Here is a 67500-nt window from a genome sequence, read left to right on the forward strand (position 1 = left end):
TGGAGGATCTGCACATACTCTCGAAAGCCCATCACACCCCACTGAAGCAAGTCATTGAATCAGAGACCCTCACAGCACAGAAGGCGGCCATTCGGTCCATCCTGCCTGTGATGGCCCTGTGAACGAGCTCTCCAATCAGTCCCACTCCCCCCTGCTCTTTCCCCCATCTCCCTGTAAATTTTCCCCTTCGAGTATTTCTCCGATTCCCCCTTTTGAAAGTTATTATTGAATCTGTTCCCACCGCCCTTTCAGGGAGCGAATTCCAGATCATCACAACTCACTGCGTAAAAAAACATTCTCCTCATCTCCCCCTCTGGTTCTTTCCCCGATTATCTTCAATCTGTGTCCTCTGGTCCCCGACCCTCCTGCCCACTGGGAAACACTCTCTCCTTATTCACTCGATCAAAACCCCTCCTGATTTCAAACCCCTCGATTAAATCTCCCCTTAACCTTCTCCGCTCCGAGGAGAACAATTCCCAGTTTCTCCAGTCTCTCCGCATAACTGAGGTCCCTCATCCCCTGGTCCCATTCTGGGGAATCTCCTCCGCACCCTCTCCGAGGGCCCTGGTCATCCTTCCTAAAGTGCAGGGCCAGGAATTGGACACAATCCTCCAGCTGGGGTCTAACCCAGTGTTTTATAAAGGTTTAGCATCGCTCCCTTGCTTTTGTACTCTGTGCCTCTATTAATAAAGCCCAGGATCCCATCTGCTTTTTTAACAACCTTCTCAACTTGTCCTGCCACCTTCAATGATTTGTGTACACACACCCCCAGGTCTCTCTGTTCCTGCACCCCCTTTAAAATTGTACCATTTAGTTTATTTTGCCTCTCTTCATTCTTCCTACCAAAACCCATCACTTCACACTTCTCTGCATTAAATTTCATCTGCCGTGTGTCTGTCCATTTCCCCAGTCTGTCTCCGTCCTCCTGAAGTCTGTTACTATCCTCCTCACTGTTTACTACATTTCCCGAGTTTCGTGTCTTCTGCAAGCTTTGAAATTATACTCTCGATACCGAAGTCCAGATCGTTAATATATATCAAAAAGAGCAGTGGTCCTAATACTGACCCCTGGGGAACACTCTGTAAACTTCCCTCCAGTCTGAGAAACAACTGTTCACCGTTACTCTCTGCTTTCTGTCCCCGAGACAATTTTGTCTCCACACTGCCTCTGTCCCTTTAATCCCATGGGCTTTAATTTTGTTAAAAAGTCTATCATGTGGCACTTTATCAAACGTCTTTTGAAAGTCCATAAACACATCACCCACACTCCCCTCATCAACTCTCCGTTACTTCATCAAAGAACTCAATCAAGTTCGTCAAACACACTTTTCCTGTAACAAATCCGTGCTGACTTTCATTTATTAGCCCAGACTTTTCCCAGTGACAATTAATTTTGTCCTGGATTATCGTCTGTAAAAGTTTCCCCACCACTGACGTTAGTCTGACCGGCCTGTAATTGCCGGGTTTATCTCACTCCCCTTTTTTGAACAGGGGTGAAACATTTACAATCCTCCAGTCCTCCGGCACCGCTCCCATATCTGGGGAGGATTGGAAGATTGCGGCCAGAGTCTCCGCAATTTCCACCCTTACTTCCCTCAGTAACCGAGGATGCATCCCATCCCGACCGGGAGACTTTTCCACCTTGAGTACTGCCAATCTGTTAAGTACCTCCTCTTTATCCTCTCCAATATCACTACTACCTCCTCCTTTACTCTACAATGGAGGCATTCTCTTCTCCACTGAAGACCGATGTGAAGTTTTCATTTTGTACCTCAGCCACACCCTCTGACTCCACAAGAAGATCTCCTGTCCATCTTCAATAGATCCTTCCTGCCCCACAACTGGTCCCAATGCCCCAGGAACCTGAAGACCTCCCTCTTGCACCATTTCTCCAGCTACACATTAACCTGTCTTATCCCATTATTCCTATACTCACTGGGAGTAATCCAGAGATTACTACCTTTGAGGTCCTGCTTTCGAACTGCTTCCCTGAGACTCGGACTGCAGCACCTCAACCCTTTTCCTTCCGATGTCATCGTCTCCCACTTGGGCCGCGATTTCTGGCTGTTCCTCTCCCCCTACAGAACGTTCTGCACCCTCAGTGATGTCCTTTGCTCTGAGCAGGGAGGCCACACACCGTGCAGGACTCAAAAGCCAACGTTTCACTCAACCAGTCAGGATAAAATATTTCAAATGGCAGCAGCAGAGTTCACTCACCAGAGCAAATCCGGTGCAGGCAAATAACACTTCGAAACCGCTGTAAATGAAGAAAGGGAATAGGTGACGAAGACGATAATCCCGCATGTGTTTGAAGGGCAGCTGGAAGATATTCCCCCAGCCGATACTGCGAAGGTCGATCTCCTCGGTCGGCCGGTAAGCTGGGCCGCACAGTATCAGGATCTGCAATTAAAGAGAGTGTCTGCGTTGGTGATTCCTGCCACAGCGAAGCAGTCTGGCATAGGCCCAGACCGGGGACTGGATTCTGGCGTGGGCCCAGACCGGGGACTGGATTCTGGCGTGGGCCCAGACCGGGGACTGGATTCTGGCGTGGGCCCAGACCGGGGACTGGATTCTGGCGTGGGCCCAGACCGGGGACTGGATTCTGGCGTGGGCCCAGACCGGGGACTGGATTCTGGCGCGGGCCCAGACCGGGGACTGGATTCTGGCGCGGGCCCAGACCGGGGACTGGATTCTGGCGCGGGCCCAGACCGGGGACTGGATTCTGGCGCGGGCCCAGACCGGGGACTGGATTCTGGCGCGGGCCCAGACCGGGGACTGGATTCTGGCGTGGGCCCAGACCGGGGACTGGATTCTGGCGTGGGCCCAGACCGGGGACTGGATTCTGGCGTGGGCCCAGACCGGGGACTGGATTCTGGCGTGGGCCCAGACCGGGGACTGGATTCTGGCGTGGGCCCAGACCGGGGACTGGATTCTGGCGTGGGCCCAGACCGGGGACTGGATTCTGGCGTGGGCCCAGACCGGGGACTGGATTCTGGCGTGGGCCCAGACCGGGGACTGGATTCTGGCGTGGGCCCAGACCGGGGACTGGATTCTGGCGTGGGCCCAGACCGGGGACTGGATTCTGGCGTGGGCCCAGACCGGGGACTGGATTCTGGCGTGGGCCCAGACCGGGGACTGGATTCTGGCGTGGGCCCAGACCGGGGACTGGATTCTGGCGTGGGCCCAGACCGGGGACTGGATTCTGGCGTGGGCCCAGACCGGGGACTGGATTCTGGCGTGGGCCCAGACCGGGGACTGGATTCTGGCGTGGGCCCAGACCGGGGACTGGATTCTGGCGTGGGCCCAGACCGGGGACTGGATTCTGGCGTGGGCCCAGACCGGGGACTGGATTCTGGCGTGGGCCCAGACCGGGGACTGGATTCTGGCGTGGGCCCAGACCGGGGACTGGATTCTGGCGTGGGCCCAGACCGGGGACTGGATTCTGGCGCGGGCCCAGACCGGGGACTGGATTCTGGCGCGGGCCCAGACCGGGGACTGGATTCTGGCGCGGGCCCAGACCGGGGACTGGATTCTGGCGCGGGCCCAGACCGGGGACTGGATTCTGGCGCGGGCACAGACCGGGGACTGGATTCTGGCGCGGGCACAGACCGGGGACTGGATTCTGGCGCGGGCACAGACCGGGGACTGGATTCTGGCGTGGGCACAGACCGGGGACTGGATTCTGGCGTGGGCACAGACCGGGGACTGGATTCTGGCGTGGGCACAGACCGGGGACTGGATTCTGGCGTGGGCACAGACCGGGGACTGGATTCTGGCGTGGGCACAGACCGGGGACTGGATTCTGGCGTGGGCCCAGACCGGGGACTGGATTCTGGCGTGGGCACAGACCGGGGACTGGATTCTGGCGTGGGCCCAGACCGGGGACTGGATTCTGGCGTGGGCCCAGACCGGGGACTGGATTCTGGCGTGGGCACAGACCGGGGACTGGATTCTGGCGTGGGCACAGACCGGGGACTGGATTCTGGCGTGGGCACAGACCGGGGACTGGATTCTGGCGTGGGCACAGACCGGGGACTGGATTCTGGCGTGGGCCCAGACCGGGGACTGGATTCTGGCGTGGGCCCAGACCGGGGACTGGATTCTGGCGTGGGCACAGACCGGGGACTGGATTCTGGCGTGGGCACAGACCGGGGACTGGATTCTGGCGTGGGCACAGACCGGGGACTGGATTCTGGCGTGGGCACAGACCGGGGACTGGATTCTGGCGTGGGCACAGACCGGGGACTGGATTCTGGCGTGGGCACAGACCGGGGACTGGATTCTGGCGTGGGCACAGACCGGGGACTGGATTCTGGCGTGGGCACAGACCGGGGACTGGATTCTGGCGTGGGCCCAGACCGGGGACTGGATTCTGGCGTGGGCCCAGACCGGGGACTGGATTCTGGCGTGGGCCCAGACCGGGGACTGGATTCTGGCGTGGGCCCAGACCGGGGACTGGATTCTGGCGTGGGCCCAGACCGGGGACTGGATTCTGGCGTGGGCCCAGACCGGGGACTGGATTCTGGCGTGGGCCCAGACCGGGGACTGGATTCTGGCGTGGGCCCAGACCGGGGACTGGATTCTGGCGTGGGCCCAGACCGGGGACTGGATTCTGGCGTGGGCCCAGACCGGGGACTGGATTCTGGCGTGGGCCCAGACCGGGGACTGGATTCTGGCGTGGGCCCAGACCGGGGACTGGATTCTGGCGTGGGCCCAGACCGGGGACTGGATTCTGGCGTGGGCCCAGACCGGGGACTGGATTCTGGCGTGGGCCCAGACCGGGGACTGGATTCTGGCGTGGGCCCAGACCGGGGACTGGATTCTGGCGTGGGCCCAGACCGGGGACTGGATTCTGGCGTGGGCCCAGACCGGGGACTGGATTCTGGCGTGGGCCCAGACCGGGGACTGGATTCTGGCGTGGGCCCAGACCGGGGACTGGATTCTGGCGTGGGCCCAGACCGGGGACTGGATTCTGGCGTGGGCCCAGACCGGGGACTGGATTCTGGCGTGGGCCCAGACCGGGGACTGGATTCTGGCGTGGGCCCAGACCGGGGACTGGATTCTGGCGTGGGCCCAGACCGGGGACTGGAGTCAGGCGTGGGCCCAGACCGGGGAGCGAGGGGCCGGAGTCAGGCGTGGGCCCAGACCGTGGACTGGATTCTGGCGCCGGCCCAGACCAGGGACTGGAGTCAGGCGTGGGCCCAGACCGGGGAGCGAGGGGCCGGAGTCAGGCATGGGCCCAGACCGGGGACTGGAGTCAGGCGTGGGCCCAGACCGGGGAGCGAGGGGCCGGAGTCAGGCGTGGGCCCAGACCGGGGACTGGAGTCAGGCGTGGGCCCAGACCGGGGAGCGAGGGGCCGGAGTCAGGCGCGGGCCCAGACCGGGGATCGAGGGGCCGGAGTCAGGCGCGGGCCCAGACCGGGGACTGGATTCTGGCGCGGGCCCAGACCGGGGACTGGAGTCAGGCGTGGGCCCAGACCGGGGACTGGAGTCAGGCGTGGGCCCAGACCGGGGATCGAGGGGCCGGAGTCACGTATACGGCCTGTGTTCATACATGTGGGCATGAAATTAGAAGAAGGGATGAAAAAAGGTATAAAGACATTTAAGATAGAACGGGGGAGATAATTGATAAACTAATCAAACTTAGAGAGGATTAAACCCCTGGACCAGATGTGCATATTAAAAGAAGTTAGGGAAGAGATAGCAGAGGCATTATTGCATAATTCTAAAAATTAATTAGAAAAGGGAATAGTGCCCGAGGACTGGCGGACAGTCAATGTGATTCCTACATTTAAATTGGGAGATAGAAACAGTCCAGGGAACGATAGACCAATTAGCTTAATGTCAGTGGTAGGAAAGATAATGGAATCTTTACTCAAAGATGCAACAGAAAAACATCTAGAAACCAAAAATATAATAAAGAACAGTCAGCACGGATTTCAGAAGGGAAAGTCTTGCTTGTCCAACCTTATTGAATTCTTTGAAGAATTAACAGAAAGAGTAGACAAGGGTAATGTAGTAGATGTAATATATTTGGATTTTCAAAAGGCCTTCAATAAGGTACCACATAGTAGACTCATGATTAAGGCCAGAGCAAGGGGAGTCAGGGGACAAGTCGGCATGGACACGATGGGCCGAATGGCTATGATTCTATAAATAGCAGAATGGATAGCAAGCTCCAACAAGAGAGAGTCTGACCACCTCCCCTTGACATTCAACGGCATTACCATCGCCGAATCTCCCACCATCAACATCCTGGGGGTCATCATTGACCAGAAACTTAACTGGACCAGCCATATAAATATTGTAGCTACAAGAGCAGGTCAGAGGCTGGGTATTCTGCGGCGAGTGACTCACCTCCTGACTCCCCAAAGCCTTTCCACCATCTACAAGGCACAAGTCAGGAGTGTGATGGAATACTCTCCACTTGCCTGGATGAGTGCAGCTCCAACAACACTCAAGAAGCTCGACACCATCCAGGACAAAGCAGCCCCTTTGATTGGCACCCCATCCACCACCCTAAACATTCACTCCCTTCACCACCGGCGCACAGTGGCTGCAGTGTGGACCATCCACAGGATGCACTGCAGCAACTCACCAAGGCTTCTTCGACAGCACCTCCCAAACCCGCGACCTCTACCACCTAGAAGGACAAGAGCAGCAGGTACATGGGAACAACACCACCTGCACGTTCCCCTCCAAGTCACACACCATCCCGACTTGGAAATATATCACCGTTCCTTCATCGTCGCTGGGTCAAAATCCTGGAACTCCCTTCCTAACAGCACTGTGGGAGAACCTTCACCACACGGACTGCAGCGGTTCAAGAAGGCGGCTCACCACCACCTTCTCAAGGGCAATTAGGGATGGGCAATAAATGCCGGCCTCGCCAGCGACACCCACATCCCATGAACGAATTTTTAAAAAGCTGGCTATAAAACAGGAAACAGAGAGCAGGGGTTAAAGATAGTTACTCAGACATGCAAAAAGTGGGAAGTGGTGTTCCCCAGGATCGGTGCTGGGACCGCTGTTGTTCACTATTTACATAAACGATTTGGACTCGGGGATCGGATGTACAATTTCAAGATTTGTGGACGACACCAAATTGGGGGGTGTAGTTAATACTAAGAAAGATTGCATCAAAATGCAAGAGGGCATTAATAAACTTGCAGAATGGGCTTGTAATTTGCAAATGAATTTCAATATAGATAAGTGTGAGGTGGTGTATTTTGGTAGGAAGAATAAGAAGGCCACACACTGCTTGGATAATAAGAGTCTACATGGGGTAGAGGGGCAGAGGGATCAGGAGGTACAGATACACAAATCACTGAAAGTAGCGATGTAGGTTAGTAAGGCCATAGAAAAGGCAAATCAAGCACTAGGATTCATTTCTAGAGGGACAGAATTGAAAAGCAGAGAAGTTATGTTAAACTTGTATAGAACCTGGGTTAGACCACACTTGGAGCACTGTGCACAGTTCTGGTCTCCATATACCTTGGTTAGACCACACTTGGAGCATTGTGCACAGTTCTGGTCTCCATATACCTTGGTTAGACCGCACTTGGAGCACTGTGTACAGTTCTGGTCTCCATGTACCTTGCTTAGACCACACTTGGAGCACTGTGCACAGTTCTGGTCTCCATATATCTTGGTTAGATCACACTTGGAGCACTGTGCACAGTTCTGGTCTCCATATACCTGGGTTAGACCACACTTGGAGCACTGTGCACAGTTCTGGTCTCCATATATCTTGGTTAGACCACACTCGGAGCACTGTGCACAGTTCTGGTCTCCATATATCTTGGTTAGACCACACTTGGAGCATTGTGCACAGTTCTGGTCTCCATATATCTTGGTTAGATCACACTTGGAGCACTGTGCACAGTTCTGGTCTCCATATACCTTGGTTAGACCACACTTGGAGCACTGTGCACAGTTCTGGTCTCCATATATCTTGGTTAGACCACACTCGGAGCACTGTGCACAGTTCTGGTCTCCATATATCTTGGTTAGACCACACTTGGAGCATTGTGCACAGTTCTGGTCTCCATATATCTTGGTTAGACCACACTTGGAGCATTGTGCACAGTTCTGGTCTCCATGCACCTTGGTTAGACCACACTTGGAGCACTGTGCACAGTTCTGGTCTCCATATACCTTGGTTAGACCACACTTGGAGCACTGTGCACAGTTCTGGTCTCCATATACCTGGGTTAGACCACACTCGGAGCACTGTGCACAGTTCTGGTCTCCATATATCTTGGTTAGACCACACTTGGAGCACTGTGCACAGTTCTGGTCTCTAGATTATAAAAAGGACATAGAGGCCCTTGAAGGGGTGCAAAAAAGATTCACAAGGATGATCCCAGAACTGAGAGGATCTCCTTATCAGGAAAGGCTGAACAGACTGGGGCTCTTTTCTCTAGAAAAGAGAAACCTGATCGAGGTCTTTTCGGTAATGAAAGGATTCGATTGGGTAGACGTAGAGAAGATGTTTCCACTTGTGAGGGAGACCAGAACTAGAGGTCGGAACTCGCTCCCACGAGGAGTGGTTGAGGCGAATAGTGTAGATACATTTAAGGGGAAGCCGGATAAACACATGAGGGAGAAAGGAATAGAAGGATATGGTGATAGGGTGAGATGAAGCAGGATAGGCGGAGGCTCGTGTGGAGCATAAACACCGGCATAGACCAGTTGGGCCGAATGGCCTGTTTCTGTGCTGTAGTTTCACTGTAACTCGATATTTGTGTGTGTATATGCGTCTGTGTGTATGCGTGTATTTCTGGGTATATGTGTGTGTATATGTGTGTGTCTGTGTATATATGTCTGTGTGTTTTTGTGTGTGTGTGTATATGCGTGTGTATATGTGTGTGTGACTATGGTGGGATACAAGACATGTACATACCCCTAAAGGGCAAGAGCATTACGTGTGTAATTAAACACCTTGGTCAACATGGGCAAAGAACAGTCGCGATCCCACAGACTGAGGGTGATATAAAGAACAGCAAAGGAACACCAAGTGACATGTGGCTCCCTTAAGGCAAACGCAGGTGGGATTGTAATTAGAAATCAGGAAATGGCAGACTTACTGAATAATGTGTTTACAGTAGAGGATGAGGATAAAGTACCAGACATACCAGAAAAACTAAAAATATATCAAGGGGAGGGACTATCTCGATTCAATACCAGTTAAAAAATGGGGATGGAGAAAATAATGACACTAAATCTCCAGGACCTGATGGTTTCCAGCCCAGGGGGTTAAAAGTCAGTGAGGAAATTGTTAGTCACGGTCTTCCAAAACTGTCACTGTCACTCCGTTATTTCAGAAGGGAGAGAGAGATAAACTAGGAAACTAGAGGCCTATTGTGGGGAGGTTACAAGAATCTGTTATTAGGGGGGAGAGTGACTGAGCACTTGGAGAAATTTCAGCTGATCAGAGAGAGCCAGCGGGGATTTGTAACGGGCAGGTCACGTCTACTGAACCTTGTTGAATTTTCTGAGGGGGTAAGGAACATGGTAGATAAGGGAGTGTCTATGGCTCTTATTTATATGGACTTTCAAAAGGCGTTCGACATAAGAGACTGTTAACAAACATGAGAGTGCATGGAATTGGAGGCAACCCATTGGCTTGGACAGGGAATTGGTTCGGAGGCAGGAGACAGAGTCACGATAATGGGGATGGACTCTAATTGGCAGGATGTGACCAGTGGTGTCCCCCAGGGATCTGTACTGGGGCCTCAGCTTTTCACCATATTTATAAATTACTTGGATGAAGGAATAGAGAGCCTTATATCCAAGATTGCTGACGACAGACATTAAATTAGGTGACCCAGTAAATAGTGTAGACGGGAGCAGAAACTTGCAATGGGACATTGAGCGATGAGTGGGCAAAACTGGAGCAGGTGGAGTTCAATGTGGGGAGTGTGAGGCCATCCAGTAAGAATGATCGATCGGAGTATTCTCTAAATGGTGAGAAGCTACAGACTGTGGAGGAGCGGAGAGATTTCGGGGTCCAGGTACAGAAATCACTAAAAGCCCAATGGACGGTACAAGAAATCATTGAAAAGGCTAAAGTTGGCCTTTGTCTGGAGAGGGTCGGGATACAGAGGGGAGGAAGTGATGATCCAGTTTATATAAAGCTCTGCTCAGACCCCCCTCTGGAGAGACTGGGTTCAGTCCTGGGCACCGTCCCTCAGGAGGGATATACTGGCCCTCGGAGGGGAGAGCAGCCCAGATTCACCAGAATAATACCCGGGGCTAAAAGGGTTAAATCCCGAGGGCGGGTCGCACAGACCGGGCTTGTATTTCCTCGAGTGTCGGAGATTGAGGGGGGTGATCTAATCGAGGGGTTTAAGATGATTGAAGGATTCGATAGGGTCGATGGAGAGAAACTATTTCCTCTGGTGGGAGGGGGAGAGTCCAGAACAAGGGGGCAGAATCTTAAAACGAGAGCTCGGGCCCGTCCAGGGGTGATGTCAGGAAGCATTTCTTCACACAAAGGGGAGTGGAGAATCTGGAACTCTCTCCCCCAAAAAGCTGTCGGGGCCGGGGGTCAATTGGGAATTTCAAACCCGAGACCGATCGATTTTTGTTGGGTGAGGGGATTAAGGGTCAGGGAACCAAGGGGGGTAAATGGGGTTAAGATACAGATCAGACTTGGTCTCATGGAATGGCGGAACAGGATCGAGGGGCTGAACGGCCTCCTCCTGTTCCTGTGTAACAGGCTCGAGGGGCTGAATGGCCTCCTCCTGTTCCTATCTTCATATGTGTAGGTGCATGTGTGTCATAGAATGTTACAGCACAGGAGCAGGCCACTCTGCCCATCGTGCCTGTGCTAGCTCTGTGAACGAGCTCTCCAATCAGTCCCACTCCCCCCTGCTCTTTCCCCCATCGCCCTGTAAATTTTCCCCCTTCGAGTATTTCTCCGATTCCCCCTTTTGAAAGTTATTATTGAATCTGTTCCCACCGCCCTTTCAGGGAGCGAATTCCAGATCATCACAACTCGCTGCGTAAAAAAACATTCTCCTCATCTCCCCCTCTGGTTCTTTCCCCGATTATCTTCAATCTGGGTCCTCTGGTCCCCGACCCTCCTGCCCACTGGGAAACACTCTCTCCTTATTCACTCGATCAAAACCCCTCCTGATTTCAAACCCCTCGATTAAATCTCCCCTTAACCTTCTCCGCTCCGAGGAGAACAATTCCCAGTTTCTCCAGTCTCTCCGCATAACTGAGGTCCCTCATCCCCTGGTCCCATTCTGGGAAATCTCCTCCGCACCCTCTCCGAGGGCCCTGGTCATCCTTCCTAAAGTGCAGGGCCAGGAATTGGACACAATCCTCCAGCTGGGGTCTAATCCAGTGTTTTATAAAGGTTTAGCATCGCTTCCTTGCTTTTGTACTCTGTGCCTCTATTAATAAAGCCCAGGATCCCGTATGTGTATATGTGTCTGTGTATATGTGTCTGTATATGCCATTTGTGATATACACACATACACACGTGTGTGCGCATTTACGTGACTGCGTATACACAGATACACCCAGGGTGTGTACCATTAACATAGCGATGAACGCCACTCCCATCAGCACACTCTCCACTACGATCAGGCTGATACTCTGAGGCAGTTTCATCAGCACCGTTTTGTTGAGACCCTCAATCATTCCCCTCGCATCGGTTCCTGTCGAGGAAGGATTCAAACAGAATTATTTCAGGAGGGTATGTGTGCACCTGTGTGTGCGTATACATGCCTGTGTGGTGCGTGTGTGTACGTGTATATGTCTGTGTATACATGCCTGTGTGGTGCGTGTGTGTACGTGTATATGTCTGTGTATGCATGCCTGTGTGGTGCGTGTGTGTACGTGTATATGTCTGTGTATGCATGCCTGTGTGGTGCGTGTGTGTACGTGTATATGTCTGTGTATGCATGCCTGTGTGGTGCGTGTGTGTACGTGTATATGTCTGTGTATGCATGTGTGTTGGTTTATGTAAACATGGTGAATGTGTTTGTATTTGGATGTATCTGTATTTGTGTATGCAGACATCTTTGTGTTTGGGCCTGTCAGCGTGTGTTTCTGAATGTATAAGTGTGTGTGTTTGTGTAGGTATATACGTGTATGTATGTGTTTGTGTAGGTATATATGTGTATGTATGTGTTTGTGTAGGTATATACGTGTATGTATGTGTTTGTGTATGTATATACGTGTATGTATGTGTTTGTGTATGTATATACATGTATGTATGTGTTTGTGTAGGTATATATGTGTATGTATGTGTTTGTGTAGGTATATACGTGTATGTATGTGTTTGTGTATGTATATACGTGTATGTATGTGTTTGTGTATGTATATACATGTATGTATGTGTTTGTGTAGGTATATATGTGTATGTATGTGTTTGTGTAGGTATATACGTGTATGTATGTATTTGTGTAGGTATATACGTGTATGTATGTGTTTGTGTAGGTATATACGTGTATGTATGTGTTTGTGTATGTATATACATGTATGTATGTGTTTGTGTAGGTATATACATGTATGTATGTGTTTGTGTAGGTATATATGTGTATGTATGTGTTTGTGTAGGTATATACGTGTATGTATGTATTTGTGTAGGTATATACGTGTATGTATGTGTTTGTGTAGGTATATACGTGTATGTATGTGTTTGTGTAGGCATATACGTGTATGTATGTGTTTGTGTAGGTATATATGTGTATGTATATGTGTTTGTGCATGTATGTGCGAGTTACTGTGTTTTGTGTGTATGTATATGTGTGAGTATGTGGCTGCATGTGCGCACATATACGTGTGAGAGTACGTGTGTGTATACGTGTGCATGCGTGTTTCTGTGTTTTGTGTGCGTGTATCTGTGTAGGTATGCCTGCACGTATATGTGCGTGCGCATATGTGTACGAGCGTGCGCGTGCGTGCGTCTGTAGCTGCGTGCGCGTATCTGTAGGTGCGTGTGCGTGTGCGTATCTGTAGGTGCGTGCGCGTATCTGTAGGTGCGTGTGCGTGTGCGTGTCTGTAGGTGCGTGTGCTTGCGCGTGTCTGCAGGTGCGTGTGTGTGCGTGTCTGTAGGTGCGTGTCTGTAGGTGCGTGTGCGTATCTGTAGGTGCGTGTGCGTGTGCGTATCTGTAGGTGCGTGTGCGTGTGCGTATCTGTAGGTGCGTGTGCGTGTGCGTATCTGTAGGTGCGTGTGCGTGTGCGTATCTGTAGGTGCGTGTGCGTGTGCGTATCTGTAGGTGCGTGTGCGTATCTGTAGGTGCGTGTGCGTGTGCGTATCTGTAGGTGCGTGTGCGTGTGCGTATCTGCAGGTGCGTGTGAGTGCGCGTGTGTGTATCTGTAGGTGCGTGTGCGTGTGCGTATCTGCAGGTGCGTGTGAGTGCGCGTGTGTGTATCTGTAGGTGCGTGCGTGTATCTGTAGGTGCGTGTGCGTGTGCGTATCTGCAGGTGCGTGTGCGTATCTGCAGGTGCGTGTGAGTGCGCGTGTGTGTATCTCTAGGTTCGTGCATGTATCTGTAGGTGCGTGTGCGTATCTGTATGTGCGTGTGCATGCACTTGCACGTGTCCTAGTTTCTGCACGCGAGCGTGCGAGATTCTGTGTATTCTATGTGTTTCTGAAAACACAAGGTGTAGTTGCTGGACTCTCACCGCAATGCTTGACGTTGTGCAGCGTGTGATTGTACTTGTACAAATAACTGTCCAGGAAGAAGACCATTGGTAGCTCTGCAAAGACAAAGCTCAGCTACAAAGGAAACAGAAAGATGGTGAGAGCAGAGCCTGGACCGATGGTCACTAAGTTATAACAGGAGCAGGAACCCTGGCTGATTTCCCCTCTCTCTAACCCAGGGGTCACTGAGTTATAACAGGAGCAGGAACCCCGGCTGATTTCCCCCTCTCTCTAACCCAGGGGTCACTGGACAGTGACAGGGAGCAGGAACCCTGGCTGATTTCCCCCTCTCTCTAACCTAGGGGTCACTGGACAGTGATCGGGAGCAGGAACCCTGTCTGATTTCCCCCACTCTTGAACCCAGGGGTCACTGGACAGTGATCGGGAGCACGAACCCTGGCTGATTTCCCCTCTCTCTCTAACCCAGGGGTCACTGGACAGTGATCGGGAGCACGAACCCTGGCAGATTTCCCCCTCTCTCTAACCCAGGGGTCACTGGACAGTGACCGGGAGCAGGAACCCAGGCTGATTTCCCCCACTCTTGAACCCAGGGGTCACTGGACAGTGATCGGGAGCACGAACCCTGGCTGATTTCCCCTCTCTCTAACCCAGGGGTCACTGGACAGTGATCAGGAGCAGGAACCCTGGCTGAATTCCCCTCTTTCTCGAACCCAGGGGTCACTGGACAGTGATCGGGAGCAGGAACCCTGGCTGATTTCCCCTCTCTCTAACCCAGGGGTCACTGGACAGTGATCGGGAGCAGGAACCCTGGCTGATTTCCCCCTCTCTCTAACCCAGGGGTCACTGGACAGTGATCAGGAGCAGGAACCCTGGCTGATTTCCCCCTCTCTCTAACCCAGGGGTCACTGGACAGTGATCGGGAGCAGGAACCCTGGCTGATATCCCCCTCTCTCTCCAACCCAGGGGTCACTGGACAGTGATCGGGAGCAGGAACCCTGGCTGATTTCCCCCTCTCTCTAACCCAGGGGTCACTGGACAGTGATCAGGAGCAGGAACCCTGGCTGATTTCCCCCTCTCTCTAACCCAGGGGTCACTGGACAGTGATCAGGAGCAGGAACCCTGGCTGATTTCCCCCTCTCTCGAACCCAGGGGTCAATGGACAGTGATCGGGAGCAGGAACCCTGGCTGATTTCCCCTCTCTCTAACCCAGGGGTCACTGGACAGTGATCGGGAGCAGGAACCCTGGCTGATTTCCCCCTCTCTCTAACCCAGGGGTCACTGGACAGTGATCGAGAGCAGGAACCCTGGCTGATTTCCCCTCTCTCTAACCCAGGGGTCATTGGACAGTGATCGGGAGCAGGAACCCTGGCTGATTTCCCCTCTCTCTAACCCAGGGGTCACTGGACAGTGATCGGGAGCAGGAACCCTGGCTGATTTCCCCCTCTCTCTAACCCAGGGGTCACTGGACAGTGATCGAGAGCAGGAACCCTGGCTGATTTCCCACTCTCTCTAACCCAGGGGTCTCTGGACAGTGATCGGGAGCAGGAACCCTGGCTGATTTCCCCCTCTCTCTAACCCAGGGGTCACTGGACAGTGATCAGGAGCAGGAACCCTGGCTGATTTCCCCCTCTCTCTAACCCAGGGGTCACTGGACAGTGATCGGGAGCAGGAACCCTGGCTGATTTCCCCCTCTCTCTAACCCAGGGGTCACTGGACAGTGATTGGGAGCAGGAACCCTGGCTGATTCCCTTCTCTCTAACCCAGGGGTCACAGGACAGTGATCGGGAGCAGGAACCCTGGCTGATTTCCCCCTCTCTCTAATCCAGGGGTCACTGGACAGTGATCGGGAGTAGGAACTCTGGCTGATTTCCCCCTCTCTCTAACCCAGGGGTCACTGGACAGTGATCGGGAGCAGGAACCCTGGCTGAATTCCCCTCTCTCTAACCCAGGGGTCACTGGACAGTGATCAGGAGCAGGAACCCTGGCTGATTTCCCCCTCTCTCCAACCAGGGGGTCACTGGACAGTGATCGGGAGCAGGAACCCTGGCTGATTTCCCCTCTCTCTAACCCAGGGGTCACTGGACAGTGATCGGGAGCAGGAACCCTGGCTGATTTCCTCTCTCTCTAACCCAGGGGTCACTGGACAGTGATCGGGAGCAGGAGCCATGGCTGATTTCCCCCTCTCTATAACCCAGGGGTCTCTGAAAAGTGATCGGGAGCAGGAACCCTGGCTGATTTCCCCTCTCTCTAACCCAGGGGTCACTGGACAGTGATCAAGAGCAGGAACCCTGGCTGATTTCCCCTCCCTCTAACCCAGGGGTCACTGGACAGTGATCAGGAGCAGGAACCCTGGCTGATTTCCCCTCTCTCTAACCCAGGGGTCACTGGACAGTGATCGGGAGCAGGAACCCTGGCTGATTTCCCCGTCTCTCTCTAACCCAGGGGTCACTGGACAGTGATCAAGAGCAGGAACCCTGGCTGATTTCCCCTCCCTCTAACCCAGGGGTCACTGGACAGTGATCAAGAGCAGGAACCCTGGCTGATTTCCCCTCTCTCTAACCCAGGGGTCACTGGACAGTGATCGGGAGCAGGAACCCTGGCTGATTTCCCCTCCCTCTAACCCAGGGGTCACTGGACAGTGATCAGGAGCAGGAACCCTGGCTGATTTCCCCCTCTCTCTAACCCAGGGGTCACTGTACAGTGATCGGGAGCAGGAACCCTGGCTGATTTCCACCTCTCTCCAACCCAGGGGTCACTGGACAGTGATCGGGAGCAGGAACCCTGGCTGATTTCCCCTCTCTCTAACCCAGGGGTCACTGGACAGTGATCAGGAGCAGGAACCCTGGCTGATTTCCCCTCTCTCTCTAACCCAGGGGTCACTGGACAGTGATCAGGAGCAGGAACCCTGGCTGATTTCCCCCTCTCTCTAACCCAGGGTCACTGGAAAGTGATCAGGAGCAGGAACCCTGGCTGATTTCCCCTCTCTCTCTAACCCAGGGGTCACTGGACAGTGATCGGGAGCAGGAACCCTGGCTGATTTCCCCCTCTCTCTAACCCAGGGGTCACTGGACAGTGATCAGGAGCAGGAACCCTGGCTGATTTCCTCTCTCTAACCCAGGGGTCACTGGACAGTGATCGGGAGCAGGAACCCTGGCTGATTTCCCTTTTCTCTAACCCAGGGCTCACTGGACAGTGATCAGGAGCAGGAACCCTGGCTGATTTCCCCCTCTCTCTCTAACCCAGGGGTCACTGGACAGTGATCGGGAGCAGGAACCCTGGCTGATTTCCCCTCTCTCTAACCCAGGGGTCACTGGATAGTGATCGGGAGCAGGAACCCCGGCTGATTTCCTCTCTCTCTAACACAGGGGTCACTGGACAGTGATCGGGAGCAGGAACCCTGGCTGATTTCCCCCTCTCTCTCACCCGGGGGTCACTGGACAGTGATCGGGAGCAGGAACCCTGGCTGATTTCCCCCTCTCTCTCACCCGGGGGTCACTGGACAGTGATCGGGAGCAGGAACCCTGGCTGATTTCCCCCTCTCTCTAACCCAGGGGTCACTGGACAGTGATCAGGAGCAGGAACCCTGGCTGATTTCCCCCTCTCTCTCTAACCCAGGGGTCACTGGACAGTGATCAGGAGCAGCAACCCTGGCTGACTTCCCCCTCTCTCTAACCCAGGGGTCACTGGACAGTGATCGGGAGCAGGAACCCTGGCTGATTTCCCACCTCTCTCTACCCCAGGGGTCACTGTACATTGATCAAGAGCAGGAACCCTGGCTGATTTCCCCTCCCTCTAACCCAGGGGTCACTGGACAGTGATCAGGAGCAGGAACCCTGGCTGATTTCCCCGTCTCTCTCTAACCCAGGGGTCACTGGACAGTGATCAAGAGCAGGAACCCTGGCTGATTTCCCCTCCCTCTAACCCAGGGGTCACTGGACAGTGATCGGGAGCAGGAACCCTGGCTGATTTCCCCTCTCTCTCTAACCCAGGGGTCACTGGACAGTGATCAAGAGCAGGAACCCTGGCTGATTTCCCCTCTCTCTAACCCAGGGGTCACTGGACAGTGATCGGGAGCAGGAACCCTGGCTGATTTCCCCTCCCTCTAACCCAGGGGTCACTGGACAGTGATCAGGAGCAGGAACCCTGGCTGAATTCCCCCTCTCTCTAACCCAGGGGTCACTGTACAGTGATCGGGAGCAGGAACCCTGGCTGATTTCCACCTCTCTCCAACCCAGGGGTCACTGGACAGTGATCAGGAGCAGGAACCCTGGCTGATTTCCTCTCTCTAACCCAGGGGTCACTGGACAGTGATCGGGAGCAGGAACCCCGGCTGATTTCCTCTCTCTCTAACACAGGGGTCACTGGACAGTGATCGGGAGCAGGAACCCTGGCTGATTTCCCCCTCTCTCTCACCCGGGGGTCACTGGACAGTGATCAGGAGCAGGAACCCTGGCTGATTTCCCCCTCTCCCTCTAACCCAGGGGTCACTGGACAGTGATCAGGAGCAGCAACCCTGGCTGACTTCCCCCTCTCTCTAACCCAGGGGTCACTGGACATTGATCAAGAGCAGGAACCCTGGCTGATTTCCCCCTCTCTCTAACCCAGGGGTCACTGGACAGTGATCGGGAGCAGGAACCCCGGCTGATTTCCCCTCCCTCTAACCCAGGGGTCACTGGACAGTGATCAGGAGCAGGAACCCTGGCTGATTTCCCCCTCTCTCTAACCCAGGGGTCACTGGACAGTGATCAGGAGCTGGAACCCTGGCTGATTTCCCCCTCTCTCTAACCCAGGGGTCACTGGACAGTGATCAGGAGCAGGAACCCTGGCTGATTTCCCCTCTCTCTAACCCAGGGGTCACTGGACAGTGATCGGGAGCAGGAATCCTGGCTGATTTCCTCTCTCTCTAACCCAGGGGTCACTGGACAGTGATCGGGAGCAGGAACCCTGGCTGATTTCCTCTCTCTCTAACCCAGGGGTCACTGGACAGTGATCAGGAGCAGGAACCCTGGCTGATTTCCCCCTCTCTCTCTAACCCAGGGGTCACTGGCAGTGATCGGGAGCAGGAACCCTGGCTGATTTCCCCCCTCTCCAACCCAGGGGTCACTGGACAGTGATCAGGAGCAGGAACCCTGGCTGATTTCCCCTCTCTCTCTAACCCAGGGGTCACTGGACAGTGATCGGGAGCAGGAACCCTGGCTGATTTCCCCTCTCTCTAACCCAGGGGTCACTGGACAGTGATCAGGAGCAGGAACCCTGGCTGATTTCCTCTCTCTCTAACCCAGGGGTCACTGGACAGTGATCGGGAGCAGGAACCCTGGCTGATTTCCCCTCTCTCTAACCCAGGGGTCACTGGACAGTGATCGGGAGCAGGAACCCTGGCTGATTTCCCCTCTCTCTAACCCAGGGCTCACTGGACAGTGATCGGGAGCAGGAACCCTGGCTGATTTCCCCTCTCTCTAACCCAGGGGTCACTGGCAGTGATCGGGAGCAGGAACCCTGGGTGATTTCCCCTCTATCGAACCCAGGGGTCACTGGACAGTGATCGGGAGCAGGAACCCTGGCTGATTTCCCCTTCTCTCCAACCCAGGTGTCATTGGACAGTGATCAGGAGCAGGAACCCTGGCTGATATCCCCCTCTCTCTCCAACCCAGGGGTCACTGGACAGTGATCGGGAGCAGGAACCCTGGCTGATTTCCCCCTCTCTATAACCCAGGGGTCACTGGACAGTGATCGGGAGCAGGAACCCTGGCTGATTACCCCCTCTCTCTAACCCAGAGGTCACTGGACAGTGATCGGGAGCAGGAACCCTGGCTGATTTCCCCCTCTCTCTCTAACCCAGGAGTCACTGGACAGTGATCAGGAGCAGCAACCCTGGCTGATTTCCCCTCTCTCTAACCCAGGGGTCACTGGACAGTGATCGGGAGCAGGAACCCTGGCTGACTTCCCCCTCTCTCTAACCCAGGGGTCACTGGACAGTGATCGGGAGCAGGAACCCTGGCTGATTTCCCACCTCTCTCTAACCCAGGGGTCACTGGACATTGATCAAGAGCAGGAAACCTGGCTGATTTCCCCCTCTCTCTAACCCAGGGGTCACTGGACAGTGATCAGGAGCAGGAACCCTGGCTGATTTCCCCTCTCTCTAACCCAGGGGTCACTGGACAGTGATCAGGAGCAGGAACCCTGGCTGATTTCCCCTCTCTCTAACCCAGGGGTCACTGGACAGTGATCAGGAGCAGGAACCCTGGCTGATTTCCCCTCTCTCTAACCCGGGGGTCACTGGACAGTGATCAGGAGCAGGAACCCTGGCTGATTTCCCCTCTCTCTAACCCGGGGGTCACTGGACAGTGATCAGGAGCAGGAACCCTGGCTGATTTCTTCTCTCTCTAACCCAGTGGTCACTGGACTGTGATCGGGAGCAGGAACCCTGGCTGATTTCCCCTCCCTCTAACCCAGGGGTCACTGGACAGTGATCAGGAGCAGGAACCCTGGCTGATTTCCTCTCTCTCTAACCCAGGGGTCACTGGACAGTGATCGGGAGCAGGAACCCTGGCTGATTTCCTCTCTCTCTAACCCAGGGGTCACTGGACAGTGATCAGGAGCAGGAACCCTGGCTGATTTCCCCTCTCTCTAACCCAGGGGTCACTGGACAGTGATCGGGAGCAGGAACCCTGTCTGATTTCCCCTCTCTCTAACCCAGGGGTCACTGGACAGTGATCAGGAGCAGGAACCCTGGCTGATTTCCCCCTCTCTCTAATCCAGGGGTCACTGGACAGTGATCAGGAGCAGGAACCCTGGCTGATTTCCCCCTCTCTCTAACCCAGGGGTCACTGGACAGTGATCAGGAGCAGGAACCCTGGCTGATTTCCCCCTCTCTCTAATCCAGGGGTCACTGGACAGTGATCGGGAGCAGGAACCCTGGCTGATTTCCCCCTCTCTCTAATCCAGGGGTCACTGGACAGTGATCAGGAGCAGGAACCCTGGCTGATTTCCCCCTCTCTCTAATCCAGGGGTCACTGGACTTACATTGAAAAAGAAGTAAAACATTGACTGGAAGATGATGATATATTTGTGACAACTTCCTCTGGGTGGCCTCTTTTGTTGCTGAACATTCTGGTCTTTGTAATTCACATATTCATAATATTTCTGTGCCATTCTGTGATGAGAAACAAAGTGTAATTCGCAAAAAATAACGGGAATCAGCACTCGACATTATCCACTGTCCCATCAAACACTCCCAGGGTCAGGTACAGGGTTAGATACAGAGTAAAGCTCCCTCTACACTGTCCCATCAAACACTCCCAGGGTCAGGTACAGTGTTAGATACAGAGTAAAGCTCACTCTACACTGTCCCATCAAACACTCCCAGGGTCAGGTACAGCGTTAGATACAGAGTATAGCTCCCTCTACACTGTCCCATCAAACACTCCCAGGGTCAGGTACAGGGTTAGATACAGAGTAAAGCTCCCTCTACACTGTCCCATCAAACACTCCCAGGGCAGGTACAGGGTTAGATACAGAGTAAAGCTCCCTCTACACTGTCCCATCAAACACTCCCAGGGCAGGTACAGGGTTAGATACAGAGTAAAGCTCCCTCTACACTGTCCCATCAAACACTCCCAGGGTCAGGTACAGGGTTAGATACAGAGTAAAGCTCCCTCTACACTGTCCCATCAAACACTCCCAGGGTCAGGTACAGGGTTAGATACAGAGTAAAGCTCCCTCTACACTGTCCCATCAATCACTCCCAGGGTCAGGTACAGGATTAGATACAGAGTAAAGCTCCCTCTACACTGTCCCATCAAACACTCCCAGGGTCAGGTACAGGGTTAGATACAGAGTAAAGCTCCCTCTACACTGTCCCGTCAAACACTCCCAGGGTCAGGTGCAGGATTAGATACAGAGTAAAGCTCCCTCTACACTGTCCCATCAAACACTCCCAGGGCAGGTACAGGGTTAGATACAGAGTAAAGCTCCCTCTACACTGTCCCATCAAACACTCCCAGGGTCAGGTACAGGGTTAGATACAGAGTAAAGCTCCCTCTACACTGTCCCGTCAAACACTCCCAGGGTCAGGTGCAGGGTTAGATACAGAGTAAAGCTCCCTCTACACTGTCCCATCAATCACTCCCAGGGTCAGGTACAGGGTTAGATACAGAGTAAAGCTCCCTCTACACTGTCCCATCAAACACTCCCAGGGTCAGGTACAGGGTTAGATACAGAGTAAAGCTCCCTCTACACTGTCCCATCAAACACTCCCAGGGCAGGTACAGGGTTAGATTCAGAGTAAAGCTCCCTCTACACTGTCCCATCAAACACTCCCAGGGCAGGTACAGGGTTAGATACAGAGTAAAGCTCCCTCTACACTGTCCCATCAATCACTCCCAGGGTCAGGTACAGGATTAGATACAGAGTAAAGCTCACTCTACACTGTCCCATCAAACACTCCCAGGGTCAGGTACAGGGTTCGATACAGAGTAAAGCTCCCTCGACACTGTCCCATCAAACACTCCCAGGGTCAGGTACAGGGTTCGATACAGAATAAAGCTCCCTCTGCACTGTCCCATCAATCACTCCCAGGGTCAGGTACAGGATTAGATACAGAGTAAAGCTCCCTCTACACTGTCCCATCAAACACTCCCAGGGTCAGGTACAGGGTTAGATACAGAGTAAAGCTCCCTCTACACTGTCCCGTCAAACACTCCCAGGGTCAGGTGCAGGATTAGATACAGAGTAAAGCTCCCTCTACACTGTCCCATCAAACACTCCCAGGGCAGGTACAGGGTTAGATACAGAGTAAAGCTCCCTCTACACTGTCCCATCAAACACTCCCAGGGTCAGGTACAGGGTTAGATACAGAGTAAAGCTCCCTCTACACTGTCCCGTCAAACACTCCCAGGGTCAGGTGCAGGGTTAGATACAGAGTAAAGCTCCCTCTACACTGTCCCATCAATCACTCCCAGGGTCAGGTACAGGGTTAGATACAGAGTAAAGCTCCCTCTACACTGTCCCATCAAACACTCCCAGGGTCAGGTACAGGGTTAGATACAGAGTAAAGCTCCCTCTACACTGTCCCATCAAACACTCCCAGGGCAGGTACAGGGTTAGATTCAGAGTAAAGCTCCCTCTACACTGTCCCATCAAACACTCCCAGGGCAGGTACAGGGTTAGATACAGAGTAAAGCTCCCTCTACACTGTCCCATCAATCACTCCCAGGGTCAGGTACAGGATTAGATACAGAGTAAAGCTCACTCTACACTGTCCCATCAAACACTCCCAGGGTCAGGTACAGGGTTCGATACAGAGTAAAGCTCCCTCGACACTGTCCCATCAAACACTCCCAGGGTCAGGTACAGGGTTCGATACAGAATAAAGCTCCCTCTGCACTGTCCCATCAAACACTCCCAGGGTCAGGTACAGGGTTAGATACAGAGTAAAGCTCCCTCTACACCGTCCCATCAAACACTCCCAGGGTTAGGTACAGGGTTAGATACAGAGTAAAGCTCCCTCTACACTGTCCCATCAAACACTCCCAGGGTCAGGTACAGGGTTCGATACAGAGTAAAGCTCCCTCGACACTGTCCCATCAAACACTCCCAGGGTCAGGTACAGGGTTCGATACAGAATAAAGCTCCCTCTGCACTGTCCCATCAAACACTCCCAGGGTCAGGTACAGGGTTAGATACAGAGTAAAGCTCCCTCTGCACTGTCCCATCAAACACTCCCAGGGTCAGGTACAGGGTTAGATACAGAGTAAAGTTCCCTCTACACTGTCCCATCAAACACTCCCAGGGTCAGGTACAGGGTTAGATACAGAGTAAAGCTCCCTCTACACTGTCCCATCAAACACTCCCAGGGTCAGGTACAGGGTTAGATACAGAGTAAAGCTCCCTCTACACTGTCCCATCAAACACTCCCAGGGTCAGGTACAGGGTTCGATACAGAGTAAAGCTCCCTCTACACTGTCCCATCAAACACTCCCAGGGCAGGTACAGGGTTAGATACAGAGTAAAGCTCCCTCTACACTGTCCCATCAAACACTCCCAGGGTCAGGTACAGGGTTAGATACAGAGTAAAGCTCCCTCTACACTGTCCCATCAAACACTCCCAGGGTCAGGTATAGGGTTAGATACAGATTAAAGCTCCCTCTACACTGTCCCATCAAACACTCCCAGGGTCAGGTACAGTACGGGTTAGATACAGAGTAAAGCTCCCTCCACATTGTCCCATCAAACACTCTCTGGGTCAGGTACAGGGTTAGATACAGAGTAAAGCTCCCTCTACACTGTCCCGTCAAACACTCCCAGGGTCAGGTACAGGGTTAGATACAGAGTAAAGCTCCCTCTACATTGTCCCATCAAACACTCTCTGGGTCAGGTACAGGGTTAGATACAGAGTAAAGCTCCCTCTACACTGTCCCATCAAACACTCCCAGGGTCAGGTACAGGGTTAGATACAGAGTAAAGCTCCCTCGACACTGTCCCATTAAACACTCCCAGGGTCAGGTACAGGGTTAGATACAGAGTAAAGCTCCCTCTACACTGTCCCATCAAACACTCCCAGGGTCAGGTACAGGGTTAGATACAGAGTAAAGCTCCCTCTACACTGTCCCATCAAACACTCCCAGGGTCAGGTACAGGGTGAGATACAGAGTAAAGCTCCCTCTACACTGTCCCATCAAACACTCCCAGGGTCAGGTACAGGGTTAGATACAGAGTAAAGCTCCCTCGACACTGTCCCATTGAACACTCCCAGGGTCAGGTACAGGGTTAGATACAGAGTAAAGCTCCCTCTACACTGTCCCATCAAACACTCCCAGGGTCAGGTACAGGGTTAGATACAGAGTAAAGCTCCCTCTACACTGTCCCATCAAACACTCCCAGGGTCAGGTACAGGGTGAGATACAGAGTAAAGCTCCCTCTGCACTGTCCCATCAAACACTCCCAGGGTCAGGTACAGGGTTAGATACAGAGTAAAGCTCCCTCGACACTGTCCCATTGAACACTCCCAGGGTCAGGTACAGGGTTAGATACAGAGTAAAGCTCCCTCTACACTGTCCCATCAAACACTCTCTGGGTCAGGTACAGGGTTAGATACAGAGTAAAGCTCCCTCTACACTGTCCCATCAAACACTCTCTGGGTCAGGTACAGTACAGGTTAGATACAGAGTAAAGCTCCCTCTACACTGTCCCATCAAACACTCTCTGGGTCAGGTACAGGGTTAGATACAGAGTAAAGCTCCCTCTACACTGTCCCATCAAACACTCTCTGGGTCAGGTACAGGGTGAGATACAGAGTAAAGCTCCCTCTGCACTGTCCCATCAAACACTCTCTGGGTCAGGTACAGGGTTAGATACAGAGTAAAGCTCCCTCTACACTGTCCCATCAAACACTCTCTGGGTCAGGTACAGTACAGGTTAGATACAGAGTAAAGCTCCCTCGACACTGTCCCATCAAACACTCTCTGGGTCAGGTACAGTACAGGTTAGATACCGTACACAGGGGGCAGTTGCAGGACCGAACTCCCTCGACACACCCCTCCTGTTTCAGGCAGACCTGGTGATGTAGTTTCCCACGGAGGCCCAGAGAGGGACGATCGCTGCACCGATGGCGACGGCTGATGGGACCAGCGTGTAGTAACGTTCCCAGTAATTGGTTGACACGAACAGGGAGTAAATGCCGATGGCCAGAAACATCATCCATTTGGTGCCAAGGAACCTGGATAGAGATCAGAGCAGAGCCGGTTCGATGAGATCTCGCCCCCTTTCACCCTCCGAGCACAGGTTACGACCTCAATCAGGATCCTGTCCGCTCCCTGCCCACCTCGCAGGCCCAGACCAAACCTCCCAACTGGGCCTGGGGCTCTGGTATGGCAAAACTCCCCAACGGGGCCTCCACACCCCTCAGTCTCCTCTGAAGGATCAACAAGGTCATCTATGTGCGGAACCACAAGAGATGGGTGAGATCCTGAATGAATATTTCACATCGGTATTTACGGTTGAGAAAGGCATGGATGTTAGGGAACTTGGGGAAATAAATAGTGATGTCTTGAGGAGTGTACATATTACAGAGAGGGAGGTGCTGGAAGTCTTAACGCGCATCAAGGTAGATAAATCTCCGGGACCTGATGAAATGTATCCCAGGACGTTATGGGAGGTTAGGGAGGAAATTGCGGGTCCCCTAGCAGAGATATTTGAATCATCCACCGCTGCAGGTGAGGTGCCTGAAGATTGGAGGGTAGCAAATGTTGTGCCTTTGTTTAAGAAGGGCGGCAGGGAAAAGCCTGGGAACTACAGACCAGTGAGCCTGACATCTGTAGTGGGTAAGTTGTTAGAGGGTATTCTGAGGGACAGGATCTACAGGCATTTGGAGAGGCAGGGACTGATTAGGAACAGTCAGCATGGTTTGGTGAGAGGAAAATCATGTCTCACGAATTTGATTGAGTTTTTTGAAGGGGTAACCAAGAAGATAGATGAGGGCTGTGCAGTAGACGTGGTCTACATGGACTTTAGCAAAGCCTTTGACAAGGTACCGCATGGTAGGTTGTTGCATAAGGTTAAATCTCATGGGATCCAAGGTGAGGTAGCCAATTGGATACAAAATTGGCTTGACGACAGAAGACAGAGGGTGGTTGTGGAGGGCTGTCTTTCAAACTGGAGGCCTGTGACCAGCGGTGTGCCTCAGGGATCGGTGCTGGGTCCGCTGTTATTTGTTATTTATATTAATGATTTGGATGAGAATTTAGGAGGCATGGTCAGTAAGTTTGCAGATGACACCAAGGTTGGTGGCATTGTGGACAGTGAAGAAGGTTATCTAGGATTGCAACGGGATCTTGATAAATTGGGCCAGTGGGCCGATGAATGGCAGATGGAGTTTAATTTAGATAAATGTGAGGTGATGCATTTTGGTAGATCGAATCGGGCCAGGACCTACTCCGTTAATGGTAGGGCATTGGGGAGAGTTATAGAACAAAGAGATCAAGGAGTACAGGTTCATAGCTCCTTGAAAGTGGAGTCACAGGTGGATAGGGTGGTGAAGAAGGCATTCAGCATGCTTGGTTTCATTGGTCAGAACATTGAATGCAGGAGTTGGGATGTCTTGTTGAAGTTGTACAGGGCATTGGTGAGGCCACACTTGGAATACTGTGTACAGTTCTGGTCACCCTATTATAGAAAGGATATTATTAAACTAGAAAGAGTGCAGAAAAGATTTACTAGGATGCTACCGGGACTTGATGGTTTGACTTACAGGGAGAGGTTAGATAGACTGGGACTTTTTTCCCTGGAGAGTAGGAGGTTAAGGGGTGATCTTATAGAAGTCTATAAAATAATGAGGGGCATAGATAAGGTAGATAGTCAAAATCTTTTCCCAAAGGTAGGGGAGTCTATAACGAGGGGACATAGATTTAAGGTGAGAGGGGAGAGATACAAAAGGATCCAGAGGGGCAATTTTTTCACTCAAAGGGTGGTGAGTGTCTGGAACGAGCTGCCAGAGGCAGTAGTGGAGGCGGGTACAATTTTGTCTTTTAAAAAGCATTTGGACAGTTACATGGGTAAGATGGGTATAGAGGGATATGGGCCAAGTGCAGGCAATTGGGACTAGCTTAGTGGTATAAACTGGGCGACATGGACATGTTGGGCCGAAGGGCCTGTTTCCATGTTGTAAACTTCTATGATTCTATGATTCTATGATTCTATGATTAACCCCAACTGTGTTGGTTGACTGAGCTGATCGGAACCCACCCGACGTGGGACTGAGCCCCCACACCGAGCAGGAAAGGCCCAGGCTTGATCCCAGGCCTGTGTCCCCCACTCCGAGCAGGAAAGGCCCAGGCTCAATCCCGGGCCCGTGCCCCACTCCGAGCAGGAAAGGCCCAGGCTCGATCCCGGGCCCGTGCCCCACACCGAGCAGGAAAGACCCAGGCTCGATCCCAGGCCTGTGTCCCACACCGAGCAGGAAAGGCCCAGGCTCGATCCCAGGCCTGTGTCCCACACCGAGCAGGAAAGGCCCAGGCTCGATCCCGGGCCCGTCCCCCACACCGAGCAGGAAAGGCCCAGGCTCGATCCCGGGCCTGTGCCCCACTCCGAGCAGGAAAGACCCAGGCTCGATCCCAGGCCTGTGTCCCACACCGAGCAGGAAAGTCCCAGGCTCGATCCCGGCCCGTGCCCCACTCCGAGCAGGAAAGTCCCAACTCGATCCCGGGCCCGTGCCCCACACCGAGCAGGAAAGGCCCAGGCTCGATCCCGGGCCTGTGTCCCCACACCGAGCAGGAAAGGCCCAGGCTCGATCCCGGGCCCGTGCCCCACACCGAGCAGGAAAGTCCCAGGCTCGATCCTGGGCCTGTGTCCCACACCGAGCAGGAAAGTCCCAGGCTCGATCCCGGGCCTGCGTCCCCCACTCCGAGCAGGAAAGGCCCAGGCTCGATCCCGGGCCTGTGCCCCACTCCAAGCAGGAAAGACCCAGGCTCGATCCCGGGCCTGTGCCCCACTCCGAGCAGGAAAGGCCCAGGCTCGATCCCGGGCCCGTGCCCCACACCGAGCAGGAAAGTCCCAGCCTCGATCCCGGGCCCGTGCCCCACACCGAGCAGGAAAGGCCCAGGCTCGATCCCGGCCCGTGCCCCACACCGAGCAGGAAAGGCCCAGGCTCGATCCCGGGCCCGTGCCCCTCTCCGAGCAGGAAAGGCCCAGGCTCGATCCCGGGCCCGTGCCCCCACACCGAGCAGGAAAGGCCCAGGCTCGATCCCGGCCCGTGCCCCACACCGAGCAGGAAAGTCCCAGACTCGATCCCGGGCCTGTGTCCCACACCGAGCAGGAAAGTCCCAGGCTCGATCCCGGGCCCGTGCCCCACACCGAGCAGGAAAGGCCCAGGCTCGATCCCGGGACCGTGCCCCTCTCCGAGCAGGAAAGGCCCAGGCTCGATCCCGGGCCCGTGCCCCACACCGAGCAGGAAAGTCCCAGACTCGATCCCGGGCCCGTGCCCCTCTCCGAGCAGGAAAGTCCCAGGCTCGATCCCGGGCCCGTGCCCCTCTCCGAGCAGGAAAGGCCCAGGCTCGATCCCGGGCCCGTGCCCCACACCGAGCAGGGAAGGCCCAGGCTCGATCCCGGGCCCGTGCCCCACACCGAGCAGGAAAGACCCAGGCTCGATCCCGGGCCCGTGCCCCACACCGAGCAGGAAAGGCCCAGGCCCACAGACCTGCCACTGCCCCCCAGTGCCAGCGGTTAAATCCCGGCCCGGGGACGGTCTCACCTGATGAGGACGGGCGTGTAGAGAAGGGCCACGATCGGAGTCACATTTATTCCCATCAGCATCTTCTTGTCGATGTCCTCCAGTCCCATGTTGCCATATTTCACCTCACGATAAGTCTCATCGTAGTGGAGAATGAGCTGCATCTGGAGCAGGCCTGAGGAGGGCAGCAGAGCATCGAGCCATCAACAGATGAAGATCCAGAGTGAAGGTCCCTCTACACTGTCCCATCAAACACTCCCAGGATCAGGTGCAGGGTTAGATACAGAGTAAAGCTCCCTCTACACTGTCCCATCAAACACTCCCAGGGTCAGGGACAGGGTTAGATACAGAGTAAAGCTCCCTCTACACTGTCCCATCAAACACTCCCAGGGCAGGTACAGGGTTAGATACAGAGTAAAGCTCCCTCTACACTGTCCCATCAAACACTCCCAGGGTCAGGGACAGGGTTAGATACAGAGTAAAGCTCCCTCTACACTGTCCCATCAAACACTCCCAGGGTCAGGTACAGGGTTAGATACAGAGTAAAGCTCCCTCTACACTGTCCCATCAAACACTCCCAGGGTCAGGTACAGGGTTAGATACAGAGTAAAGCTCCCTCTACACTGTCCCATCAAACACTCCCAGGGCAGGTACAGGGTTAGATACAGAGTAAAGCTCCCTCTACACTGTCCCATCAAACACTCCCAGGGTCAGGTACAGGGTTAGATACAGAGTAAAGCTCCCTCTACACCGTCCCATCAAACACTCCCAGGGCAGGTACAGGGTTAGATACAGAGTAAAGCTCCCTCTACACTGTCCCATCAAACACTCCCAGGGTCAGGGACAGGGTTAGATACAGAGTAAAGCTCCCTCTACACTGTCCCATCAAACACTCCCAGGGTCAGGGACAGGGTTAGATACAGAGTAAAGCTCCCTCTACACTGTCCCATCAAACACTCCCAGGGTCAGGTACAGGGTTAGATACAGAGTAAAGCTCCCTCTACACTGTCCCATCAAACACTCCCAGGGTCAGGGACAGGGTTAGATACAGAGTAAAGCTCCCTCCACACTGTCCCATCAAACACTCCCAGGGTCAGGTACAGGGTTAGATACAGAGTAAAGCTCCCTCTACACTGTCCCATCAAACACTCCCAGGGTCAGGTACAGGGTTAGATACAGAGTAAAGCTCCCTCTACACTGTCCCATCAAACACTCCCAGGGTCAGGTACAGGGTTAGATACAGAGCAAAGCTCCCTCTACACTGTCCCATCAAACACTCCCAGGGCAGGTACAGGGTTAGATACAGAGTAAAGCTCCCTCCACACTGTCCCATCAAACACTCCCAGGGTCAGGTACAGGGTTAGATACAGAGTAAAGCTCCCTCTACACTGTCCCATCAAACACTCCCAGGGTCAGGTACAGGGTTAGATACAGAGTAAAGCTCCCTCTACACTGTCCCATCAAACACTCCCAGGGTCAGGTACAGGGTTAGATACAGAGTAAAGCTCCCTCTACACTGTCCCATCAAACACTCCCAGGGTCAGGTACAGGGTTAGATACAGAGTAAAGCTCCCTCTACACTGTCCCATCAAACACTCCCAGGGTCAGGTACAGGGTTAGATACAGAGCAAAGCTCCCTCTACACTGTCCCATCAAACACTCCCAGGGCAGGTACAGGGTTAGATACAGAGTAAAGCTCCCTCCACACTGTCCCATCAAACACTCCCAGGGTCAGGTACAGGGTTAGATACAGAGTAAAGCTCCCTCTACACTGTCCCATCAAACACTCCCAGGGTCAGGTACAGGGTTAGATACAGAGTAAAGCTCCCTCTACACTGTCCCATCAAACACTCCCAGGGTCAGGTACAGGGTTAGATACAGAGTAAAGCTCCCTCTACACTGTCCCGTCAAACACTCCCAGGGTCAGGTACAGGGTTAGATACAGAGTAAAGCTCCCTCTACACTGTCCCATCAAACACTCCCAGGGCAGGTACAGGGTTACATACAGAGTAAAGCTCCCTCTACACTGTCCCATCAAACACTCCCAGGGTCAGGTACAGGGTTAGATACAGAGTAAAGCTCCCTCTACACTGTCCCATCAAACACTCCCAGGGTCAGGTACAGCGTTAGATACAGAGTAAAGCTCCCTCTACACTGTCCCATCAAACACTCCCAGGGCAGGTACAGGGTTAGATACAGAGTAAAGCTCCCTCTACACTGTCCCATCAAACACTCCCAGGGCAGGTACAGGGTTAGATACAGAGTAAAGCTCCCTCTACACTGTCCCGTCAAACACTCCCAGGGTCAGGTACAGGGTTAGATACAGAGTAAAGCTCCCTCTACACTGTCCCGTCAAACACTCCCAGGGCAGGTACAGGGTTAGATACAGAGTAAAGCTCCCTCTACACTGTCCCATCAAACACTCCCAGGGTCAGGGACAGGGTTAGATACAGAGTAAAGCTCCCTCTACACTGTCCCATCAAACACTCCCAGGTCAGGTACAGGGTTAGATACAGAGTAAAGCTCCCTCCACACTGTCCCATCAAACACTCCCAGGGTCAGGTACAGGGTTAGATACAGAGTAAAGCTCCCTCTACACTGTCCCATCAAACACTCCCAGGGTCAGGTACAGGGTTAGATACAGAGTAAAGCTCCCTCTACACTGTCCCATCAAACACTCCCAGGGTCAGGGACAGGGTTAGATACAGAGTAAAGCTCCCTCTACACTGTCCCATCAAACACTCCCAGGGTCAGGTACAGGGTTAGATACAGAGTAAAGCTCCCTCTACACTGTCCCATCAAACACTCCCAGGGTCAGGTACAGGGTTAGATACAGAGTAAAGCTCCCTCTACACTGTCCCATCAAACACTCCCAGGGTCAGGTACAGGGTTAGATACAGAGTAAAGCTCCCTCCACACTGTCCCATCAATCACTCCCAGGGTCAGGTACAGGATTAGATACAGAGTAAAGCTCCCTCTACACTGTCCCATCAAACACTCCCAGGGTCAGGTACAGGGTTAGATACAGAGTAAAGCTCCCTCTACACTGTCCCGTCAAACACTCCCAGGGTCAGGTACAGGGTTAGATACAGAGTAATGCTCCCTCTACACTGTCCCATCAAACACTCCCAGGGTCAGGTCCAGGGTTAGATACAGAGTAAAGCTCCCTCTACACTGTCCCATCAAACACTCCCAGGGCAGGTACAGGGTTAGATACAGAGTAAAGCTCCCTCTACACTGTCCCATCAAACACTCCCAGGGTCAGGTACAGGGTTAGATACAGAGTAAAGCTCCCTCTACACTGTCCCATCAAACACTCCCAGGGTCAGGTACAGGGTTAGATACAGAGTAAAGCTCCCTCTACACTGTCCCATCAAACACTCCCAGGGTCAGGTACAGGGTTAGATACAGAGTAAAGCTCCCTCTACACTGTCCCGTCAAACACTCCCAGGGCAGGTACAGGGTTAGATACAGAGTAAAGCTCCCTCTACACTGTCCCATCAAACACTCCCAGGGTCAGGTACAGGGTTAGATACAGAGTAAAGCTCCCTCTACACTGTCCCATCAAACACTCCCAGGGCAGGTACAGGGTTAGATACAGAGTAAAGCTCCCTCCACACTGTCCCATCAAACACTCCCAGGGTCAGGTACAGGGTTAGATACAGAGTAAAGCTCCCTCTACACTGTCCCATCAAACACTCCCAGGGCAGGTACAGGGTTAGATACAGAGTAAAGCTCCCTCCACACTGTCCCATCAAACACTCCCAGGGTCAGGTACAGGGTTAGATACAGAGTAAAGCTCCCTCCACACTGTCCCATCAAACACTCCCAGGGTCAGGTACAGGGTTAGATACAGAGTAAAGCTCCCTCTACACTGTCCCATCAAACACTCCCAGGGTCAGGTACAGGGTTAGATACAGAGTAAAGCTCCCTCCACACTGTCCCATCAAACACTCCCAGGGTCAGGTACAGGGTTAGATACAGAGTAAAGCTCCCTCTACACTGTCCCATCAAACACTCCCAGGGTCAGGTACAGGGTTAGATACAGAGTAAAGCTCCCTCCACACTGTCCCATCAAACACTCCCAGGGTCAGGTACAGGGTTAGATACAGAGTAAAGCTCCCTCCACACTGTCCCATCAAACACTCCCAGGGTCAGGTACAGGGTTAGATACAGAGTAAAGCTCCCTCTACACTGTCCCATCAAACACTCCCAGGGTCAGGTACAGGGTTAGATACAGAGTAAAGCTCCCTCCACACTGTCCCATCAAACACTCCCAGGGTCAGGTACAGGGTTAGATACAGAGTAAAGCTCCCTCTACACTGTCCCATCAAACACTCCCAGGGTCAGGTACAGGGTTAGATACAGAGTAAAGCTCCCTCCACACTGTCCCATCAAACACTCCCAGGGTCAGGTACAGGGTTAGATACAGAGTAAAACTCCCTCCGCACTGTCCCATCAAACACTCCCAGGGTCAGGGACAGGGTTAGATACAGAGTAAAGCTCCCTCTACACTGTCCCATCAAACACTCCCAGGGTCAGGTACAGGGTTAGATACAGAGTAAAGCTCCCTCCACACTGTCCCATCAAACACTCCCAGGGTCAGGTACAGGGTTAGATACAGAGTAAAGCTCCCTCTACACTGTCCCATCAAACACTCCCAGGGTCAGGTACAGGGTTAGATACAGAGTAAAGCTCCCTCTACACTGTCCCATCAAACACTCCCAGGGTCAGGGACAGGGTGAGATACAGAGTAAAGCTCCCTCTACACTGTCCCATCAAACACTCCCAGGGTCAGGTACAGGGTTAGATACAGAGTAAAGCTCCCTCTACACTGTCCCATCAAACACTCCCAGGGTCAGGTACAGGGTTAGATACAGAGTAAAGCTCCCTCTACACTGTCCCATCAAACACTCCCAGGGTCAGGTACAGGGTTAGATACAGAGTAAAGCTCCCTCTACACTGTCCCGTCAAACACTCCCAGGGTCAGGTACAGGGTTAGATACAGAGTAAAGCTCCCTCTACACTGTCCCATCAAACACTCCCAGGGTCAGGTACAGGGTTAGATACAGAGTAAAGCTCCCTCTACACTGTCCCATCAAACACTCCCAGGGTCAGGGACAGGGTGAGATACAGAGTAAAGCTCCCTCTACACTGTCCCATCAAACACTCCCAGGGTCAGGTACAGGGTTAGATACAGAGTAAAGCTCCCTCTACACTGTCCCATCAAACACTCCCAGGGTCAGGTACAGGGTTAGATACAGAGTAAAGCTCCCTCTACACTGTCCCATCAAACACTCCCAGGGTCAGGTACAGGGTTAGATACAGAGTAAAGCTCCCTCTACACTGTCCCATCAAACACTCCCAGGGTCAGGTACAGGGTTAGATACAGAGTAAAGCTCCCTCTACACTGTCCCATCAAACACTCCCAGGGTCAGGTACAGGGTTAGATACAGAGTAAAGCTCCCTCTACACTGTCCCATCAAACACTCCCAGGGTCAGGTACAGGGTTAGATACAGAGTAAAGCTCCCTCTACACTGTCCCATCAAACACTCCCAGGGTCAGGTACAGGGTTAGATACAGAGTAAAGCTCCCTCTACACTGTCCCATCAAACACTCCCAGGGCAGGCACAGGGTTAGATACAGAGTAAAGCTCCCTCTACACTGTCCCGTCAATCACTCCCAGGTCAGGTACAGGGTTAGATACAGAGTAAAGCTCCCTCTACACTGTCCCATCAAACACTCCCAGGGCAGGTACAGGGTTAGATACAGAGTAAAGCTCCCTCTACACTGTCCCATCAAACACTCCCAGGGCAGGTACAGGGTTAGATACAGAGTAAAGCTCCCTCTACACTGTCCCATCAAACACTCCCAGGGCAGGTACAGGGTTAGATACAGTGTAAAGCTCCCTCTACACTGTCCCATCAAACACTCCCAGGGTCAGGTACAGGGTTAGATACAGAGTAAAGCTCCCTCTACACTGTCCCATCAAACACTCCCAGGGTCAGGTACAGGGTTAGATACAGAGTAAAGCTCCCTCTACACTGTCCCATCAAACACTCCCAGGGTCAGGTACAGGGTTAGATACAGAGTAAAGCTCCCTCTACACTGTCCCATCAAACACTCCCAGGGTCAGGTACAGGGTTAGATACAGAGTAAAGCTCCCTCTACACTGTCCCATCAAACACTCCCAGGGTCAGGTACAGGGTTAGATACAGAGTAAAGCTCCCTCTACACTGTCCCATCAAACACTCCCAGGGTCAGGTACAGGGTGAGATACAGAGTAAAGCTCCCTCTACACTGTCCCATCAAACACTCCCAGGGTCAGGTACAGGGTTCGATACAGAGTAAAGCTCCCTCTACACTGTCCCGTCAAACACTCCCAGGGTCAGGTACAGGGTTAGATACAGAGTAAAGCTCCCTCCACACTGTCCCATCAAACACTCCCAGGGCAGGTACAGGGTGAGATACAGAGTAAAGCTCCCTCTACACTGTCCCATCAAACACTCCCAGGGTCAGGTACAGGGTTAGATACAGAGTAAAGCTCCCTCTACACTGTCCCATCAAACACTCCCAGGGTCAGGTACAGGATTAGATACAGAGTAAAGCTCCCTCTACACTGTCCCATCAAACACTCCCAGGTCAGGTACAGGGTTAGATACAGAGTAAAGCTCCCTCTACACTGTCCCATCAAACACTCCCAGGGTCAGGTACAGGGTTAGATACAGAGTAAAGCTCCCTCTACACTGTCCCATCAAACACTCCCAGGGTCAGGTACAGGGTTAGATACAGAGTAAAGCTCCCTCTACACTGTCCCATCAAACACTCCCAGGGTCAGGTACAGGGTTAGATACAGAGTAAAGCTCCCTCTACACTGTCCCATCAAACACTCCCAGGGTCAGGTACAGGGTTAGATACAGAGTAAAGCTCCCTCTACACTGTCCCATCAAACACTCCCAGGGTCAGGTACAGGGTTAGATACAGAGTAAAGCTCCCTCTACACTGTCCCATCAAACACTCCCAGGGTCAGGGACAGGGTTAGATACAGAGTAAAGCTCCCTCTACACTGTCCCGTCAAACACTCCCAGGGTCAGGTACAGGGTTAGATACAGAGTAAAGCTCCCTCTACACTGTCCCATCAAACACTCCCAGGGGCAGATACAGGGTTAGATACAGAGTAAAGCTCCCTCTACACTGTCCCATCAAACACTCCCAGGGTCAGGTACAGGGTTAGATACAGAGTAAAGCTCCCTCTACACTGTCCCATCAAACACTCCCAGGGTCAGGTACAGGGTTAGATACAGAGTAAAGCTCCCTCTACACTGTCCCATCAAACACTCCCAGGGTCAGGGACAGGGTTAGATACAGAGTAAAGCTCCCTCTACACTGTCCCGTCAAACACTCCCAGGGTCAGGTACAGGGTTAGATACAGAGTAAAGCTCCCTCTACACTGTCCCATCAAACACTCCCAGGTCAGGTACAGGGTTAGATACAGAGTAAAGCTCCCTCTACACTGTCCCATCAAACACTCCCAGGTCAGGTACAGGGTTAGATACAGAGTAAAGCTCCCTCTACACTGTCCCATCAAACACTCCCAGGGTCAGGTACAGGGTTAGATACAGAGTAAAGCTCCCTCTACACTGTCCCATCAAACACTCCCAGGGTCAGGTACAGGGTTAGATACAGAGTAAAGCTCCCTCTACACTGTCCCATCAAACACTCCCAGGGTCAGGTACAGGGTTAGATACAGAGTAAAGCTCCCTCTACACTGTCCCATCAAACACTCCCAGGGTCAGGTACAGGGTTAGATACAGAGTAAAGCTCCCTCTACACTGTCCCATCAAACACTCCCAGGGCAGGTACAGTGTTAGATACAGAGTAAAGCTCCCTCTACACTGTCCCGTCAATCACTCCCAGGTCAGGTAGTATCAGTCTACACTATCGGGCCTCTCCCCGACCCTGGACAGTCTCGTTGACCTTACCTAAGTAGACTCCGTAGGTCAGCATGATCCCCAGACTGGCACAGATTACGTTCTTCACCACTGCCAGGCGTTTCCGTCTGAAGTATTTCCGCTCCTCCTCCTCCTCATTGTAATCCTGGTTCGGGCCCATGAAGTCATCAATCTTTCAAAACAGTGAGGGAAAGGCAGGGTTAGCAGATCCCAGTGAGAGACCGAGCCCCCCACACCGAACAGGAAACACCCAGGCTCGATCCCGGGCCTGTGCCCCTCACCAATCAGGAAACACCCAGGCTCGATCCCCGGCCTGTGCCCCCCACACCGAACAGGAAACACCCAGGCTCGATCCCGGGCCTGTGCCCCTCACCAATCAGGAAACACCCAGGCTCGATCCCCGGCCTGTGCCCCTCACCAATCAGGAAACACCCAGGCTCGATCCCGGGCCTGTGCCCCCTCATCGATCAGGAAAGACCCAGGCTCGATCCCCGGCCCGTGCCCCCTCACCGATCAGGAAAGACCCAGGCTCGATCCCGGGCCTGTGCCCCCTCACCGAACAGGAAACACCCAGGCTCGATCCCCGGCCTGTGCCCCCTCATCGATCAGGAAACACCCAGGCTCGATCCCCGGCCTGTGCCCCCTCACCAATCAGGAAAGACCCAGGCTCGATCCCGGGCCTGTGCCCCCTCACCGATCAGGAAAGACCCAGGCTCGATCCCCGGCCTGTGCCCCCTCATCGATCAGGAAAGACCCAGGCTCGATCCCCGGCCTGTGCCCCCTCACCGATCAGGAAAGACCCAGGCTCGATCCCGGGCCTGTGCCCCCTCACCGATCAGGAAACACCCAGGCTCGATCCCCGGCCTGTGCCCCCCACACCGAACAGGAAACACCCAGGCTCGATCCCCGGCCTGTGCCCCCTCATCGTTCAGGACAGACCCAGGCTCGATCCCCGGCCTGTGCCCCCTCACCGATCAGGAAAGACCCAGGCTCGATCCCGGGCCTGTGCCCCCTCACCGATCAGGAAAGACCCAGGCTCGATCCCCGGCCTGTGCCCCCTCACCGATCAGGAAAGACCCAGGCTCGATCCCGGGCCTGTGCCCCCTCACCGATCAGGAAAGACCCAGGCTCGATCCCGGGCCTGTGCCCCCTCACCGATCAGGAAAGACCCAGGCTCGATCCCCGGCCTGTGCCCCCTCACCGATCAGGAAAGACCCAGGCTCGATCCCCGGCCTGTGCCCCTCACCAATCAGGAAAGACCCAGGCTCGATCCCCGGCCTGTGCCCCCTCACCGATCAGGAAAGACCCAGGCTCGATCCCCGGCCTGTGCCCCCTCACCGATCAGGAAAGACCCAGGCTCGATCCCCGGCCTGTGCCCCCTCACCGATCAGGAAAGACCCAGGCTCGATCCCCGGCCTGTGCCCCTCACCAATCAGGAAAGACCCAGGCTCGATCCCGGGCCTGTGCCCCCTCATCGATCAGGACAGACCCAGGCTCGATCCCCGGCCCGTGCCCCCTCATCGATCAGGACAGACCCAGGCTCGATCCCCGGCCCGTGCCCCCTCACCGATCAGGACAGACCCAGGCTCGATCCCGGGCCTGTGCCCCCTCATCGATCAGGAAAGACCCAGGCTCGATCCCGGGCCTGTGCCCCCTCACCGATCAGGACAGACCCAGGCTCGATCCCCGGCCTGTGCCCCCTCACCGATCAGGACAGACCCAGGCTCGATCCCCGGCCGGTGCCCCCTCACCGATCAGGACAGACCCAGGCTCGATCCCGGGCCTGTGCCCCCTCATCGATCAGGACAGACCCAGGCTCGATCCCCGGCCCGTGCCCCCTCACCGATCAGGACAGACCCAGGCTCGATCCCGGGCCTGTGCCCCCTCATCGATCAGGACAGACCCAGGCTCGATCCCGGGCCTGTGCCCCTCATCGATCAGGACAGACCCAGGCTCGATCCCCGGCCTGTGCCCCCTCATCGATCAGGACAGACCCAGGCTCGATCCCGGGCCTGTGCCCCCTCACCGATCAGGACAGACCCAGGCTCGATCCCGGGCCTGTGCCCCCTCATCGATCAGGACAGACCCAGGCTCGATCCCGGGCCTGTGCCCCCTCACCGATCAGGACAGACCCAGGCTCGATCCCCGGCCTGTGCCCCCTCATCGATCAGGACAGACCCAGGCTCGATCCCCGTTCCGTGCCCCCTCACCGATCAGGACAGACCCAGGCTCGATCCCGGGCCTGTGCCCCCTCATCGATCAGGACAGACCCAGGCTCGATCCCCGGCCCGTGCCCCCTCATCGATCAGGACAGACCCAGGCTCGATCCCCGGCCCGTGCCCCCTCACCGATCAGGACAGACCCAGGCTCGATCCCGGGCCTGTGCCCCCTCATCGATCAGGACAGACCCAGGCTCGATCCCCGGCCCGTGCCCCCTCATCGATCAGGACAGACCCAGGCTCGATCCCCGGCCTGTGCCCCTCACCGATCAGGACAGACCCAGGCTCGATCCCCGGCCTGTGCCCCCTCACCGATCAGGAAAGACCCAGGCTCGATCCCGGGCCTGTGCCCCTCACCGATCAGGACAGACCCAGGCTCGATCCCCGGCCCGTGCCCCCTCATCGATCAGGACAGACCCAGGCTCGATCCCCGGCCCGTGCCCCCTCATCGATCAGGACAGACCCAGGCTCGATCCCCGGCCTGTGCCCCCTCACCGATCAGGACAGACCCAGGCTCGATCCCCGGCCTGTGCCCCCTCACCGATCAGGACAGACCCAGGCTCGATCCCCGGCCTGTGCCCCTCACCAATCAGGAAAGACCCAGGCTCGATCCCGGGCCTGTGCCCCCTCACCGATCAGGACAGACCCAGGCTCGATCCCGGGCCTGTGCCCCCTCACCGATCAGGACAGACCCAGGCTCGATCCCCGGCCCGTGCCCCCTCATCGATCAGGACAGACCCAGGCTCGATCCCGGGCCTGTGCCCCCTCACCGATCAGGACAGACCCAGGCTCGATCCCCGGCCTGTGCCCCCTCACCGATCAGGACAGACCCAGGCTCGATCCCGGGCCCGTGCCCCCTCACCGATCAGGACAGACCCAGGCTCGATCCCCGGCCTGTGCCCCCTCATCGATCAGGACAGACCCAGGCTCGATCCCCGTTCCGTGCCCCCTCATCGATCAGGACAGACCCAGGCTCGATCCCGGGCCTGTGCCCCCTCATCGATCAGGACAGACCCAGGCTCGATCCCCGGCCCGTGCCCCCTCATCGATCAGGACAGACCCAGGCTCGATCCCCGGCCCGTGCCCCCTCATCGATCAGGACAGACCCAGGCTCGATCCCCGGCCTGTGTTTGGTGAGCGATCTCCACTGGGGTCTTTAATTGGCGTCTTTGCTGTCGGGTGAGGGGAAAACCATCGATTGGCGGCTTAGAACTGAGAGGTCAGTGCCTGACCCATGACCCCCATCAGAGTGAGAGGAGCCCTTCAGCCCCTCTGTCAGGGACTGGATTGACCCCAGGTCCCCAGAGGGTGAAAGGTCAGTGTCTGCCCCCACCCCCCCCAATCCCCACCAGTTCCCCGGCGAGGCCTCTTGCAGTTGAATTCCCAACAGGCGGGCCTGCAGGTTTCCGAGGTTGGAGTGCGCGACCGTAACCTTTGCCCTCACGGCTTCCTCTGACACACGGGCCGGTGTCCGAGGAGCTGGACCAGCGAGTGAGGATTCCACGGGGTTACCTGGGCATCGTCGTCAGGGAAACCCATCACCGGGAGCTCGGCCGTCGCCATCCCATTCTGCCCGGCTTCACGGTAACGGTTGGTGTCGGTTTCCAGACCATCGTAACTCATGGCTGCAGAAAGTGAGACCAGAGTGCGTTCAGGAAATGAAATTAGAGTTAGGTCACAGCTCGAGGAATGAGTCCAGTTCAGGTCACCACATCACAGGGAGGGTTAGGGTTAGCAGGGAGGTTATAGAGTATAAGAGCAGGGGGGTTACAGAGTATAAGAGCAGGGGGGTTACAGAGTATAAGAGCAGGGGGGTTACAGAGTATAAGAGCAGGGGGGTTACAGAGTATAAGAGCAGGGAGGTTACAGAGTATAAGAGCAGGGAGGTTACAGAGTATAAGAGCAGGGAGGTTACAGAGTATAAGAGCAGGGGGGTTACAGAGTATAAGAGCAGGGGGGTTACAGAGTATAAGAGCAGGGGGGTTACAGAGTATAAGAGCAGGGGGGTTACAGAGTATAAGAGCAGGGGGGTTACAGAGTATAAGAGCAGGGAGGTTATAGAGTATAAGAGCAGGGGGGTTACAGAGTATAAGAGCAGGGAGGTTATAGAGTATAAGAGCAGGGAGGTTATAGAGTATAAGAGCAGGGGGGTTACAGAGTATAAGAGCAGGGGGGTTACAGAGTATAAGAGCAGGGGGGTTACAGAGTATAAGAGCAGGGAGGTTATAGAGTAAAGAGCAGGGGGGTTACAGAGTATAAGAGCAGGGGGGGTACAGAGTATAAGAGCAGGGGGGTTACAGAGTATAAGAGCAGGGGGGTTACAGAGTATAAGAGCAGGGAGGTTATAGAGTATAAGAGCAGGGGGGTTACAGAGTATAAGAGCAGGGGGGTTACAGAGTATAAGAGCAGGGGGGTTACAGAGTATAAGAGCAGGGGGGTTACAGAGTATAAGAGCAGGGGGGTTACAGAGTATAAGAGCAGGGGGGGTACAGAGTATAAGAGCAGGGGGGTTATAGAGTATAAGAGCAGGGGGGTTATAGAGTATAAGAGCAGGGGGGTACAGAGTATAAGAGCAGGGAGGGTTACAGAGTATAAGAGCAGGGAGGTTATAGAGTATAAGAGCAGGGGGGTTACAGAGTATAAGAGCAGGGGGGTTACAGAGTATAAGAGCAGGGAGGTTACAGAGTATAAGAGCAGGGAGGTTACAGAGTATAAGAGCAGGGGGGTTACAGAGTATAAGAGCAGGGAGGTTATAGAGTATAAGAGCAGGGGGGTTATAGAGTATAAGAGCAGGGGGGTTACAGAGTATAAGAGCAGGGAGGTTATAGAGTATAAGAGCAGGGAGGTTACAGAGTATAAGAGCAGGGGGGTTACAGAGTATAAGAGCAGGGAGGTTATAGAGTATAAGAGCAGGGGGGTTATAGAGTATAAGAGCAGGGGGGTTACAGAGTATAAGAGCAGGGGGGTTACAGAGTATAAGAGCAGGGGGGTTACAGAGTATAAGAGCAGGGGGGTTACAGAGTATAAGAGCAGGGAGGTTATAGAGTATAAGAGCAGGGGGGTTACAGAGTATAAGAGCAGGGGGGTTACAGAGTATAAGAGCAGGGGGGTTACAGAGTATAAGAGCAGGGGGGTTACAGAGTATAAGAGCAGGGGGGTTACTGAGTATAAGAGCAGGGAGGTTATAGAGTATAAGAGCAGGGAGGTTACAGAGTATAAGAGCAGGGGGGTTACAGAGTATAAGAGCAGGGGGGTTACAGAGTATAAGAGCAGGGGGGTTACAGAGTATAAGAGCAGGGGGGTTACAGAGTATAAGAGCAGGGGGGTTACAGAGTATAAGAGCAGGGAGGTTATAGAGTATAAGAGCAGGGGGGTTATAGAGTAAAGAGCAGGGAGGTTATAGAGTATAAGAGCAGGGGGGTTACAGAGTATAAGAGCAGGGAGGTTACAGAGTATAAGAGCAGGGGGGTTATAGAGTATAAGAGCAGGGGGGTTACAGAGTATAAGAGCAGGGGGGTTACAGAGTATAAGAGCAGGGGGGTTACAGAGTATAAGAGCAGGGGGGTACAGAGTATAAGAGCAGGGGGGTTACAGAGTATAAGAGCAGGGGGGTTACAGAGTATAAGAGCAGGGGGGTTACAGAGTATAAGAGCAGGGGGGTTACAGAGTATAAGAGCAGGGGGGTTACAGAGTATAAGAGCAGGGGGGTTACAGAGTATAAGAGCAGGGGGGTTACAGAGTATAAGAGCAGGGGGGTTATAGAGTATAAGAGCAGGGGGGTTACAGAGTATAAGAGCAGGGGGGTTATAGAGTATAAGAGCAGGGGGGTTATAGAGTATAAGAGCAGGGGGGTTACAGAGTATAAGAGCAGGGGGGTTACAGAGTATAAGAGCAGGGAGGTTATAGAGTATAAGAGCAGAGGGGTTACAGAGTATAAGAGCAGGGGGGTTACAGAGTATAAGAGCAGGGGGGTTACAGAGTATAAGAGCAGGGAGGTTAAAGAGTATAAGAACAGGGGGGTTACAGAGTAAAGAGCAGGGGGGTTATAGAGTATAAGAGCAGGGGGGTAACAGAGTATAAGAGCAGGGGGGTTACAGAGTATAAGAGCAGGGAGGTTATAGAGTATAAGAGCAGGGAGGTTATAGAGTATAAGAGCAGGGAGGTTACAGAGTATAAGAGCAGGGGGGTTACAGAGTATAAGAGCAGGGAGGTTACAGAGTATAAGAGCAGGGAGGTTATAGAGTATAAGAGCAGGGGGGTTACAGAGTATAAGAGCAGGGGGGTTACAGAGTATAAGAGCAGGGGGGTTACAGAGTATAAGAGCAGGGGGGTTACAGAGTATAAGAGCAGGGGGGTTATAGAGTATAAGAGCAGGGGGGTTACAGAGTATAAGAGCAGGGGGGGTACAGAGTATAAGAGCAGGGGGGTTATAGAGTAAAGAGCAGGGGGGTTACAGAGTATAAGAGCAGGGGGGGTACAGAGTATAAGAGCAGGGGGGTTATAGAGTATAAGAGCAGGGGGGTTACAGAGTATAAGAGCAGGGGGGTTATAGAGTATAAGAGCAGGGAGGTTACAGAGTATAAGAGCAGGGAGGTTATAGAGTATAAGAGCAGGGGGGTTATAGAGTATAAGAGCAGGGAGGTTATAGAGTATAAGAGCAGGGGGGTTACAGAGTATAAGAGCAGGGGGGTTACAGAGTATAAGAGCAGGGGGGTTACAGAGTATAACAGCAGGGAGGTTATAGAGTATAAGAGCAGGGGGGTTACAGAGTATAAGAGCAGGGGGGTTACAGAGTATAAGAGCAGGGGGGTTACAGAGTATAAGAGCAGGGAGGTTATAGAGTATAAGAGCAGGGGGGTTACAGAGTATAAGAGCAGGGAGGTTACAGAGTATAAGAGCAGGGGGGTTATAGAGTATAAGAGCAGGGGGGTTACAGAGTATAAGAGCAGGGGGGTTACAGAGTATAAGAGCAGGGGGGTTATAGAGTATAAGAGCAGGGGGGTTACAGAGTATAAGAGCAGGGGGGTTACAGAGTATAAGAGCAGGGAGGTTATAGAGTATAAGAACAGGGGGGTTACAGAGTATAAGAGCAGGGGGGTTACAGAGTATAAGAGCAGGGGGGTTATAGAGTATAAGAGCAGGGGGGTTATAGAGTAAAGAGCAGGGGGGTTACAGAGTATAAGAGCAGGGGGGTTATAGAGTATAAGAGCAGGGAGGTTACAGAGTATAAGAGCAGGGGGGTTATAGAGTATAAGAGCAGGGGGGTTACAGAGTATAAGAGCAGGGGGGTTACAGAGTATAAGAGCAGGGGGGTTACAGAGTATAAGAGCAGGGGGGTTACAGAGTATAAGAGCAGGGAGGTTATAGAGTATAAGAGCAGGGGGGTTACAGAGTATAAGAGCAGGGGGGTTACAGAGTATAAGAGCAGGGGGGTTACAGAGTATAAGAGCAGGGGGGTTACAGAGTATAAGAGCAGGGGGGTTACAGAGTATAAGAGCAGGGAGGTTATAGAGTATAAGAGCAGGGGGGTTACAGAGTATAAGAGCAGGGGGGTTACAGAGTATAAGAGCAGGGGGGTTACAGAGTATAAGAGCAGGGGGGTTACAGAGTAAAGAGCAGGGGGGTTACAGAGTATAAGAGCAGGGGGGTTACAGAGTATAAGAGCAGGGGGGTTACAGAGTATAAGAGCAGGGGGGTTACAGAGTATAAGAGCAGGGGGGTTACAGAGTATAAGAGCAGGGGGGTTATAGAGTATAAGAGCAGGGGGGTTACAGAGTATAAGAGCAGGGGGGTTACAGAGTATAAGAGCAGGGGGGTTACAGAGTATAAGAGCAGGGGGGTTATAGAGTATAAGAGCAGGGAGGTTACAGAGTATAAGAGCAGGGGGGTTACAGAGTATAAGAGCAGGGGGGTTACAGAGTATAAGAGCAGGGTGGTTATAGAGTATAAGAGCAGGGGGGTTATAGAGTATAAGAGCAGGGGGGTTACAGAGTATAAGAGCAGGGGGGTTACAGAGTATAAGAGCAGGGTGGTTATAGAGTATAAGAGCAGGGAGGTTACAGAGTATAAGAGCAGGGGGGTTACAGAGTATAAGAGCAGGGGGGTTACAGAGTATAAGAGCAGGGAGGTTACAGAGTATAAGAGCAGGGGGGTTACAGAGTATAAGAGCAGGGGGGTTACAGAGTATAAGAGCAGGGGGGTTACAGAGTATAAGAGCAGGGAGGTTATAGAGTATAAGAGCAGGGGGGTTACAGAGTATAAGAGCAGGGGGGTTACAGAGTATAAGAGCAGGGAGGTTACAGAGTATAAGAGCAGGGGGGTTATAGAGTATAAGAGCAGGGAGGTTACAGAGTATAAGAGCAGGGGGGTTACAGAGTATAAGAGCAGGGGGGTTACAGAGTATAAGAGCAGGGGGGTTACAGAGTATAAGAGCAGGGGGGTTACAGAGTATAAGAGCAGGGGGGTTATAGAGTATAAGAGCAGGGAGGTTACAGACTATAAGAGCAGGGGGGTTACAGAGTATAAGAGCAGGGGGGTTATAGAGTATAAGAGCAGGGAGGTTATAGAGTATAAGAGCAGGGGGGGTTATAGAGTATAAGAGCAGGGGGGTTACAGAGTATAAGAGCAGGGGGGTTATAGAGTATAAGAGCAGGGAGGTTATAGAGTATAAGAGCAGGGGGGGTTATAGAGTATAAGAGCAGGGGGGTTACAGAGTATAAGAGCAGGGAGGTTACAGAGTATAAGAGCAGGGAGGTTATAGAGTATAAGAGCAGGGGGGTTATAGAGTATAAGAGCAGGGAGGTTATAGAGTATAAGAGCAGGGGGGGTTATAGAGTATAAGAGCAGGGGGGTTACAGAGTATAAGAGCAGGGGGGTTACAGAGTATATGAGCAGGGAGGTTATAGAGTAAAGAGCAGGGAGGTTATAGAGTATAAGAGCAGGGGGGTTACAGAGTATAAGAGCAGGGGGGTTACAGAGTATAAGAGCAGGGGGGTTACAGAGTATAAGAGCAGGGGGGTTACAGAGTATAAGAGCAGGGGGGTTACAGAGTATAAGAGCAGGGGGGTTACAGAGTATAAGAGCAGGGGGGTTACAGAGTATAAGAGCAGGGGGGTTACAGAGTATAAGAGCAGGGTGGTTACAGAGTATAAGAGCAGGGGGGTTACAGAATATAAGAGCAGGGAGGTTATGCTGGAACTATATAAAACACTAGTTAGGCCACAGCTTGAGTACTGTGTACAGTTCTGGTCACCACATTACAGGAAGGATGTGATTGCACTCGAGAGGGTGCAGAGGAGATTTACGAGGATGTTGCCAGGACTGGAGAATTTTAGCGATGAGGAAAGATTGGATCGGCTGGGGTTGTTTTCATTGGAACAGAGGAGGCTGAGGGGAGATTTAATTGCGGTGTATAAAATTACGAGGGGCCGAGAGAGAGTGGATAGGGAGGAGCTATTTCCCTTAGCGGAGAGGTCGATAACCAGGGGGGTATTGATTTAAAGTGATTGGTAGAAGGATTAGAGGGGAGCTGAGGAGAAATGTTTTCACCCAGAGGGTGGTGGGGGTCTGGAACTCACTGCCTGAGAGGGTGGGAGAGGCAGAAACCCTCAACTCATTCACAAAGTCCCTGGACGTGCACCTGAAGAGCCGAAACCTACAGGGCTACGGACCAAGTGCTGGAAAGGGGGATTAGGCTGGGGGGGCTCATTATCGGCCGGCACGCACACGATGGGCCGAATGGCCTCCTTTTGTGCCGTAACATTCTGGATCTCCATAATACGGGGCCGAACATTTCGCGCTTCTCCGGAACATTCCTCAGTACTGACCCTCTGAGAGTGCGGCGCTCCCTCAGTACTGACCCTCCGACAGTGCGGCGCTCCCTCAGTACTGACCCTCCGACAGTGCGGCGCTCCCTCAGCACTGACCCTCCGACAGTGCGGCCCTCCCTCAGTACCGACCCTCCGACAGTGCGGGGCTCCCTCAGTACTGACCCTCCGACAGTGCGGCGCTCCCTCAGTACCGACCCTCCGACAGTGCGGCGCTCCCTCAGTACTGACCCTCCGACAGTGCGGCCCTCCCTCAGTACTGACCCTCCGACAGTGCGGCGCTCCCTCAGTACCGACCCTCCGACAGTGCGGCGCTCCCTCAGTACTGACCCTCCGACAGTGCGGCGCTCCCTCAGTACCGACCCTCCGACAGTGCGGCGCTCCCTCAGTACCGACCCTCCGACAGTGCGGCGCTCCCTCAGTACCGACCCTCCGACAGTGCGGCGCTCCCTCAGTACTGACCCTCCGACACTGCGGCCCTCCCTCAGTACCGACCCTCCGACAGTGCGGCGCTCCCTCAGTACCGACCCTCCGACAGTGCGGCGCTCCCTCAGTACTGACCCTCCGACACTGCGGCCCTCCCTCAGTACCGACCCTCCGACAGTGCGGCCCTCCCTCAGTACCGACCCTCCGACAGTGCGGCGCTCCCTCAGTACTGACCCTCCGACAGTGCGGCCCTCCCTCAGTACTGACCCTCCGACAGTGCGGCCCTCCCTCAGTACCGACCCTCCGACAGTGCGGCGCTCCCTCAGTACTGACCCTCCGACAGTGCGGCGCTCCCTCAGTACTGACCCTCCGACAGTGCGGCGCTCCCTCAGTACCGACCCTCCGACAGTGCGGCGCTCCCTCAGTACTGACCCTCCGACAGTGCGGCCCTCCCTCAGTACCGACCCTCAGACAGTGCGGCGCTCCCTCAGTACTGACCCTCCGACAGTGCGGCCCTCCCTCAGTACTGACCCTCCGACAGTGCGGCCCTCCCTCAGTACTGACCCTCCGACAGTGCGGCCCTCCCTCAGTACTGACCCTCCGACAGTGCGGCGCTCCCTCAGTACTGACCCTCCGACAGTGCGGCGCTCCCTCAGTACTGACCCTCCGACAGTGCGGCGCTCCCTCAGTACCGACCCTCCGACAGTGCGGCGCTCCCTCAGCACCGACCCTCCGACAGTGCGGCCCTCCCTCAGTACTGACCCTCCGACAGTGCGGCTCTCCCTCAGTACTGACCCTCCGACAGTGCGGCCCTCCCTCAGTACTGACCCTCCGACAGTGCGGCGCTCCCTCAGCACCGACCCTCCGACAGTGCGGCGCTCCCTCAGTACTGACCCTCCGACAGTGCGGCGCTCCCTCAGTACCGACCCTCCGACAGTGCGGCGCTCCCTCAGTACCGACCCTCCGACAGTGCGTTCCTCCCTCAGTACTGACCCTCCGACAGTGCGGCGCTCCCTCAGTACTGACCCTCCGACAGTGCGGCGCTCCCTCAGTACCGACCCTCCGACAGTGCGGCGCTCCCTCAGTACCGACCCTCCGACAGTGCGGCGCTCCCTCAGTACCGACCCTCCGACAGTGCGGCGCTCCCTCAGTACTGACCCTCCGACAGTGCGGCCCTCCCTCAGTACTGACCCTCCGACAGTGCGGCGCTCCCTCAGTACTGACCCTCCGACAGTGCGGCGCTCCCTCAGTACCGACCCTCCGACGGTGCGGCGCTCCCTCAGTACTGACCCTCCGACAGCGCGGCGCTCCCTCAGTACCGACCCTCAGACAGTGCGGCGCTCCCTCAGTACTGACCCTCCGACAGTGCGGCGCTCCCTCAGTACTGACCCTCCGACAGTGCGGCGCTCCCTCAGTACTGACCCTCCGACAGTGCGGCCCTCCCTCAGTACTGACCCTCCGACAGTGCGGCGCTCCCTCAGTACCGACCCTCCGACAGTGCGGCCCTCCCTCAGTACCGACCCTCCGACAGTGCGGCCCTCCCTCAGTACTGACCCTCCGACAGTGCGTTCCTCCCTCAGTACCGACCCTCCGACAGTGCGGCGCTCCCTCAGTACTGACCCTCCGACAGTGCGGCGCTCCCTCAGTACTGACCCTCCGACAGTGCGGCGCTCCCTCAGTAATGACCCTCCGACAGTGCGGGGCTCCCTCAGTACTGAGCCTCCGACAGTGCGGGGCTCCCTCAGTACCGACCCTCCGACAGTGCGGCGCTCCCTCAGTACCGACCCTCCGACAGTGCGGCGCTCCCTCAGTACCGACCCTCCGACAGTGCGGCGCTCCCTCAGTACCGACCCTCCGACAGTGCGGCGCTCCCTCAGTACTGACCCTCCGACAGTGCGGCCCTCCCTCAGTACTGACCCTCCGACAGTGCGGCGCTCCCTCAGTACTGACCCTCCGACAGTGCGGCGCTCCCTCAGTACTGACCCTCCGACAGTGCGGCGCTCCCTCAGTACCGACCCTCCGACAGTGCGGCGCTCCCTCAGTACTGACCCTCCGACAGTGCGGCGCTCCCTCAGTACCGACCCTCCGACAGTGCGGCGCTCCCTCAGTACTGACCCTCCGACAGTGCGGCGCTCCCTCAGTACTGACCCTCCGACAGTGCGGCGCTCCCTCAGTACTGCCCCTCCGACAGTGCGGCCCTCCCTCAGTACTGACCCTCCGACAGTGCTGCGCTCCCTCAGTACTGACCCTCCGACAGTGCGGGGCTCCCTCAGTACTGACCCTCCGACAGTGCGGCCCTCCCTCAGTACCGACCCTCCGACAGTGCGGCGCTCCCTCAGTACTGACCCTCCGACAGTGCGGCGCTCCCTCAGTACCGACCCTCCGACAGTGCGGCGCTCCCTCAGTACTGACCCTCCGACAGTGCGGCGCTCCCTCAGTACCGACCCTCCGACAGTGCGGCGCTCCCTCAGTACTGACCCTCCGACAGTGCGGCGCTCCCTCAGTACTGACCCTCCGACAGTGCGGCGCTCCCTCAGTACTGACCCTCCGACAGTGCGGCGCTCCCTCAGTACTGACCCTCCGACAGTGCGGCGCTCCCTCAGTACTGACCCTCCCACAGTGCGGCCCTCCCTCAGTACTGACCCTCCGACAGTGCGGCGCTCCCTCAGTACCGACCCTCCGACAGTGCGTTCCTCCCTCAGTACTGACCCTCCGACAGTGCGGCCCTCCCTCAGTACCGACCCTCCGACAGTGCGGCGCTCCCTCAGTACTGACCCTCCGACAGTGCGGCGCTCCCTCAGTAATGACCCTCCGACAGTGCGGGGCTCCCTCAGTACTGAGCCTCCGACAGTGCGGCGCTCCCTCAGTACCGACCCTCCGACAGTGCGGCGCTCCCTCAGTACCGACCCTCCGACAGTGCGGCGCTCCCTCAGTACCGACCCTCCGACAGTGCGGCGCTCCCTCAGTACTGAGCCTCCGACAGTGCGGCGCTCCCTCAGTACCGACCCTCCGACAGTTCGGCGCTCCCTCAGTACTGAGCCTCCGACAGTGCGGCGCTCCCTCAGTACTGACCCTCCGACAGTGCGGCGCTCCCTCAGTACTGACCCTCCAACAGTGCGGCCCTCCCTCAGTACTGAGCCTCCGACAGTGCGGCGCTCCCTCAGTACCGACCCTCCGACAGTGCGGCGCTCCCTCAGTACCGACCCTCCGACAGTGCGGCGCTCCCTCAGTACCGACCCTCCGACAGTGTGGCGCTCCCTCAGTACTGACCCTCCGACAGTGCGGCGCTCCCTCAGTACTGACCCTCCGACAGTGCGGCGCTCCCTCAGTACTGACCCTCCGACAGTGCGGCCCTCCCTCAGTACTGACCCTCCGACAGTGCGGCGCTCCCTCAGTACTGACCCTCCGACAGTGCGGCCCTCCCTCAGTACCGACCCTCCGACAGTGTGGCCCTCCCTCAGTACTGACCCTCCGACAGTGCGGCCCTCCCTCAGTACCGACCCTCCGACAGTGCGGCGCTCCCTCAGTACTGACCCTCCGACAGTGCGGCGCTCCCTCAGTACTGACCCTCCGACAGTGCGGCCCTCCCTCAGTACTGACCCTCCGACAGTGCGGCCCTCCCTCAGTACTGACCCTCCGACAGTGCGGCCCTCCCTCAGTACCGACCCTCCGACAGTGCGGCCCTCCCTCAGTACCGACCCTCCGACAGTGCGGCACTCCCTCAGTACCGACCCTCCGACAGTGCGGCGCTCCCTCAGTACTGACCCTCCGACAGTGCGGCACTCCCTCAGTACCGACCCTCCGACAGTGCGGCCCTCCCTCAGTACCGACCCTCCGACAGTGCGGCGCTCCCTCAGTACCGACCCTCCGACAGCGCGGCGCTGCCCGGGGTCCTGGGCCCCGATATTTATCCCTCGACCAACATCACTAAAAGAACAGATGATCTGGTCATTTATCACCTTGCTGTTTGTGGGATCTTGCTGTGCGCTCATTATCTGCCGCGTTTCCTACATTACAACAGTGAGCACACTTTAATATAAAAGTGCTTCACTGTGAAGCTTTGGGATATCCTGAGGTGGTGAAAGGCTCTGTGGAAATGGGAGATCTCTCTTTTAAGTGAGGTTGAGATGACGGTCTAAATTTAAACACCTCTCTCTGGGCATTGCATCAGGACTCGAGCTGCCTGTGTGGAGAATCAGTCTGATTTCTGGGATCTTCCCGTGCAGTCCTTCTCACTCAGCTAAAAGGAAACACACGCAGCAAAATATTTACACGGCAGGTTAGTTAAAATTTAACGGCACAAATATTTGTTGCTTTGTACCTGCAGTTGGTCGATTCGCAAAGTGCTGTCAGCAGAAAGTGAACCTTCTCTCTTCCTCATTCGAAGGCAGGCTCTCGTTTCTCTCTTGCTCCAATCTTGTGAGTTCCTCTTTCCGTGCAGATATGCACAAGAGGGAGTCACTTCCGCATCCCAACTTCTCCTCAAGGCCAGACCGTCCCCTTAAAGTGAGACCGTCCCCACTTAAAGTGAGACCGTCCCCTTAAAGTGAGACCGTCCCCTTAAAGTGAGACCGTCCCCTTAAAGTGAGACCGTCCCCACTTAAAGTGAGACCGTCCCCTTAAAGTGAGACCGTCCCCACTTAAAGTGAGACCGTCCCCTTAAAGTGAGACCGTCCCCTTAAAGTGAGACCGTCCCCACTTAAAGTGAGACCGTCCCCTTAAAGTGAGACCGTCCCCACTTAAAGTGAGACCGTCCCCACTTAAAGTGAGACCGTCCCCTTAAAGTGAGACCGTCCCCTTAAAGTGAGACCGTCCCCACTTAAAGTGAGACCGTCCCCCTTAAAGTGAGACCGTCCCCCTTAAAGTGAGAAGTGAGATCGTTCTCTTAAAGCAAGACCGTCCCCCTTAAAGCCAGACTCCCCCCCCCTTAAAGCACGATCCCCCCCTTAAAGCGAGCCCGTCCATCTTAAAGCCAGACCGTCCACCTTAAAGCCAGGCCATCCGTCTTAAAGCAAGACCGTCCCTCTTAAGGCGAGACTGTCCCTCTTAAAGTGAGACAGTCCCCTTAAAGTGAGGCCGACCCTCTTAAAGTGAGACCGTTCCCTTAAAGCGAGACCGTCCCTCTTAAAGTGAGACAGTCCCCTTAAAGTGAGGCCGACCCTCTTAAAGTGAGACCGTCCTCTTAAAGCGAGACCATCCCTCTTAAAGCGAGACGATCCCCTAAAAGTGAGACTGTCCTTCTTAAAGTGAGACCATCCCCTTGAAGCGAGACCGTCCCTCTTAAAGCGAGACGATCCCCTAAAAGTGAGACTGTCTTAAAGCGAGACCGTCCCCTTAAAGTGAGACCGTCCCCTTAAAGCGAGCCCGGTCCTCTTAAAGCCAGACAGTCCCTCTTAAAGTGAGATTGTCCCTCTTAAAGCGAGACCATCCCCTTAAAGCGAGACCGTCCCTCTTAAAGTGAGACCGTCCCCTTAAAGCGAGACCATCCCCTTAAAGTGAGACCGTCCCCTTAAAGCGAGCCCAGTCCTCTTAAAGCCAGACAGTCCCTCTTAAAGTGAGATTGTCCCTCTTAAAGCGAGACCATCCCCATAAAGCGAGACCGTCCCTCTTAAAGTGAGACCGTCCCTCTTAAAGTGAGACCGTCCCCTTAAAGCGAGATCGGCCCCTTAAAGTGAGACCGTCCCTCCAACAGCGAGACCGTCCTCTTAAAGCGAGACCGTCCCTCTTAAAGTGAGACCGTCCTCTTAAAGCGAGGCAGCCCTTTTAAAGCGAGACTGTCCTCTTAAAGCGAGACCGCCCTCTTAAAGCTAAACAGTCCCTCTTAAAGTGAGACTGTCCCTCTTAAAGCGAGACCGTCCTCTTAAAGCGAGATTGTCCTTTTAAAGTGAGACCGTCCCTCTTAAAGTGAGACCGTCCCCTTAAAGCGAGACCATCCCTCTTAAAGTGAGACTGTCCCCTTACAGCGAGACCATCCCTCTTAAAGCGAGCCTGTCCTCTTAAAGCGAGACCGTCCTTTTAAAGCGAGACCGTCCCTCTTAAAGTGAGATTGTCCCTCTTAAAGCGAGACCATCCCCTTAAAGCGAGACCGTCCCCTTAAAGCGAGCCCGGTCCTCTTAAAGCCAGACAGTCCCTCTTAAAGTGAGGCAGTCCCTCTTAAAGTGAGACCGTTCCTCTTAAAGTGAGACCGTATTGGGACGGTCCTGGGCAGTTTCCTCGGACGGTCCTGGGCAGTGTATTCGGACGGTCCTGGGCAGTGTATTGTGACGGTCCTGGGCAGTGTATTGGGACGGTCCTGGGCAGTGTATTGGGACGGTCCTGGGCAGTGTATTCGGATGGTCCTGGGCAGTGTATTGGGACGGTCCTGGGCAGTTTCCTCGGACGGTCCTGGGCAGTGTATTGGGACGGTCCTGGGCAGTTTCCTCGGACGGTCCTGGGCAGTGTATTGGGACGGTCCTGGGCAGTGTATTGTGACGGTCCTGGGCAGTGTATTGGGACGGTCCTGGGCAGTGTATTGGGACGGTCCTGGGCAGTGTATTCGGATGGTCCTGGGCAGTGTATTGGGACGGTCCTGGGCAGTGTATTCGGACGGTCCTGGGCAGTGTATTGGGACGGTCCTGGGCAGTGTATTGGGACGGTCCTGGGCGGTGTATTGTGACGGTCCTGGGCAGTGTATTGGGACGGACCTGGGCAGTGTATTGGGACGGTCCTGGGCAGTGTATTGGGACGGTCCTGGGCAGTGTATTGGGACGGTCCTGGGCAGTGTATTGGGACGGTCCTGGGCAGTGTATTCGGAAGGTCCTGGGCAGTGTATTGTGACGGTCCTGGGCAGTGTATTGTGACGGTCCTGGGCAGTGTATTGGGACGGTCCTGGGCAGTGTATTGGGACGGTCCTGGGCGGTGTATTGTGACGATCCTGGGCAGTGTATTCGGACGGTCCTGGGCAGTGTATTGTGACGGTCCTGGGCAGTGTATTGTGACGGTCCTGGGCAGTGTATTCGGACGGTCCTGGGCAGTGTATTGTGACGGTCCTGGGCAGTGTATTGGGACGGTCCTGGGCTGTGTATTGGGACGGTCCTGGGCAGTGTATTGGGACGGTCCTGGGCAGTGTATTCGGACGGTCCTGGGCAGTGTATTGGGACGGTCCTGGGCTGTGTATTGGGACGGTCCTGGGCAGTGTATTGTGACGGTCCTGGGCAGTGTATTCGGACGGTCCTGGGCAGTGTATTGTGACGGTCCTGGGCAGTGTATTGGGACGGTCCTGGGCAGTGTATTGGGACGGTCCTGGGCAGTGTATTCGGACGGTCCTGGGCAGTGTATTGGGGCGGTCCTGGGCAGTGTATTTGGACGGTCCTGGTCAGTGTATTGGGACGGTCCTGGGCAGTGTATTGGGACGGTCCTGGGCAGTGTATTGGGACGGTCCTGGTCAGTGTATTGGGACGGTCCTGGGCGGTGTATTCGGACGGTCCTGGGCAGTGTATTGGGGCGGTCCTGGGCAGTGTATTCGGACGGTCCTGGTCAGTGTATTGGGACGGTCCTGGGCTGTGTATTGGGACGGTCCTGGGCAGTGTATTGGGACGGTGCTGGGCGGTGTATTGGGACGGTCCTGGGCAGTGTATTGGGACGGTCCTGGGCGGTGTGTTCGGACGGTCCTGGGCAGTGTATTGGGACGGTCCTGGGCAAGTGTATTCGGACGGTCCTGGGCAGTGTATTCGGACGGTCCTGGGCATTGTATTCGGACGGTCCTGGGCGGTGTATTGGGACGGTCCTGGGCGGTGTATTGGGACGGTCATGGGCGGTGTATTGGGACGGTCCGGGGCAGTGTATTCGGACGGTCCTGGGCAGTGTATTGGGACGGTCCTGGGCAGTGTATTGGGACGGTCCTGGGCAGTGTATTCGGACGGCCCTGGGCAGTGTATTGTGACGGTCCTGGGCAGTGTATTGTGACGGTCCTGGGCAGTGTATTGGGACGGTCCTGGGCAGTGTATTCGGACGGTCCTGGGCATTGTATTCGGACGGTCCTGGGCAGTGTATTGGGGCGGTCCTGGGCAGTGTATTGGGACGGTCCTGGGCGGTGTATTCGGACGGTCCTGGGCGGTGTATTGTGACGGTCCTGGGCAGTGTATTGGGACGGTCCTGGGCATTGTATTCGGACGGTCCTGGGCGGTGTATTGGGACGGTCCTGGTCAGTGTATTCGGACGGTCCTGGGCAGTGTATTGTGACGGTCCTGGGCGGTGTATTCGGACGGTCCTGGGCAGTGTATTGTGACGGTCCTGGGCAGTGCATTGTGACGGTCCTGGGCAGTGTATTCGGACGGTCCTGGGCGGTGTATTGGGACGGTCCTGGGCAGTGTATTGGGACGGTCCTTGGCAGTGTATTGGGACGGTCCTGGGCAGTGTATTCGGACGGTCCTGGGCAGTGTATTCGGACGGCCCTGGGCAGTGTATTGTGACGGTTCTGGGCGGTGTATTGGGACGGTCCTGGGCAGTGTATTCGGACGGTCCTGGGCAGTGTATTGTGACGGTCCTGGGCAGTGTATTGGGACGGTCCTGGGCAGTGTATTCGGACGGTCCTGGGCGGTGTATTCGGTCGGTCCTGGGCGGTGTATTCGGACGGTCCTGGGCAGTGTATTCGGACGGGCCTGGGCGGTGTATTGGGACGGTCCTGGGCAGTGTATTCGGACGGGCCTGGGCGGTGTATTGGGACGGTCCTGGGCAGTGTATTGGGACGGTCCTTGGCAGTGTATTGGGACGGTCCTGGGCAGTGTATTCGGACGGTCCTGGGCAGTGTATTCGGACGGCCCTGGGCAGTGTATTGTGACGGTCCTGGGCGGTGTATTGGGACGGTCCTGGGCAGTGTATTCGGACGGTCCTGGGCAGTGTATTGTGACGGTCCTGGGCAGTGTATTGGGACGGTCCTGGGCTGTGTATTCGGACGGTCCTGGGCGGTGTATTCGGTCGGTCCTGGGCGGTGTATTCGGACGGTCCTGGGCAGTGTATTCGGACGGGCCTGGGCGGTGTATTGGGACGGTCCTGGGCAGTGTATTCGGACGGGCCTGGGCGGTGTATTGGGACGGTCCTGGGCAGTGTATTGGGACGGTCCTGGGCAGTGTATTGGGACGGTCCTGGGCAGTGTATTCGGACGGTCCTGGGCAGTGTATTCGGACGGTCCTGGGCAGTGTATTCGGACGGTCCTGGGCGGTGTATTGTGACGGTCCTGGGCGGTGTATTGGGACGGTCCTGGGCGGTGTATTGGGACGGTCCTGGGCAGTGTATTGGGACGGTCCTGGGCAGTGTATTCGGACGGTCCTGGGCGGTGTATTCGGACGGTCCTGGGCAGTGTATTCGGACGGTCCTGGGCATTGTATTCGGACGGTCCTGGGCGGTGTATTGGGACGGTCCTGGGCGGTGTATTGGGACGGTCATGGGCGGTGTATTGGGACGGTCCGGGGCAGTGTATTCGGACGGTCCTGGGCAGTGTATTGGGACGGTCCTGGGCAGTGTATTGGGACGGTCCTGGGCAGTGTATTCGGACGGCCCTGGGCAGTGTATTGTGACGGTCCTGGGCAGTGTATTGTGACGGTCCTGGGCAGTGTATTGGGACGGTCCTGGGCAGTGTATTCGGACGGTCCTGGGCATTGTATTCGGACGGTCCTGGGCAGTGTATTGGGGCGGTCCTGGGCAGTGTATTGGGACGGTCCTGGGCGGTGTATTCGGACGGTCCTGGGCGGTGTATTGTGACGGTCCTGGGCAGTGTATTGGGACGGTCCTGGGCATTGTATTCGGACGGTCCTGGGCGGTGTATTGGGACGGTCCTGGTCAGTGTATTCGGACGGTCCTGGGCAGTGTATTGTGACGGTCCTGGGCGGTGTATTCGGACGGTCCTGGGCAGTGTATTGTGACGGTCCTGGGCAGTGTATTGTGACGGTCCTGGGCAGTGTATTCGGACGGTCCTGGGCGGTGTATTGGGACGGTCCTGGGCAGTGTATTGGGACGGTCCTTGGCAGTGTATTGGGACGGTCCTGGGCAGTGTATTCGGACGGTCCTGGGCAGTGTATTCGGACGGCCCTGGGCAGTGTATTGTGAAGGTCCTGGGCGGTGTATTGGGACGGTCCTGGGCAGTGTATTCGGACGGTCCTGGGCAGTGTATTGTGACGGTCCTGGGCAGTGTATTGGGACGGTCCTGGGCAGTGTATTCGGACGGTCCTGGGCGGTGTATTCGGTCGGTCCTGGGCGGTGTATTCGGACGGTCCTGGGCAGTGTATTCGGACGGGCCTGGGCGGTGTATTGGGACGGTCCTGGGCAGTGTATTCGGACGGGCCTGGGCGGTGTATTGGGACGGTCCTGGGCAGTGTATTGGGACGGTCCTTGGCAGTGTATTGGGACGGTCCTGGGCAGTGTATTCGGACGGTCCTGGGCAGTGTATTCGGACGGCCCTGGGCAGTGTATTGTGACGGTCCTGGGCGGTGTATTGGGACGGTCCTGGGCAGTGTATTCGGACGGTCCTGGGCAGTGTATTGTGACGTTCCTGGGCAGTGTATTGGGACGGTCCTGGGCTGTGTATTCGGACGGTCCTGGGCGGTGTATTCGGTCGGTCCTGGGCGGTGTATTCGGACGGTCCTGGGCAGTGTATTCGGACGGGCCTGGGCGGTGTATTGGGACGGTCCTGGGCAGTGTATTCGGACGGGCCTGGGCGGTGTATTGGGACGGTCCTGGGCAGTGTATTGGGACGGTCCTGGGCAGTGTATTGGGACGGTCCTGGGCAGTGTATTCGGACGGTCCTGGGCAGTGTATTCGGACGGTCCTGGGCAGTGTATTCGGACGGTCCTGGGCGGTGTATTGTGACGGTCCTGGGCGGTGTATTGGGACGGTCCTGGGCAGTGTATTGGGACGGTCCTGGGCAGTGTATTGGGACGGTCCTGGGCAGTGTATTCGGACGGTCCTGGGCGGTGTATTCGGACGGTCCTGGGCAGTGTATTCGGACGGGCCTGGGCGGTGTATTGGGACGGTCCTGGGCAGTGTATTGGGACGGTCCTTGGCAGTGTATTGGGACGGTCCTGGGCAGTGTATTCGGACGGTCCTGGGCAGTGTATTCGGACGGCCCTGGGCAGTGTATTGTGACGGTCCTGGGCGGTGTATTGGGACGGTCCTGGGCAGTGTATTCGGACGGTCCTGGGCAGTGTATTGTGACGTTCCTGGGCAGTGTATTGGGACGGTCCTGGGCTGTGTATTCGGACGGTCCTGGGCGGTGTATTCGGTCGGTCCTGGGCGGTGTATTCGGACGGTCCTGGGCAGTGTATTCGGACGGGCCTGGGCGGTGTATTGGGACGGTCCTGGGCAGTGTATTCGGACGGGCCTGGGCGGTGTATTGGGACGGTCCTGGGCAGTGTATTGGGACGGTCCTGGGCAGTGTATTGGGACGGTCCTGGGCAGTGTATTCGGACGGTCCTGGGCAGTGTATTCGGACGGTCCTGTGCAGTGTATTCGGACGGTCCTGGGCGGTGTATTGTGACGGTCCTGGGCGGTGTATTGGGACGGTCCTGGGCAGTGTATTGGGACGGTCCTGGGCAGTGTATTGGGACGGTCCTGGGCAGTGTATTCGGACGGTCCTGGGCGGTGTATTCGGACGGTCCTGGGCAGTGTATTGGGACGGTCCTGGGCAGTGTATTGTGACGGTCCTGGGCAGTGTATTGGGACGGTCCTGGGCAGTGTATTGGGACGGTCCTGGGCAGTGTATTCGGACGGTCCTGTGCAGTGTATTGGGACGGTCCTGGGCAGTGTATTCGGACGGTCCTGTGCAGTGTATTGGGACGGTCCTGGTCAGTGTATTGGGACGGTCCTGGGCAGTGTATTCGGACGGTCCTGGGCAGTGTATTGGGACGGTCCTGTGCAGTGTATTGGGACGGTCCTGGTCAGTGTATTGGGACGGTCCTGGGCAGTGTATTGGGACGGTCCAGGGCAGTGTATTCGGACGGTCCTGGGCGGTGTATTCGGACGGTCCTGGGCAGTGTATTCGGACGGTCCTGGGCGGTGTATTGGGACGGTCCTGGGCAGTGTATTGTGACGGTCCTGGGCAGTGTATTCGGACGGTCCTGGGCAGTGTATTGGGACGGTCCTGGGCAGTGTATTGGGACGGTCCTGGGCAGTGTATTGTGACGGTCCTGGGCAGTGTATTGGGACGGTCCTGGGCAGTGTATTGGGACGGTCCAGGGCAGTGTATTCGGACGGTCCTGGGCAGTGTATTGGGACGGTCCTGGGCAGTGTATTCGGACGGTCCTGGGCGGTGTATTGGGACGGTCCTGGGCAGTGTATTGTGACGGTCCTGGGCGGTGTATTCGGACGGTACTGGGCAGTGTATTGGGAACTGTCCTGGGCAGTGTATTGGGGCGGTCCTGGGCGGTGTATTGGGACGGTCCTGGGCAGTGTATTGGGACGGTCCTGGGCAGTGTATTGGGACGGTCCTGGGCGGTGTATTCGGACGGACCTGGGCAGTGTATTGGGACGGTCCTGGGCAGTGTATTGGGACGGTCCTGGGCGGTGTATTGGGACGGTCCTGGGCAGTGTATTGGGACGGTCCTGGGAAGTGTATTGGGACGGTCCTGGGCGGTGTATTCGGACGGACCTGGGCAGTGTATTGGGACGGACCTGGGCAGTGTATTGGGACGGTCCTGGGCGGTGTATTGGGACGGTCCTGGGCAGTGTATTGGGACGGTCCTGGGCAGTGTATTGGGACGGTCCTGGGCAGTGTATTGGGACGGTCCTGGGCAGTGTATTGGGACGGTCCTGGGCAGTGTATTGGGACGGTCCTGGGCGGTGTATTGGGACGGTCCTGGGCGGTGTATTGGGACGGTCCTGGGCAGTGTGTTCGGACGGTCCTGGGCAGTGTATTCGGACGGTCCTGGGCGGTGTATTGGGACGGTCCTGGGCGGTGTATTGGGACGGTCCTGGGCGGTGTATTGGGACGGTCCTGGGCAGTGTATTCGGACGGTCCTGGGCAGTGTATTGGGACGGTCCTGGGCAGTGTATTGTGACGGTCCTGGGCAGTGTATTTTGACGGTCCTGGGCAGTGTATTCGGACGGTCCTGGTCAGTGTATTTTGACGGTCCTGTGCAGTGTATTGGGACGGTCCTGGTCAGTGTATTGGGACGGTCCTGGGCAGTGTATTCGGACGGTCCTGGGCAGTGTATTGGGACGGTCCTGTGCAGTGTATTGGGACGGTCCTGGTCAGTGTATTGGGACGGTCCTGGGCAGTGTATTGGGACGGTCCAGGGCAGTGTATTCGGACGGTCCTGGGCGGTGTATTCGGACGGTCCTGGGCAGTGTATTCGGACGGTCCTGGGCGGTGTATTGGGACGGTCCTGGGCAGTGTATTGTGACGGTCCTGGGCAGTGTATTCGGACGGTCCTGGGCAGTGTATTGGGACGGTCCTGGGCAGTGTATTGGGACGGTCCTGGGCAGTGTATTGTGACGGTCCTGGGCAGTGTATTGGGACGGTCCTGGGCAGTGTATTGGGACGGTCCAGGGCAGTGTATTCGGACGGTCCTGGGCAGTGTATTGGGACGGTCCTGGGCAGTGTATTCGGACGGTCCTGGGCGGTGTATTGGGACGGTCCTGGGCAGTGTATTGTGACGGTCCTGGGCGGTGTATTCGGACGGTACTGGGCAGTGTATTGGGAACTGTCCTGGGCAGTGTATTGGGGCGGTCCTGGGCGGTGTATTGGGACGGTCCTGGGCAGTGTATTGGGACGGTCCTGGGCAGTGTATTGGGACGGTCCTGGGCGGTGTATTCGGACGGACCTGGGCAGTGTATTGGGACGGTCCTGGGCAGTGTATTGGGACGGTCCTGGGCGGTGTATTGGGACGGTCCTGGGCAGTGTATTGGGACGGTCCTGGGAAGTGTATTGGGACGGTCCTGGGCGGTGTATTCGGACGGACCTGGGCAGTGTATTGGGACGGACCTGGGCAGTGTATTGGGACGGTCCTGGGCGGTGTATTGGGACGGTCCTGGGCAGTGTATTGGGACGGTCCTGGGCAGTGTATTGGGACGGTCCTGGGCAGTGTATTGGGACGGTCCTGGGCAGTGTATTGGGACGGTCCTGGGCAGTGTATTGGGACGGTCCTGGGCGGTGTATTGGGACGGTCCTGGGCGGTGTATTGGGACGGTCCTGGGCAGTGTGTTCGGACGGTCCTGGGCAGTGTATTCGGACGGTCCTGGGCGGTGTATTGGGACGGTCCTGGGCGGTGTATTGGGACGGTCCTGGGCGGTGTATTGGGACGGTCCTGGGCAGTGTATTCGGACGGTCCTGGGCAGTGTATTGGGACGGTCCTGGGCAGTGTATTGTGACGGTCCTGGGCAGTGTATTTTGACGGTCCTGGGCAGTGTATTCGGACGGTCCTGGTCAGTGTATTTTGACGGTCCTGGTCAGTGTATTCGGACGGTCCTGGGCAGTGTATTGTGACGGTCCTGGGCAGTGTATTGGGACGGTCCTGGGCAGTGTATTGTGACGGTCCTGGGCAGTGTATTGGGACGGTCCTGGGCAGTGTATTCGGACGGTCCTGGGCAGTGTATTCGGACGGTCCTGGGCAGTGTATTGGGACGGTCCTGGGCGGTGTATTGGGACGGTCCTGGGCCGTGTGTTCGGACGGTCCTGGGCAGTGTATTCGGACGGTCCTGGGCAGTGTATTGTGACGGTTCTGGGCAGTGTATTGGGACGGTCCTGGGCAGTGTATTGGGACGGTCCTGGGCAGTGTATTCGGACGGTCCTGGGCGGTGTATTGTGACGGTCCTTGGCAGTGTATTCGGACGGTCCTGGGCGGTGTATTGGGTCGGTCCTGGGCAGTGTATTGGGACGGTCCTGGGCAGTGTATTGGGACGGTCCTGGGCGGTGTATTGTGACGGTCCTGGGCAGTGTATTTTGACGGTCCTGGGCAGTGTATTGGGACGGTCCTGGGCAGTGTATTCGGACGGTCCTGGGCAGTGTATTCGGACGGTCCTGGGCGGTGTATTGGGACGGTCCTGGGCAGTGTATTGGGACGGTCCTGGGCAGTGTATTGGGACGGTCCTGGGCAGTGTATTCGGACGGTCCTGGGCAGTGTATTCAGACGGTCCTGTGCGGTGTATTGGGACGGTCCTGGGCAGTGTATTGGGACGGTCCTTGGCAGTGTATTGGGACGGTCCTGGGAAGTGTATTGGGACGGTCCTGGGCAGTGTATTCGGACGGTCCTGGGCGGTGTATTGGGACGGTCCTGGGCAGTGTATTCGGACGGTCCTGGGCAGTGTATTCGGACGGTCCTGGGCAGTGTATTCGGACGGTCCTGGGCAGTGTATTGGGACGGTCCTGGGCAGTGTATTGTGACGGTCCTGGGCAGTGTATTCGGACGGTCCTGGGCGGTGTATTCGGACGGTCCTGGGCAGTGTATTGTGACGGTCCTGGGCAGTGTATTGGGACGGTCCTGGGCAGTGTAATCGGACGGTCCTGGGCAGTGTATTGGGACGGTCCTGGGCAGTGTATTCGGACGGTCCTGGGCGGTGTATTGGGACGGTCCTGGGCAGTGTGTTCGGACGGTCCTGGGCAGTGTATTGGGACGGTCCTGGGCAGTGTATTGGGACGGTCCAGGGCAGTGTATTCGGACGGTCCTGGGCGGTGTATTCGGACGGTCCTGGGCAGTGTATTGGGACGGTCCTGGGCAGTGTATTGGGACGGTCCTGGGCAGTGCATTGTGACGGTCCTGGGCAGTGTATTGGGACGGTCCTGGGCAGTGTATTCGGACGGTCATGGGCAGAGTATTGTGACGGTCCTGGGCAGTGTATTGGGACGGTCCTGGGCAGTGTATTCGGACGGTCCTGGGCGGTGTATTGGGACGGTCCTGGGCAATGTATTGGGACGGACCTGGGCAGTGTATTGGGACGGTCCTGGGCAGTGTATTCGTACGGTCCTGGGCGGTGTATTTGGACGGTCCTGGGCAGTGTATTGGGACGGTCCTGGGCAGTGTATTCGGACGGTCCTGGGCGGTGTATTGTGACGGTCCTTGGCAGTGTATTCGGACGGTCCTGGGCGGTGTATTGGGTCGGTCCTGGGCAGTGTATTGGGACGGTCCTGGGCAGTGTATTGGGACGGTCCTGGGCGGTGTATTGTGACGGTCCTGGGCAGTGTATTGTGACGGTCCTGGGCAGTGTATTGGGACGGTCATGGGCAGTGTATTCGGACGGTCCTGGGCAGTGTATTCGGACGGTCCTGGGCGGTGTATTGGGACGGTCCTGGGCAGTGTATTGGGACGGTCCTGGGCAGTGTATTGGGACGGTCCTGGGCAGTGTATTCGGACGGTCCTGGGCGGTGTATTGGGACGGTCCTGGGCGGTGTATTCGGACGGTCCTGGGCAGTGTATTCGGACGGTCCTGGGCAGTGTATTCGGACGGTCCTGGGCAGTGTATTCGGACGGTCCTGGGCGGTGTATTGGGATGGTCCTGGGCAGTGTATTGAGACGGTCCTGGGCAGTGTGTTCGGACGGTCCTGGGCAGTGTATTGTGACGGTCCTGGGCAGTGTATTGGGACGGTCCTGGGCAGTGTATTGGGACGGTCCTGGGCAGTGTATTGGGACGGTCCTGGGCCGTGTATTCGGATGGTCCTGGGCAGTTATTGGGACGGTCCTGGGCAGTGTATTGTGACGGTCCTGGGCGGTGTATTCGGACGGTCCTGGGCAGTGTATTGGGACGGTCCTGGGCAGTGTATTCGGACGGGCCTGGGCAGTGTATGCGGACGGTCCTGGGCAGTGTATTCGGACGGTCCTGGGCAGTGTATTGGGACGGTCCTGGGCAGTGTATTCGGACGGTCCTGGGCAGTGTATTGGGACGGTCCTGGGCAGTGTATTGGGACGGTCCTGGGCAGTGTATTCGGACGGTCCTGGGCGGTGTATTCGGACGGTCCTGGGCAGTGTATTGGGACGGTCCTGGGCAGTGTATTGGGACGGTCCTGGGCAGTGTATTGGGGCGGTCCTGGGCGCTGTATTGTGACGGTCCTGGGCAGTGTATTGGGACGGTCCTGGGCAGTGTATTCGGACGGTCCTGGGCAGTGTATTCGGACGGTGCTGGGCAGTGTATTGGGACGGTCCTGGGCAGTGTATTGGGACGGTCCTGGGCAGTGTATTGGGACGGTCCTGGGCAGTGTATTCGGACGGTCCTGGGCAGTGTATTGGGACGGTCCTGGGCAGTGTATTGGGACGGTCCTGGGCAGTGTATTGGGGCGGTCCTGGGCGCTGTATTGGGACGGGCCTGGGCAGTGTTTTGGGACGCTCCTGGGCAGTGTATTCGGACGGTCCTGGGCAGTGTATTGGGACGGTCCTGGGCAGTGTATTGTGACGGTCCTGGGCAGTGTATTCGGACGGTCCTGGGCAGTGTATTCGGACGGTCCTGGGCAGTGTATTCGGACGGTCCTGGGCAGTGTATTGGGACGGTCCTGGGCAGTGTATTGGGACGGTCCTGGGCAGTGTCTTGGGACGGTCCTGGGCAGTGTATTCGGACGGTCCTGGGCGGTGTATTGGGACGGTCCTGGGCGGTGTATTCGGACGGTCCTGGGCAGTGTATTCGGACGGTCCTGGGCAGTTTATTGGGACGGTCCTGGGAAGTGTATTGGGACGGTCCTGGGCAGTGTACTCGGACGGTCCTGGGCAGTGTATTCGGACGGTCCTGGGCAGTGTATTCGGACGGTCCTGGGCAGTGTATTGGGACGGTCCTGGGCAGTGTATTGGGACGGTCCTGGGCAGTGTATTGTGACGGTCCTGGGCGGTGTATTCGGACGGTCCTGGGCAGTGTATTGGGACGGTCCTGGGCAGTGTATTCGGACGGGCCTGGGCAGTGTATTCGGACGGTCCTGGGCAGTGTATTCGGACGGTCCTGGGCAGTGTATTGGGACGGTCCTGGGCAGTGTATTGGGACGGTCCTGGGCAGAGTATTCGGACGGTCCTGGGCAGTGTATTGGGACGGTCCTGGGCAGTGTATTGTGACGGTCCTGGGCGGTGTATTGTGACGGTCCTGGCCAGTGTATTCGGACGGTCCTGGGCAGTGTATTCGGACGGTCCTGGGCAGTTTCCTCGGACGATCCTGGGCAGTGTATTGGGATGGTCCTGGGCAGTGTATTGGGACGGTCCTGGGCGGTGTATTCGGAAGGTCCTGGGCAGTGTATTGGGACGGTCCTGGGCGGTGTATTGGGACGGTCCTGGGCAGTGTATTGTGACGGTCCTGGGCAGTGTATTCGGACGGGCCTGGGCAGTGTATTCGGACGGTCCTGGGCGGTGTATTCGGACGGTCCTGGGCCGTGTATTCGGACGGTCCTGGGCAGTGTATTGGGACGGTCCTGGGCGGTGAATTCGGACGGTCCTGGACCGTGTATTCGGACGGTCCTTGGCGGTGTATTGGGACGGTCCTGGGCAGTGTATTCGGACGGTCCTGGGCGGTGTATATGGACGGTCCTGGGCAGTGTATTGGGACGGTCCTGGGCAGTGTATTCGGACGGTCCTGTGCAGTGTATTGGGACGGTCCTTGGCAGTGTATTGGGACGGTCCTGGGCAGTGTATTCGGACGGTCCTGGGCAGTGTATTGTGACGGTCCTGGGCGGTGTATTCGGACGGTCCTGGGCGGTGTATTCGGACGGTTCTGTGTGGTGTATCGGGACGGTCCTTGGCGGTGTATTGGGACGGTCCTGGGCCGTGTATTCGGACGGTCCTGGGCAGTGTATTCGGACGGTCCTGGGCACTGTATTGGGACGGTCCTGGGCAGTGTATTCGGACGGTCCTGGGCAGTGTATTGGGACGGTCCTGGGTAGTGTGTTCGGACGGTCCTGGGCCGTGTATTCGGACGGTCCTGGGCCGTGTATTCGGACGGTCCTGGGCAGTGTATTCGGACGGTCCTGGGCAGTGTATTGGGACGGTCCTGGGCGGTGTATTCGGACGGTCCTGGGCAGTGTATTGGGACGGTCCTGGGCAGTGTATTCGGATGGTCCTGGTCAGTGTATTGGGACGGTCCTGGGCGGTGTATCGGGACGGTCCTGGGCAGTGTATTGGGACGGTCCTGGGCAGTGTATTCGGACAGTCCTGGGCAGTGTATTCGGACGGTCCTGGGCAGTGTATTGGGACGGTCCTGGGCAGTGTATTGGGACGGTCCTGGGCAGTGTATTGGGACGGTCCTGGGCAGTGTATTGGGACGGTCCTGGGCGGTGTATTGGGACGGTCCTGGGCAGTGTATTGTGACGGTCCTGGGCAGTGTATTCGGACGGTCCTGGGCAGTGTATTCGGACGGTCCTGGGCAGTGTATTGGGACGGTCCTGGGCGGTGTATTCGGACGGTCCTGGGCAGTGTATTGGGACGGTCCTGGGCAGTGTATTCGGATGGTCCTGGTCAGTGTATTGGGACGGTCCTGGGCGGTGTATCGGGACGGTCCTGGGCAGTGTATTGGGACGGTCCTGGGCAGTGTATTCGGACAGTCCTGGGCAGTGTATTGGGACGGTCCTGGGCAGTGTATTCGGATGGTCCTGGTCAGTGTATTCGGACGGTCCTGGGCAGTGTATTGGGACGGTCCTGGGCAGTGTATTGGGACGGTCCTGGGCAGTGTATTGGGACGGTCCTGGGCAGTGTATTGGGACGGTCCTGGGCGGTGTATTGGAACGGTCCTGGGCAGTGTATTGTGACGGTCCTGGGCAGTGTATTCGGACGGTCCTGGGCAGTGTATTGTGACGGTCCTGGGCGGTGTATTCGGACGGTCCTGGGCAGTGTATTGGGACGGTCCTGGGCAGTGTATTCGGACGGGCCTGGGCCGTGTATTCGGACGGTCCTGGGCAGTGTATTCGGATGGTCCTGGGCGGTGTATTGGGACGGTCCTGGGCAGTGTATTGGGACGGTCCTGGGCAGTGTATTCGGACGGTCCTGGGAAGTGTATTCGGACGGTCCTGGGCAGTGTATTGGGACGGTCCTGGGCAGTGTATTGGGACGGTCCTGGGCAGTGTATTCGGACGGTCCTGGGCAGTGTATTCGGACGGTCCTGGGCAGTGTATTCGGACGGTCCTGGGCAGTGTATTGGGACGGTCCTGGGCAGTGTATTGGGGCGGTCCTGGGCGCTGTATTGTGACGGTCCTGGGCGGTGTATTGTGACGGTCCTGGCCAGTGTATTCGGACGGTCCTGGGCAGTGTATTCGGACGGTCCTGGGCAGTTTCCTCGGACGATCCTGGGCAGTGTATTGGGA

The 67500-nt window shown here is 55.9% G+C and overlaps 1 protein-coding gene across 1 annotated transcript; it reads right to left on the reverse strand.

Annotated features, from left to right (window-relative positions):
• Nucleotides 1–2150: 2150 nt before the first annotated feature.
• unc93b1 (unc-93 homolog B1, TLR signaling regulator) lies at nt 2151–51752 on the reverse strand. The gene is made up of 9 exons (XM_067981826.1): nt 51595–51752; nt 40534–40646; nt 36833–36974; nt 28871–29024; nt 25181–25342; nt 20650–20779; nt 13647–13740; nt 11547–11671; nt 2151–2399 (listed from the first exon to the last, which is right to left on the reverse strand). The coding sequence occupies exons 2-9, from the start codon at nt 40642–40644 to the stop codon at nt 2166–2168; spliced, it is 1152 nt and encodes a 383-aa protein (XP_067837927.1). The 5' UTR covers nt 40645–40646; nt 51595–51752; the 3' UTR covers nt 2151–2165.
• Between the last annotated feature and the right edge of the window lie 15748 nt (nt 51753–67500).

This window comes from Heptranchias perlo, unplaced genomic scaffold (genome assembly GCF_035084215.1).
Source record: "Heptranchias perlo isolate sHepPer1 unplaced genomic scaffold, sHepPer1.hap1 HAP1_SCAFFOLD_948, whole genome shotgun sequence".
NCBI lineage: Eukaryota > Metazoa > Chordata > Chondrichthyes > Hexanchiformes > Hexanchidae > Heptranchias > Heptranchias perlo.

Bases quoted from the DNA above. Each gene is read 5' to 3' on its own strand.
- unc93b1 (XM_067981826.1), bottom strand. From the start codon at position 40,644: ATGAGTTACGATGGTCTGGAAACCGACACCAACCGTTACCGTGAAGCC. The intron at 29,025-36,832 runs GTAAGGTCAACG...TGCCCTCCTCAG, and splicing joins GACCTACGGAGTCTACTTAG to GCCTGCTCCAGATGCAGCTC. The intron at 20,780-25,180 runs GTCTGCCTGAAA...TTCTCATCACAG, and splicing joins GTGGGAAACTACATCACCAG to AATGGCACAGAAATATTATG.